Source organism: Mytilus trossulus, chromosome 9, assembly GCF_036588685.1.
Source record: "Mytilus trossulus isolate FHL-02 chromosome 9, PNRI_Mtr1.1.1.hap1, whole genome shotgun sequence".
In the NCBI taxonomy this organism is placed as follows: Eukaryota; Metazoa; Mollusca; class Bivalvia; order Mytilida; family Mytilidae; genus Mytilus; species Mytilus trossulus.
Genome location: NC_086381.1, coordinates 14,518,828 through 14,590,916, shown reverse-complemented (window position 1 = coordinate 14,590,916; position 72,089 = coordinate 14,518,828). Strand labels below are relative to the sequence as shown.

Sequence of the window (72,089 nt, the reverse complement as noted above, 5' to 3'; positions counted from 1 at the left end):
AATATAGCTAAGGTAATCTATGATCTGATCAGAAGATATCCGATCTACTTTTAAACACTTATTTAAAGTGTGTGCTGTTGACATCGATAAGTTTTTTTTATCGATACAATATAATTAGTGTAACTTACTTTCTTTTATATTCTTTGTGTTTTGATAAAAAGAGAGATTCTTTTGAAATATATTTATGTTATTACTAATACATTAAGTTATCTTTCTTTGTCAACCTTCTGTTGGAGTATTAATTAAGTACGTGATGTAAGGTCGGTATAACAAATGTTTGCGAAAGTATCTGTTAGTTACGTAATTAATAAAAACAATTAATTTTGCAAGATAATTTGTTACAACTTTTAAGTTATTAATTAGTCATCTATTAAATTATGAATGAAAAAAATCGGTGATACAAGTGCGCAATAAATATTGCATAATACAAGTGATGATAAATTTGCATGAGAACATACATGTGAAGTATTTCCTTATTAAATCCTACGTCAATTCATTTGCAGATTTTCAACAAAAAGGGGCATTTATATTTAAACTATTTTAATATGTAAAATATGATACATTCCTAATTATAGTATTACTCACAAAAGGAGAGGGCTTTAATAAATTGTGTAAGAATGCTTGTATTCAAATGATAGTGAACTTTTACACATGCACATTGACATATATACATATATTTGTAAAATGAATGTAATGTACTCAAATAAAATCTAACATAATACAACAGTTAACTTTAAATTAAACTCACAATTACTAAGTCTGTAGCATTTTCAAACACCAAAAAAATCTTCTTTATAACAAAGAATCAAAATTGTAAACGAACAAAGCTAACAGTTCACAGAGGAAAAACAGGAGACTGCCCGCTTTACGTAATAAAATTAACGGTACTAATTGTCTTGCACCAGATGCGCATTTCGACAATACATGTCTGTTCGGTGATGCTCGTGGCCAAAATATTTGAAATCCAGATCTTATTTAAAAGATGAAGAGTTATAATCCAAAAGATCCAAAAAGTATAGCCAAATCCGTAAAAGAAATCAGAGCTTTGCATTAGGGAGATACATTCCTTGATTTATAACCTTTGTAACCTGATTAAAGTCAAAGTAAGTGTGTACCAATTAGTGATTTTTAAAATGATTTCGCTGAGTATGTATAAATAAAGGTAACAGTAGTAAACCGGTGATCAAAAGTCATAAATCGATTGAGAGAAAAAACAAATCCGGATTACAAAAAAAAACCGAGTAAACATATCAATTAAAACTAAGAGGAAAACAAAAGTTAAACAGGCACAACACTAAAATGGAATACAAGCTTAAGATAATGATACCGCCGACAATCCTTCAGATCATAACAATCATTGAAGATATATAAAATGGTTGTTCATGGACATCAGCTTATTTTGTTTGGTTTAACCTGCTTATACTAAAATAAGGAGATGATTTGTGATCGCTATGACAACTATCAACCAAAGACCAATGGACAAGAATGTCGATGACATGTGTATTTCCAGCAACCAACAAATCAACTATTGATAATAAATACTGAACTTAATACAAAGGGAGCCATCAGGAATATTTGTACAACAGAATGACAATCGGTAATAAATACTTTAAAAACGTCTGTGCGTTCTATGAAATATATTTGATCATTCATTGCTATCTTTATAATTTTTACTTTATAGTGCATGTGGCTATGGATTTACTTGTTTAGAGATGATCTAATACGAAATTTTCATTTCATAGGCTTTTTTCGATAAAATTCGTTGATAAATTCAGGAGAAAAGGCTATGACACTGTCATCTCGAATTACAATTCCGTATTTTCGAATTGTATTTAGGTTTAACGATTTAATTTCAGCTGCGATTTGTCTTTGATTTAGTAGATGATATGAATTGATGTGGTGTGATTGCTTATGATACAAATATCCACAATATACCAAAATAATAAGGTTGTAAAGAAGAATATGGCAATAAACGGCATTCATCGATGAGTAGAACCCATAATTAATAGGAAACTATAAAATGCCCTGTCATAAATGACCTGATTTTATCCAGAGATTTATTAATTTGTAATGTTAACAATCATCAGCTGATAAAACCGAATTATTCTTAATACGTTACACCTATAAAAAGCCTTGTAAGATTATATTTGACTGTTATTGACGTAATTACACTAAATTCATTGGGTGTTGGATGTGTTCTTGCTGATAGTTTAGTCTTAGATACATGAAATGTTTATTAGTTGTTATCATATATTTGATACAAAATACAGCTATTTTGTATATCTAATAAAGGTTCGTTTTTCCAGTCTGTATCACATACCCTGTATCGCATAGCTAAACCCGTATCGCATATCTTTTTTTTTTTTTTTTTTTATGTAACGTCAGTTTTTTGGGGGTTTTTTTTGCTTAAGAAAAAATTTCCTCAAAATAGGTAAATTTTTTGAATGACGTCACTGTTTGGTGTGTAACGTCACGAACGTCAAGTTTTCATATTGTATGTGACGTCACGAACATCAAGTTTTCATATTTTTTGGCACACAAAATGCAACTATAAAAAAGACAAAACACTCAAATAAATACAATAATAAACAAAATACTTTTAAAACAACAGCACGCAAATTGTAAGGTAACCCAGGTGCTTCGTATAAATAATTGAGCAGTTATTTTTAAGGCTTTGACACAAGACAAAAGCAGAACTGTAGGTAACCCAGTGCTATGGATCAGAAAACAGTTCATATAATATACTACTCTTCAGTTGAAATATATGATAAAGCGTATAATACATGGCAAAATCCGTATCACATGCCGTATCACCCTCGACCAATATCATCCCTCGGGCCTTAAGGCCCTTGGGCTGATATTGATGTCTCGGGATGATACGACATATGATACGGATTTTGCCATGTATTATTCTCTATTTATTGTGATTAAACACACTCCATTAAATGTAAATCTACACACAAACTGAAAGTTCGCTATTCTGACTAGTGCTTTGTCAATCTACGAAATTCGTTATCAAATATTTTGTCACGACTTATAACAACCGGTTTTAACATTTTACTAGTACCTGTAATACCGTTTTTTCAAGCGGAAAGGGAGAAGTTTTGTTATGTATAGCCCACAATATGTTGATATAATAAATATTAACATACATCAATCTTGCATGGTTTACCTAAATAAATTTTTAATTAAGGAACTGCACTTGTTCATATCAGTCCTAGAGTTGGTACATCACTATCTTATTATGGCGGTCTATATTGAATTTAAATACTTTAATACGTTTTAGAAGCAACTACATCAACACTTAGATTATCCCAATAATGTATTCTGTGTATAAGTGGTTAAAATGGTATCAAACGAAATGTTGGGTAATATCTTGGTTTCGATTAATTTTAATTCTGGAGGATAACCACTTCTGCGTCTTGAATAATTTAACATTCCTGTGATTTTAATGTTGTCTCCGTTTACTTTTTTTAAATCTTTGTTCGACATAACAACAAAGTCGTATCAAACAGTGTAATGTTATAATCCTTCGATGAATCAGGGTTCAATTGTATGTGTTCTGGTACCAAAATTGCAAATGCAAACAAATATTATAAGCTTGAGTTTTCATGATGATTTAATTTTCATTAAGAGATAAATTTTGGAATCAAGACTATCCATAGAGATCCAAGGACAAAAATGTGATAATTATAGGTCAATGTTCTACATATAAGATGTATCCTCATATGATTGGTATTCCATTGTGGACAAGCTATGTTCATCTTATATAATCATGATAATATATATTCCCTTTCTGTTATAAATATCAGTTTGTGACTTGAATTCATAAAATCACAACGATTAACAACTTGTTTGACATAAAAACAATTTCAATAACTGCAGATATTAAGAAAACATATTCTATATAAATAATCATGAATTTTCTAATTATATAAATTTAATTAACTAGCTCTTACCACTATATTTAATCCAACGTTATTACTTTTTACTAATAAAATGACGAATGTTTATATCTAGATCTTCAGTCTTTTGAGATCTTGATATAAAGATTTGTCATTTCATTAGTAAAATGTAATATCACAAAAGTACTGAACTCCGCGGAAAATTCAAAAAGGCAAATGGCAAATCAAATGATAAAACACATCAAACAAATTGACGGCAATTGTCATATTCCTGAATCGGCATTTTCAAATGAAAAAAAATCTGGATGGAACATGATTTTGAGGCGCTAAACCTCTCACTTGTATGACAGTCGCATCAAATTCCGTTATATTTACAACAATGCGTGTCTCAGTGAGTTAACATTTCTCTGATTTACCCGTAATATCATCTATAAAGCTATCAGAAATATCAGGTTTAGAAATGGTCAAAAAATAATAGAGAAAATGTGCCACCTTTGTGATTGTGATGATTTCTATCATTAATATACTGTAATTATATGTTGGCAAGCAAGAACGATATCAATATTTACCAAACTATTGTTATTGAGATGTTTATACACTTTAAAAAAAAATACCAATGTATTCATTACAGTCAATATTGCTTTACTTAAATTTTATCAGTGACCACCGTTTACAAAAATTCAAGTGGTATAATGCCAAAACAAAGTTTAAAAAGTATATTGCTTACTTAATTTTATATATATTTAACCATAATAAGTGTGATGCCTCATGAATGTTCAACTAGAACAAAATTTTTGGTGGCATTCAAAGCATACAAAACAGACATTAAGTACCAATTGTGGTTGAAATCTTGTTAAAACTTCAGCTTTTTATTCTTATATATTAAATATTCTATTAGGTGCTCAAAATTACTAATTAAACCTGTATTGTGTATATTTGTCTACTTTTTAAGACACATTTATTGCCTTTTTGATTGATTTACGGACTTATTTGTTTATTTTTTTAAATGTTGTTTGTTTGCCCTATATTGAAAATTTCCCGAGATTAAGATTAATGACTTACAAATCAAGGTCGGGTTTTTATACTTTGAATTCCTTTATAATGCAGTCTAAAGCAAATATAAAAGTGAATCATAGATTTACTTGCAAACTATTACATGTTGTTATTTAAAATATCTTCTATTTTGTTTACGAGTTTGTTCGAATATGATATTTCTACGAAAAATATTTTGCTGCATAAAGTAGACTTTCGTAGGTATAAGATGTATAGGTAGCTCTGGATTAAGGTAGCACAATACAAAGATTTTTTTACTTCCAATCACTAACATTTGAAATACTGTAACTTTTTTATGAAAGAATAGAAAATAATAAAAGAGGTACATATAGATAGATAAAAGATTAATCTTTTTAAATGAATGTAATATTTTTATTATGCAATCATTATGTAATCAATTATTATGTAATTAGTGGCAAAATCTGGGTAAGGTCACTTGAATGAATTTAGCTCTTTCATCTCTTTAACTATACAGAAAATTTTAACGAAATCTTAATCAACACATCATGGGCTTCAAAAGGGTGTCTCAGATTGTCTCTATGGTATTCTATTCTCTCATAAATCTCCAATAAGTGAAACATCCTAACCGCATTAAAGAAGATAATGTTTAATTAGGTGTAAAATTTGTTCTATACATTCTATCTGAAATCTGAGACACACTTTTGTAGATAATGACCATAGGAACAACATATAATAAAATCAAGCCTCTAGGGATACCTATGCAGAAGCTAATTTCATTTGAAAGTGGAAATTTGGTGAAAAATATTTTAGACACCGTTAACAATATAATTGGTTACATAATTGTTGCATAATGCTAATATTGCATTAATTTGAAAGAGTAATCTGTTAGCTATCCAAAACTACCACTTTTATAAATTTTCTAGCATTATTAGGAAAGTTACAGCATTTTAAAACTTGGTAGTTGGAGTTATAAAATCTTTGTATTGTGCTACCTTAAATATTATATTTATATTTTTTAGGTTAAAAGCGGGAATGCAGAGATTCTAGGCAACCTCGTCACGTGTCCATGCCTCTTTCTCAGGAACTACGTCTTTTGGTTTTTTTTACCTAGTTTTTGTTTGTTTTGGCATGTCTTATTGTTTAGAAATATAGACACTTTTATGTTTTCGTAAGTCTTCAAACGACCTGAATAGTCTCTTGTACGTATGATTATCTGTCCTAGACTGTTTTGGTTTTTTGTTTTGTTGATGTTCACAAAATCCTCTTTAATTTATGTGCACCGGTTTGCATAAATAAAATTATATTGATCCAATTACTTTGTCTCGATTTATGAGTGTTAAAGGACAACTTCCAACTTTTTCTAACTTCGTTCGACTCAATTTTATGTTCATAAAAAAAGTTAAAGACAAACAACTGTCACCAAAACAGTACACAATAATCTATAATAAATTAGCAACAAGAACCCTAGTCACAATTCGGACTATACGAATCCTACCAAATACCGGAATAAATTCCGGTGCAACCTAAAAGATGTAGGTTTTGCTGCTTTTTATTAGCAGCATATGTAAACTTGTAATAACATTCAGTGTCTATTTCTCACTTTACTTTTTTTGTATTGTTCTTTTAGATATCAAACAAAGTCTGATTAATATGTAAATGAATAATGGTAACGGATATTTCGTGCCAACTGATTTATTCGAATAAAAACGATAACATTCATATGAAAATCAGAAGATGTGTTATGATTGCCAATGAAACTACTTTCCACAAGGAACGATGACACAGAAATCAACAACTATAGATCCATAAATGACAAATTGGTAACAATTCAAATGAAAAAAACTAACTGCCTAATTTATGTACAAGATAATGAATGAAAAGCATATACTGTATGTTACACAGTAACAAACTACAATCACTGAATAACAGGCTCCTGAGTGAAGACAAGCTCACATGGAATGTGTCGGGGTTAAAGTAGTTTGAAGACGTTTACCCTCACATAACCTTACACTGTGATATAACAGTATAACATAAGAACAGACTATAGCCAAAGAACTGAATTACTGAACATCGGTTGACAGCAAGTTCTTGTGGATGGTCACAACCACTTCATCAGAGAAAATCGTTTATATATTATACCTGACAATGAGGTTGAAATACAGATATAAAAAAAACCTTCTGAAACATGTTCGTGCGTGGATTATAAATTAATGACAGGGATTCAACCTCACCGTAATAACTTTGATATTGTAGTGGTGATACAAATCAGTATACTCTTGTTTGTTGTTATACATTATATAAATATTTGTATATTACAGTTACATGTTTATATAATTTTCATCCATTTGCATATTATTCTATCCTATTATGTTAATAAAAGCGCAGTGCAAGTGCATGGTGGACACTTTTCTGTCATAATTCAATTTTTCTAATAGATTGGATATGAGTAGACATTCATATTTTCACGCAAAACGTTCAATCTCCAACTCAGAGTTATCGGTCCTTGAAGAGAGCAAGGAACGATAACTCTGCACGGGTGATTGCATACGTTCTAGAGATATTCTGACGCGTGCGTTAACTCAATTTTCCTGTACGTATGCATAGATACTATATATATTGATACCTTATGTTCGTGGCATAACATCTGGGCCAACGGTTTATTTTTAGGTCATTGCTATGTTAGAATCTGTTGAAAATGGCATAACTCATCGGATAGATACATAGCAGAAATACATCTTACTAAATGTACGAATGATTATCAATAACTCAAGTCCATACTTGTCATGACTGTATTGTATAACACCCAAAAAAAAAATGTTATCACTTATAAGTATATGAAAAAATAACATTCGCTCTTGCAATGGTATTTATGATATATTATTTTTAAAGACTCTAAAGCAGTTAAGGACTTTTGTCCGTTCAGAATTTTTGTCGAAGTTCAGTATTTTTGTGTTTTTCCTTTTTTTATATCAATTTTTGAACAACTAGTGCTGTTAAGTTGCTGTTTTAAACGTAAAAAGAATCGATGACAAATATGTCATATATCATGTCTTTGACCTACCGAAAAATAGACAGCAATGACAAGTTTTGTTTCTGCAACGTCTGTTTTCTTTTCTTGGATGACAATCAAAGTATCACTAAATTAAACCTTTAACACGCATGTGTTATTTCAAGGGTATTTTGTCACTTTAATGTACGACCTGACATTGAAGATAAACAACAAAGTTAATTAGAACATGAAAAAGTTTTAATAGCATTTTTTTTAACCTTACTGTGTCAGTGCTTGGTTCGTTGAAAGTTTTTAAGTTTCACACAAATTTAAAAAAAAAATCCATCGAAGCCTGGATACAAACGTTGAAATGAATGAAACCTTATATTCAAATGATCGAAATCTTAAAACATATTCAAAGAGGTTAAAGATATATGATATTATTTATCGATAAATAAGGCATTTTTTTATGAATTGTTAAATGAAGACTGGAAAACACTTATCATAAAAGTTGGAATTAACATAGCCACTTTTGATGTTTCTTGTCTAAATTATTGCGAGTCTTATTAACAAATAGCTAATATAACGCTTTGTAACTTAAAAAAAAAAGCTCTTTGGAGAACATTTTTAGCTTGTTTTACGTTGGAATATGTTAATGATGACTGCAATAACTTTATTCTGAAAATTTCGTCATTACACCAACGTTTGTAAAATTTAAACCACAAAACATTCCACATTAGGCATTAAGGCAAGAGAACTTACCGATGTTAAAAAAAAATCATAACTCGATTAAGAAGATTCAAATCAATGGAACACACATACATAATTTGCAATGCTAATCCACAATTGTCGCAAACCCGTATAAAACACAAACATTACAATAAAAATATTCTGGTATATTTCATAGATTTAAGATTAGGTATTTCGATATCAGACGTTTGTCTGTTGGTTTACCGTTTTTAATCAATCCTCAATTGAGAAGTTGGGGGAAATAAGAAGTTTTTTTTTTAAACTGCTGCTTTAAAAGAAATTTAAAGTCTGAATCTTAAATCTACGGTAATTATTGAATATGACAAAAAATGTATCAATGCATATCTCTTTTCTGATAAGCTCAAATTTGTAGAAATTATACTGAATACAACAACATAGCTCTTTTTCACTGATGCATGGTAATTTTGCCTTAAAAATCAAAAGAAAAAAAAAGAAGGTGTTTCAAATATTTCCAGTTAAGCTTGCACATGATTTATGACGAGCAGTTTTTTATCTTTGGTTTTTATAAAAGATATTTCATTAAAATTACTGAATAGTACTTATGTTCCACCATCTTTCACGATCAAGTGTATTTTTTTTTGTGGCATATTTTCAACGACATTTTTTTATAAAAACAGTGACAAAAATAACCTTAACATAACATGTGGGTGTAAAAGTTTTAGTTAAGTATTGCGCTGATGGGTTTCAATAAATCATAAATAGACGTGGCAAAAATGCAATTTGTTTTGTTTAGTCGAAAATAGATAAAAATTAAAGACATGTCTTTTATTGCTGATGTACAGCCCTATAAATATCTAGAATAAGATTATCGTAAAAATGCTACTGGACAAAACATATTTTTCTTGTCAATTATTGAAAAGACAGTTATGGTTTTAAAAAGAAAATTCTCGAAAATTTGTTGTTTACACATAGAAGAAACTAGTGTCAGTATCATATATTTTAAGTTTTGTTCTTTCCTTCGTATTTCATGTTTAAAAGGAAAAGAGTTTATTTACCCCAAATTACATAGCTCCTCCAAATACACTTCAGTTTAAAGTTCTGATGTGACAAAGATATAAAAGAATTATCATTGAATCAAACCAATATAATAGCCCTATATATTATCTTTCGAAGACTAGTAAAGTTTGTAAACAGAACTTTACTCATCAAGAGATGATTTAAGATTTTCAATTGTGAGTTTTCTATTTTTATATAGCAATATTTCAGCAACGCCTACATATGTAGTATATCTCTTAATTGATACAACATTTCATTACCTATAATGATTTCCTTGGTAGAGTTTGTTTGTTACAAGGGGAAGCTATTACTAGTAACCAAAATTTTCAAGTGGTGAAGATCACATACTCATTCAAAATTATACGGTTCTAAGAATATCTGGTTTCCTCAATTACGACGAATATGTTCCTATTCTCTTTACTACAATTCCGTCCTATTTTAAAGATATGTATGTGTTCTTTCGGATTAGACTAAACGCAAGCTATTAATAACACGAGCAACACGACGGATACAAGTTAGGGGTCTGATTACCTTTATAATACACATCAGATCACCACCTTTTTGGTGGGGTTCATATTGCTCAGTTCTTAGTATTCTATGTTGTGTTTTGAAAACTGATGTCTATCTTTTTGTCATGTTTGATACATTTTAGTTTTTTCACTTACCTTATTCGACATGTGTGCCTTTGTATCTTTCGTTTTATTTTGGTTAATAGAAAAAAGTTAGTGCATAAAACATAAAAGTCTCAGTATGACAAAAAAATATTGGACTCCCTAAATACCGTGGTAATTTTATAACAGCAGGTCAACAACAGACACGATATGCTGCATCAATTGAACAAGATATTCCATCATTCAAATCATCCATTGTCTTCCAATCACATTTTGCTCACATGACAATGTGTTTACCATTACTTTTTTAAGGTAACTAATTTGTGTTTGTCTGTTAATATCATTACATATCTTTTACCTAGCCATATGCTAACCATTCATTAGACAACCAGGTTCAATCCAATTTTTTTGTGAAAATGTTCTGTATCAAAATCAGTGATATTGCAGTTGTTATCGACAGTTTCTACGTATGCTAGCCTTCTATTTTGTTACAGTTCAGTGTTGTTTTTGATTAAATAGGTAAAACATTATTTGACAAGGTAAAAGATGACATATATCAATTAAACGCCGTTAAAAAGGGTGATTTTTTTTTCATGAAATGTGTCTATTTAAGGTATGAATGGTAATGTTAATTGAGGCGACAGTAGTTCACATATGTTAGGAAGCGACAAGTTTTGTTTTCAACCGGCACTCTTTGTCAATTTGTAGATGTTAGTCAAGATATGAGACATACTTACATGTATCTGTTGTATCCTTTATCTCAAGTTCATAAGGATAGATGCGTTCAACATAGTCACCACATTTTTGAATTATTTACTGAGAGAATATCACTAATATAGCGGAAAGTGTTGTTTAAGGATACTGCTCACTTCTTTATTTTTTACCTAAGAAGTATTAAACCAGCCTCGAAAGGAACAAGTCGGAAAAAGAGGGACACAGTTGGTTCCCGTGAGTTGCCTATTATTTGTCGAAAAACACGTCCTCCGAAGACGGATTCATCTCCCTTAGATAAAAGTCTTGTTTATAATTTATTGTCATTTTATGTTTTAGATCTTTTAATTTTGCAATAGTATTATTTTGCATGTTCATATGCAGGACCTATTATAGTTTACTTTACGGTAAGATTTTTTATGCCCTTTGGTCACCTATATCTGTTAAGCATCCTTGCATCTTGTTTTCTGGTGCAATTGGCAATCACACCACATTTCCTTATTTGATTCTTATAACGACATTGTTGGTCGACTAGTACTGTGCATGAAATGTATCGTTGTATTCTACTAATATCTCATTTCATAAGTATCAATGGTCGAGAACTATATTTGGTTGTATACAAAATCAACAAAAGTTTCAAAAAAGGAGAATTTGTCAATAAAATAATACATATGACAAAAAAACACTTATTGGAAAATAAATTACGTGGCAAAACAACAATTTGCAAACAATGGTACAGAAAACTAATGACTGGGCAACACGAACACAAACGAAACCCGTGGGGGGATAGCAGGTGTTCCGATATTGTAAGCAGAACTTGTTTCTCGTGTGGCACCTGTCGTGTTGCCCAAGAAAGTAAAAACTTGGTGACAAGTCTTTTTCAGTAGACCAAATTTGTTTTCACGACGATTGGAGAATATCTGTCGTCGGTGAAACAGATTTTCCATAACGGTCAAACAGCTCGTTATTGCGTCCGTTTAATTTTGGAAAGGATGATTTTAACTTTACCGAGTTTCTCACCGTTTCCATATACGTCAAAGAGCAAGATATATTGCACTAGCATAACATATTCCGACTGTTACTCAGTTACGAATTAAAAAGTGTACACATACATCGAATGAATATATATTCTCAGCTATATCACTAATTTAAATACATTCTTAAAAGTACGCACTATATGTTACAAATATGCGTTTTTATCATAAGCAACTCATATATTACAAATGGTGGTAATTTTTATCATTTAATGTTTAATGAGACAGGTTTATGTACACAAATACGTGTATGCAGAATAAATTAGATTAAATGCACCACAAACATCTGAAACACAAAGGTCTTTTTCTAAGTTAATGATGATGAGTATTTGAGGACGTAATTACAATTAAAAATATGTTAAATTGAACACGTGGCTAATGCAAAATAAGTATTATGTGCCATTTATAACATCATATGTACTATTAAGAAAACTTGTTCTAATACATTTTCATATAGATTTGTCAGCAGTCATTGACTTTGTTCTTGGTAACTTGGACAGCTGTTTATAGGTTTTATAATTAATGAGAATTGAATATTACTTGATATCAACTCGAGTTATTTAATTCAAATATAATGATAAACGAGCCTGTGGCGAGTTTATTTTTACATTCAAATTGAATAACGTTTTGTTAATTTGTCAAATAAACGTTAAAAAAAACATATTTCCAAATGTAGGGACAACACTTATTTCAGAGGTCTTCTTGGAAAGTCTTGAAATTGAAACAAAATGGTTTTCGTTTTTTGTGAATGTTAGAAACAGTTTTTTGTTTTCTATGTGAACTATTATTTTTCTGTTTGTCTTTTTCATTTTTAGCCATTGCGTTGTCAATGGTTTTCGATCTTTGAGTTTGACTGTCCCTCTGGTATAGTTCGCTCCTCTTGAAACGAATTGTAATCTTTTTCAGATAAATATCAATTTGAGAAATCTAGGTGGATATAAAATTATATAAATATTGCCTTTTCGTGAAATTTACAATATAGGGTATTAAGACGCATGACATATGTGTAAAGGCAATCATTCATCTGTGTGAGGTTATATGATTAGAGAAACAAAATCATAAGGAGTTTTGACGCATTTTAACTTACCCTTCACAGAACTTAAAGAAAACAGGTCATATTGTCAAATATACATTTTGTCGAAAGCTTTATTTGCACAAAGCTCTCTACTATCTATGTTGCCAGCAAAGGCAAACAAGTCGGTGAGTGACATCGTCGCGTTTATTTTTGTTATTGTTTTAATGATAAATATAAACATTCTTTCCATTACATTTTGTAAACATTTTTCATAATGATGTCATGTAAGAAATGTGGTATTATGTAATCGTGGCATCAGGGTTATCGGAGGTATTATTTCATTGACTTCACAACCTTCCATGTTAATTTCTCCATCACGAATATACCGTTTTAGCTAATTTAATTTCGAATAAGTGTTCCAATGAAAGCTGCATTCACTTGCGACACTCAAATAGATGTTATGTGGAATTTGATAATAAACAAGGTTTAATCCTCCACTTCCGACGACAAGAAATGTCTGCACCAAGTCTTTTATATGGCTGTGTTTTTAAAGCTTTTAAGTTTTGCCATTAAACTAATGGCTTTTCATTTTGAATTTCCTTGTAGTTATATTCACAGTATTTAATATAAGAATTATCAACAACAGGACCGTATATACTAATAGTTTTAAGAATATAAGATACACAAAATGCGGGTTTCAGATTCTGTCCGAAGTTGCTTTATTTATTCTGACAAATTCTTAATAATACATTTGTTTTATCTAAGATGTGTAATTCGTGCGTCATTTGTATAGTAACAAAAGTTAGATATAATACCCAAGGTCTTTCATTTATTCTCTGGATTTTATAAAATGAACATAAACAGTTAAATGGGGTAAACGCTACAGTGGTTGTAGTTTGTTGGTATAAAAAAGAAGATGTGGTATGATTGCCAATGAGACAACTATCCACAAAAGACCAAAATGACACAAACATTAATAAATATAGGTCACCGTACGGCTTTCAACAATGAGCAAAGCCCATACCGCAAAGTCAGCTATAAAAGGCACCGATAAGACAATGTAGAACAATTCAAACGAGAAAACTAACGGCCTCATTTATGTAAAAAAAAAATGAACAAAAAATAAATATGTAACACATAGACAAACGACAACCACTGAATTACAGGCTCCTGACTTGGGACAGGCACATATACATAAATAGTGTGGCGGGGTTAAACCATATTTGTCTTTTGTGTTATGTGTTTTTGTAAATACATCAAGCCGATGGGTTTCTATATTGAATTGCTTTACTTTGTTCATGATTCACGGAACCTTTTTTAAAGCTTGTTTGCATTATGGGTTATGCTTGAATGGTCATCTTAAGTTTGTCAATTAGACGTGTTTTGGACTCTGATGTACAGTTGTCTTATAAGAAATTATACCACGTTCTTTTTTTAATTTTAATAGCACGATGAAAATATGATTTTTTATTACTTGAATGTTCGATTTGTATTTTTTAAATCAGGGTTTTCAACACATTTGTGTACTTGTGTGAATTTCAAAACTACTTTGAGTTTTCATAATAGTACATGAATATGAATGTATCTGCGAATTCGAAGAAGCAATTGACGAAGTTAGCATAGAGAGCATGACACATGTTGCTAGAAGTACCTTATCACGTACGGAAACAAACCAGCAGATCGTCGAAGTCTCTCATGAAATATACTGATTTATTTAGTGTAACCAGCGTTGACACAAATATGTATGTTATGCTGTTACTAGCGAAGGCCAAACTTATATATTATTTCAGTCAGTCAGTCAGTCAGTGCCCCGAACCGGGTTTTGTTTATAAGTTACATACATTCTTTGCCTAATTACTTGTAAACATAAGTCGTAGAACATTTCAAGAAAGGTGGTATTGAGTTAAAGAAAATATAAGTCAAGTAACAAAGTTCCAAATGATAAATTTGTCTTTCATGAATTATTCTTTTTTTCTACATTGATATATGTTTTACCGTTATAATAAAAACTGCACTTGAATGTGACATTAAAAAATTGGACTGTGTATATACGAATTATAGGATCATTTAATTTAATGTGTTTTCACTCTTATAAATAATATTATAATTAGCTCATCATAAATATCAGGTGAAACATTATATACGCCAAAGACACATCAGTGACGGACATATCAAAAAGGTAAAAAGTACAAATAAAGTACATATTAAATCACACTGAGAGCCATTTTATGGGGTATTTCGAATAATCACAACAACATGACTATATACTCATACACCCATGTGACATTGCAAAACCTCTAAATGTAAAAAAATATGTGTCTCTGATTTTAGTATTCAGTACTGATACTTTTACACTAATTAATCTTTAAAAACAGAATATAACATTTCCTTAGATTTAAATGCTTTTCCGCGTATTTTGTTTCTCAAAAATATAAAGTATGTATATGTTTTCCTTTCTTGTTCAAAAACAGAAGCCATACTAAAGGTCGTTAGTTTTTTGTGTGTTTTTGTATTATGTGAAAATCAATTACAGTTAATGAAAAACAAGCAACATAATTGAGTGATACATTCATTTTATAATAAAAAAAATATTGTGTTATCTGAAACAAAAATAATGGAATGTTGTTATATATATATAGATATATTGTCTTAAACTGTATTTGACCCAAAGATGACTTTTGATTCTTTATTTCGTTTTGTTGTTGTCTCATTGACACATACCCTAAATCTTCTTATGTTTAAATTATCATTATCACTCTTAACCGGACTGATCTTTTTATATTTACTTCCAGCTAATAAGAAATTCAGTTTTGCTGACAACTGTTTCCTTCCTAAGCTTTAACACATGCTAAAAGAGCATTTTTGCTTCTGCTCAACTGAACGTTCGTTTGACATGGCCTTCGTGTATTGAGTAAGCTCTTTAACAATGCTCTTTTGGATACTAATATTGTTATGCAAAGTACTTCAAAAAGAATTTTTGCCACCCTCTTAATCACAAATAACCAGCATAACTGCCAGTTTACCTGTTGGTGTTTTCAGTTAGCCTCTAAAAACTGCAAGAGCAGTTTGTTTTAAGTTGTGCTGTTACACTTCTGTCCATTTTTTTTTCATTTTTTCTGTTTTTGATAGGATATTCGGTTTTCATTGCTCTTCAACTTCGTATTGGCTTTGGTCGTTTTGATTTCACATATGTAATTATAAGGTTTATTTTACAGAGGTCATGATTAGTATTTTATTTTTTAAAACTATGGTATCTGTAAGTCTTTTTTTTTACATTTCGTTGAATCAACAGGTAGGTCATATTATCTAAGCAAAAGATGCCATGACTGTTGAAAATTACGATTGATTAAACAGACATATACTACCTCGAATGTTATTTCTATGCAGCAACATTTCAACAGCGCCTACATACGGAGTATATATCTCCCAGTTGAAACGATATTCCATGGCATGTTTTTCCTATCATGCTTTCCGAGATAAAGAAGCTTTCAAACAATGTGTTCCACGTGATGGAGTTGAAATCGTTCCTTCGTACGTTTTACTGACGATATCACACGTTGGTTAACAGTTAACAGTAGAATATCCGTTCCACAAATGATAACGGATGTGTTCCTAATGTCGTTATTACAGTCCCCTTTTCCTGAATGTGACCTACTGAATTAGACTTATAACATTGTTTGTACTAACATAAGCAAGACGACGGGTGTCATATATGGAACAAGATCTGCTTACCCTTCCCAAGCACCAGAGATGACCCAATTTTAGGTGGGGTTATATTTGCTCAGTCTTTATTTTTCTATGTTGTGTTTTTCAATTTGTGTACTAGTGTTTCTCTGTGAGTCATTTTAATGTTTATGCCATTGCGTTGTCAGTTTATTTTCGACTTATGATTTAAAGTTACTTAAGTATATTTTGCCTCTCTTTTAAATCATTTGTATAACTGGAAGTGATTCTATTCTGATTGAGAAAGAAAAAAAATGAGAGAAATCTCTATGTTATACACTCAACTGCTGCATGAATGAATAATTCGTAATGTCGACCTTTAAAATTCTTCATGAAAGAGGGATGAAAGATACAAAAGGGACAGTCAAACTCATAAATCGAGAACCAACTGACAATGCCATGGCTAAAACAGAAAAAGACATACTGACGATAAAAGGACACAAGACACAACATAGAAAACTAAAGACGAAGGAACACGAACACAACCAAAAACTGGGGTGATATCAGGTGCTCCGGAAGGGTAAACAGATCCTGCTCCACATGTGGCATCCGTCGTGTTATTTATGTTATTATTCTGTCTCATTCGTGAAAAGAGAAGGCGATTGTAGTTACGACATTAGGAACATATCCGTTATCATCTGCGAAACGTTTATTCCATAACGGTCAAACAACTCGTGATGGCGTCCATCAAATTGACGAAGGGATGATTTCAACTTTACCATTTAAAACTCTTGGTTTAATAGCTTCCTTGTCAGCAGCAACCCTAAACCAAGGAAATCATGATAGTAAATACAAGTCCGGGAATATCGTATCAATTTGGAGATACATATACTTCGTATGCAGGCGCCGCTCGAATGTTTGTGCACAGAAAGTGAAAGTTCACAATTGGGACGCTGAAATGATCCCTTTTTGTTTTCAACCGACTCTCATTGTCAATTTCTAATTCAATGTATGAGGCTAACATAACTTTAAATGACATCAGTAAAACATAAGAAAGATGATATGAACAGTGCTTACTGTCTAATGGTCGTCAATTACAATAATGTGTAACTGAAATTTGAATGCTAGTATCTGAAATAAGCATTATTATATAAATGATTAGATCGGACAAAATATCTGCTCTATATACTAAATGGCAATGATAATAGAAGTCAACGTCCTATTGCATTATACAAACCTCATAGCGAATTTCGAGCTTTAAAAGACTCGGGGTTAACAAGTGAAACATATAACATGTGTATTTTGGTCGTAAAGTTATTGCAATAAGTAATGTTCTCATTGTTCTCTATTCCCATTTGTTATATCTACGATTGAAACTTGTGATAAAAAGTAAAATCACAAAAATACTGAACTCAGAGGAAAATCAATTTGGAAAGTCCATAATCACATGGCAAAATCAAAAAACAAAACGCATCAAAAACGAATGGACAAGAACTGTCATATTCCTGACTTGGTACAGGCATTTTCAAATGTAGAAAATGGTGGATTAAACCTGGTTCTATAGCGCTAACCCTCTCACTTTAAATTTGTGGAGGTTAGATATTTTAATATATTGATATAACTTCCTAGTAAAAATTTGTATCAACAACATCACCTATCGTCAACTATACGCCCATTTCATTATGTTTGTGGGCAAAGTCATTTATGTAGGTTTCATTTCCTTTTGGCAGAAAATCAGGTTTAATTAATTTCTAGTACAAATTAATGGAAATGATTATTATAAACGTCAGGTTTTTTTTCAACAAGTTGTACTATAACTATCATAACTTTGTTTACAAAATATTGTGCACTCCAAGTAAATATTGTTAACATTAAGAAGTCATAAAATATTTAATTTTAAATTAAATTAACGCATAAATGTTCTCATACATATATTGATGTTGAAACAAGTGTTACACTTTTTTTTTTTGTCATTAATAAAGGTGTTCAATGTCACGTTAGGTGTTGTTAGATTTTTCAGGTAAAGTTTTCAAGAACGAAGATTTTGTTTGTGTTATGTTTGTGTTGAGATGGCTCAAATATGGTTAAATTATACACGCATCTTTTGTTTCTCCAGGAATCGTGTGACCTGACGTCATAAAAGTATCTGATATTCAAAAATATTTATTCAGTTGTTATATTTGTGACCATGTGACCGAAGAGGTATACTCCTAGAGCTTTTACAGCTGATGTTTGTTTTTCGCGTAGTGTTATCCTATAACACATCATAAACTAAGGCGACAGTAGTTTACCGATGTTGATATCTATCTCGTTCATCGGACTCAAGAAATTTATCAAGTGTTGTTTTATTCTAAATACATTTGTGATTAAGTAATTCAATAAGATAAATAGTAACATACAACCAATTTAACTTACACTCGTACTTTTTTTTTCTTGTCAAGTTTATTTCCACTATTGACTCTCATAGGCAGTATTACCAAATACTTTTTTCGAAGACCTTATTCTGCCAATTTTGTTTCCGTGTTTATCAATCATTTGTAAGATTGTATATTATAAACCAATAAAGGATTTACTTTGTAAAGTGACCCAAAAGTTGCTTAATTTTTTCAATGAGAAAGTATTGACAAACGTACTTGCAGGTGTTTCTTTTAAAGTAATCTTTCATTGTATTTAAATCTATGAATGTCCAACAAAGCATCAATCTTAATGCATTTCAACAAATGTTTATGTAACCTTAGTTAGGTTATTATGTTTTGCAAAATACTGCATTCTTATATTTTGAATTAGCAAAAAAATAGACTTCATTGTTTAAATAAAACAAATATATTAATTGCCGTGTCAGAAGGCAGAAAAAGCAGTGTTTATGACTTTGGAATTGTTTACATGATGGATCTGAAATGCATACTTGGAATTATTGTACTATGCAAGTGTGTTGATTCGAAATATAATGAAGTGCCAAAATATTTAAACGGTAATGAGACCACAAATCTAATATGAAACATGTCGAGTATATCTTTAAAGTAATAATGAGACGTTGTTATAATGCAAAGAATAAGAGTTGTGTCTACATCAGGTTATCTGGACTTTGCGGCATGATTTTTTTTTTCATTTTCTCTCTTATTTTTTTTATATAATATAAAGGGAGATGTAGGTAAAACCCCTATAAGGCAGCAAACATTTTTAACAGAAACTAAATTATAGTTTATAGTTTATAGACAGTATGAAAAACCAATATAAAATGTCTGCGTAGTTTGGTCTCAATTGGCATTACCTTTTAATCATACATTTAGTTGTGATGTATCTTAAAATTCTGAATTCGGGCCTGGGAAGGGGGGACTAGGATTGAATGAGATTGAAAGTTTTCAACTTACAGTTGACATAACCGAAGGTCATTTCGTTCATGTATCTAGATGAAAGAAACCTCAAAGTAGAAAAGTCGAAGGAGTACACGAGCCGGAGGAGTAATAGAAAATAAACAATAATAAAAAATGAACACATCTTGTGCACTCCCAACATATACCACAATCAAAACAACAAATACACATAATATTTACTTATGATGCGGGTGTTATCGTGATATAAATAAACTGACTAATGACAAGTAATACTGTGTATTAACTGAAACCTTACTTATACTCGAGTCGCATGTACTTTCATTCATCGATATTGTATGAAATGTGGATTCATTATTATTCGTTGGATACCAATTTTTGTGGTTTTCGAGGGTACGGGTGAATCCTGAATTTAAATTTCAACGAATTTCAAATTTTCTTTAGGCTGACTTCATACATACATACAAAGAAAACGAGTGAGCAATATCCTCTAACTTTACTCTCCGCTATATAGCTGTAGACATTCTCTCACTAAATAATTCAAAAGCTGGTGACTATGTTGAACGCATCTGTCCCACCGAACTAGAGATAATGGATACACGAGATACAGTCTGCCTCATAAACCCGGGCTTGTTCGATCATGATTTCCTTGATAGAGGGTTGCTACTCACAAGGAAGGTATTAAAATCAACATTTCCAAATGGTAAAGTTGAAATAATCCTTTCATAACTTTTTCGGACGCCATCAGTTGGTTGACCGTTACGGAATATCCGTTTCACATATGATATCGGATATATTACCTGTGACGTTACTGCAATCCAGTTCCCTATTCACGTATGTGACCTACTGTATAAGACTATTAACAAGGATATAATTTCCCTTCCGGAGCATCTGAGATCATCCCAGTTTGTGGTACGGTTCGTGGTACTTAGTCTTGAGTTTTCTATGTGTCTTTTGTACTATTGTTTGTCTGTCTTTTTTTTTTAGCTATGACATTGTCTGTTTACTTTCGATCCATGAGTTTGAATGTCCCTCTTTCGCCTCTCTTTTGATTGCCGGCTTTCATTTTCATGCATGCAAAATTCGGCAAAATTAAAGCCAGAAAGTGCCTCAAAAATGATAATCCTATACCCTAAAATCTTATTTTTATCATTGACAAAAAATAAAGAATGGACATCACTGATATAAATCCTATTGTCACGCTTGAGTTATCAGTTAGTGTGCGTCTGGCGTATTAAATTACCGGTATAAGCCTGGTACCTTTGATAACTATTATATGAGCCATTCATAGGGTAAATCTATATAGAATAATAGGTAGTTGAGTTTTTGATACTGACTATATCATGTGGAATATCTAGACGAGCCCGTTAGGGTGAGTTAAGATAATCAACATGATATAGACAGTATCAAAAACTCAACTACCTATTATTCTGTTTATCGGTAATTATGACGTCACGAAATGTTATGACGCCACGCAATGTATTGCCTAATATTTTCAGTGATACTGCCAGTACGTTGATACTCTAAAATATTAGGCAGTAAGATTAAATAAAATATACGAATTACCGATAAATTTCAGTATCAGGGTCAATTTTTTTAATAGTCCTATACTTTGAATCTTTTTTGGTTTTACATATAGGTTTTACATATATAAGCCAGTACAGTAGCTCGTAGAAAATTTGCGAATTATACAGTCATCACTTCGTCTTTTCAGTATTACTTTGAGTAATCCAGCATCCGGATATTTTGGGATGCCCGCATCCAGACATTTCGGATGCCAGCATCCAAACATTTTAGGATGCCAGCATCCAGATATTTTTGGATGCCAGCATCCAGACATTTTGGGATGCCAGCATCCGGATATTTTGGGATGCCAGCATCCAGACATTTTGGGATACCAGCATCTTGATATTTTGGGATGCCAGCATCCAGATAGTTTCGGATGCCAGCATCCGGATATTTTGAGATGCCAGCATCCAGATGTTTTGGGATGTCAGTTTCCGTATATGTTGGGATTCCAGAATCTATAAATAAATGGAAGTCAGCATCCAGACGTTCAGGTATTCAATATGAAATTAAAAGAAGTACATCAGCATCTATCAAAAGTGGAGATGCAATTTCAATCATTTTCTATATTATCCGCAGACACTTTTTTGAAATATGCTATGTACAGAAATAAGAAGTGCTTTTTATACAAAAAAAATCACAACTACAAAAGTTATTAAATATAATCAAGAGAGCATCCATAATCTTTAAGACCCAAGAAAATCCATTATGTAGCATCTACTATTCATAGAAATAAATGAATCAGTATGATTTTTGGTAAAATGAGCATATGTTTATACTTAAACAAATGCAATATAGTAGAAATTTTCCAAAAATGGAACATGACCGTAACATTTTCTCTGGACATTGAAAAAATTAGTAGAATACAACATAATTTTACCTTAAAAAATTCAAAAATTGTAAAAAAAATGTCTTTTAGCATATGAGAATTTGAAATTTTAGTTGAGAACTCATTTACTATAACCTAGTTATATTCTTTACTCTAATGAATGGTTATCATTGACAATCTTATCTTATCGTTATTAAGAGGTTATCTGGAACGCCGAAAGGCTAAGAGATATTACAATTTACACCAGAGGATGTGTATCACTTTACAACTACAGTTGAATAGGGATTTTGGGATTCATTCCTATGCGCTTTGTCCAATCCTCCATTTAAAATTTGAATTATGTTTACTGTATGTTAAATATCATGTAACAAATACATCATGTATATTCAGGACTAGAACACATCAATAATAAAACCCTTTGCAAAGTAGGTTGATCCAGATGAAAAAAGGGAAATTGAACTGCAACTCGAAAAGAAAAAGAGAGGGAATGTTACATAAAAGTAAAAGAACAAAATTACTAAACAACAAGTAAAATTCAAAACGGGAAGTCTTCGACTATTCTTAATTTCATTAAGGTATATGGTCCTGTGACCGATTTTTCTTACATTAAAGGGAAACTTCACAAAAAAATCAAAAATTGATATTATGTTCATTCGGTACAAAAATGTTCAAATTCATAGATATTGAAGTTTTATTCCGCTAGATAAGCGATCACCATCGATTTTAAATTTAGAGTATCATTTCTCTACGTTCAGCCATTTTGTCTTTTTTCCCCGTTAATAAAATCGATATGTCTATAAACCCAAAAGGAACAAAACTACAGTAACCGATGTAATCGTAATTGCGTGTCGATATCTTGTCAATCGTACGGTTGTTTTATCCGACTTACTAACTTGATACGGAACATATTCTTATTTTTTTTAAATTACCATGGTCTGTTGTTTTTAAACTGTTGATATTGGAATTAGGTAAAAAGTCAAAGTTAAAATCATAAATAAGTGTTCCGTGAAAATTGTTTTCGAAAATCTAATTTGTTCATAACTCTTTAAAGTAATAAACTTTTTTCAAATAACTTTTAATCTTCCCTCATCTGATCACCAGCATGGCTAAAGGTATTACCTTCAAAGGTAATGGAGGGGTGTGAGGTGACACGTCCAGGTATTCAAGCGATTTCCTGTCGGGCTTGCAAGTTCATGCATCGTTTCACTTCTGCCTGTATTGATCAGTGTACACGACTGATAACTTATAACTTTCCATTTTGAACTATCAGATGTATAATATACAACTCTGTCTTACTTGTCATTACTAAACTCATACGCTTGTTTATAAATAACATTTCTGGTGTAAAGAATATTATTCATAAAAATATAAATAATACCCCAAAAATAAGATTTGATGAAATTAAAATCTATTTAAATATTTTTTCCAAGGGTGAATTTGGGAAAATGTAATATATACTTATTGTCAATGGTGAAGGACAGATTGGAACATACCAGAAATATTGATTAAAAAAAATGTACGCACTTGCCGACGATTCGTTTATACGACTGGGTAGAAAGTTATGGAACTAAAGCGCAATTTAAAATATATACATGTATACATTAAACATAAGAAAAAAAAACATATATTTTGAATAAATCGGGGTAAAAGTTTTGTAAATAGACTAGTCCACGTATGCCAACACTATGTAATCATTGAATGTCGATAGACTATTGTATACCAGAAGAAGAAGAGAACCAATTTGATTTAAATACAGGTCGTTGTATAACTTTTGCTTTGGTTCATTGAAGTTGTCACGGGAAATAGTAAAATCACAGATTTATGTTTCAATAAGATTGTTCTCGAACAAAGGAAAGAATTCGTCATCAAAATTGTTATATATGCCACTGGACGAACACTGATTATCACCAAGGGATGTGAATATTTGGCTGGGAAACTTTTGAGTATCAAAGTTTCAAATTAATTTCGGGATTTATTTTCTTTCTTGGTATTCAATAACAGAAAAAAGAATAAATTACTTGTCCGCTAAATAGGGGTATTCTTGTCAGATAAAAGACTTTTAGTTATATTTAAAAAAAAATATGGAAATATGACATTAAATTGTTTCTGTCGTTTTTTTTAACATCATTTTAAAGATGTGTGTCTAAGGTGAACGCCACAAGAACCCTGTAATACTAGTACAAGAGTATAGCATGTAAACCTTGCTTCTCAATAATATGGTTGTATTGGAAATCTTTTCATACAGATTGACAACTCATGGTCCGATATGCATGTAATATTTACCACATAACGCCCATAGTTCTTTCTACCATCATCATCTTATTCTTTGATATTGCTGTAAACATCGATGGTTCACACCCAAACAAAATGGGAGAAATGGACCATCAGAGCTTCCCCGTGTTATACACTTGTGGAACTTAATATATAGACGAAATTTCTGTATTGAAATGAATCTACATTTCACAAACAGGATATTCAAATTACGATTTTGAGTAATCACCTTACAAACCAACATAAAAGTATGGCAAGATATAACAATGAAGGAATTTAGTTTTTGTCAGTCGCAAGAACTCATCACTATCATAAACGTATACGTATATATGCATGCAGTTTCAAATATCAAGAACATGCGGTCGATGTCGATAGTCCGTTTTCTAACTGTTCAGAGTTCGACATGTCACTTGTTCATTCTTGGAAGCCTTCATATGCCCTGTCCAACGATGGGAACTCTTTCTGATTGTATTGACTATAAATGCTTATATGGTAATTCTGTCGTTTATCTGTACAATTGGTTGCATTTCCTCTCCTTTCCCAACAAACAAACGATCGAAACGCTACTAGTCTGCTTTCTCTGGAGCTATTCCTCAAAGGCGCTTATACGTCAGGAAACTTACATGTATGTATACTAATAATGATTGTTTCAAGAATAACGATGTATGGACGAACTATTCTAAATTCGTCAATATCAGTTATGCATGACTAAGATATAATATCAGATTATTACTTGTCATTTTTCATATCGCATATATTATCAGCCCTAGGTTCAATATCAGCCCAAGAGCCGCATGGCTCGAAGGCTGATATTGACCGAGGGCTGATAATACATGCGATATGAAAAATGACATGTTATGATCTTTTTATCATATGCTTCAACAGTAGAGAAAAATAACAGATTCATATATTGATCTTTTTACGTGGTTCCCGAAAAGAAGTTGAAAGAGTACTTGAAAAGTTCACGGACGTCGGACCCAAAATTTGATACATTCAATATGAAATCTTTCTATCATATTCCTCAACAGAGAAAAAACCCATATTTTTATATGAACGAATCGACAAAAAATAATTCAACAATATACATAATGAACATTGTATGGAAAAGTCAACTTTTTAAAGTAACTTTCTAAATCATGTTTCAGAAAAACTATAAAAAATGCATTTATTTAATTTAATTTTTTTTTTAATTTAATTTAATTAATTATTTTACACAATATACATTCCAGTATTCAAATAATTGTTTTGTACACTACTTTGTAATGTTTTTCACTGAAAACATAGCATTGAGGTGTATTTTCGGGAATTTGCCGGGTATCACCGGAACGCCATGTGATAACGTTACGGAAAGGCATGTGATAACAATCAGAGCATGTGATAAACTTTTCATATCAGCCTGCTAGGCACCAATTCGAAAAATATGGAAAATACTTAAATTTAATGCTATTATCATACGGTAAAAATCATATGTTATTTAGTCTAAGTATATGATAAGTTTTATTACAACTACTGTATTACTTATTTGGATTAATGACGGCTATCATGTTCAACATTGCACAAATATTATCATAGAATTTTTTTTTTAAATCCTCAAACAAAATAATGCCTTAGCTTAGATAATTGGTATTCTTTTCATAAAAAGTTCGTGTAAATGATTGTCAAATGAATTTAATTATGTAAAAAATCATGCATTTTGTATGTTGTATTTTTTTTTCAATTAAAAACTTAAAAATTGCTATAGTTTTATTAGCATTTAAACACAGCCAGATTTGAATACAAGTTAAAAAAAAAATCCGGTAAATTCAATGATATCAAACAGATTTGCAATGGTATATCAAATTGGGTAATATTGCATTTAGTTTTTATTAAAGATTAAAACTACTATTTTTTACTTCATTTACGCCAATTGCCGCTAAGAAAGTAAACAAAAATTGTTTCCTTTTATTTTTATGCACTTTCGGAATTATGAATCTGAATTTTATTTTTAATTAATTTACACAATTTAATTATTGTATCTTTATTCTCGTCGTGTATTTAATCTTAGTGCATTAAAATCGTGACAGCATACTCTTTCTAATCCTTTCTGTTTATCCTTTCCAAATAACAACATTTATATCTGTGTTCGCTTGAACTCACACCTGCGGCTAAATAGCTACAAGGTAAACAAATTGACCTCAAGCCGAAAAATATACAGTGACCTTTACAAAATAATATACACACTCTGCTCACACTTTAGTAGCATTGAAATGATTATCAAAACAATAACGGTAAATAGAACTGAAATATTTTCAGTTCAATATCAGTAAAAATGTTCAATAAATATTTTATGAAAAAAATCTCAACAATAATTAATGAAATTTATTCGAAAACATTTACTAGAGATAATTTAATAGGAATTTAATTTATCATTACAAAACGGTATATGCATATTCATTTTCGTTCATTCTTATATTGTGGTTAATCACTACGACCATTCGTCAGCTGTGCGCTTTTAATTACGTATATTGTCGATAAGATATAAGAGTTAAACAGATTTTATTTTTTCCCAGATTTTCAATAAATCGGGCTAATACGTCACGACCCACTCGAGAATTCAACCAAAAAAGTTACAAATACTTGATTTTCTCCGTTATTAGAAGAAATAGAAATTTAAAATTTTGCAAATGTGTTTTTTATGTTAAGATGAACATAATTAGATGATAAGTAAAAAATCGCGGAATTCCCCTTTAATTAAAACAACATTTTAAAAAAATATAAAGGTCAAACCCATCAAACGAATGGACAACATTTTTCACGTTCTTTACTTGTTACAGTCATTTCCTTGTGTAGAAAATGATGGATTAAATCTGGTTTTATGGCTTAATGAACCGCAAACATGTATGATAGTCGCGCAAAATTCAATTATATTGACAGCAATATGTGAGCAAAACAGACACAGAATATGTAAAAAATGTAAAACATTAGGGGTATAGCAGTCAACATTGTTACAATTTTAAATCGCTATAAAAACAAACAAGTAAGTCAACAAAGAAAAAAATGCACATAACACTCCAAAGACAAATCATATAAGTAACATGATGCAAAACATTACCATAGGAGATCGAATGTTTTTTTTTCGAACAATTTGTAGCGATATTGTTAGTGTTCTTTAACGGGCAGGGGGTGGGTCACTCGCCCAACTCTAGGTCTCAGACTTAAAATCCCAATTTCGGAGGGACACGCTACTGAGTACTATCTGAACAGCAAAATTAGTTCATCTCAGCAGGAGTTTTTTTCTCCTGGCGGGAGAGAACAGGTGACTTTACAACATTACAGCATTACTCTAACTTAGCCCTAGGGCTTTTAACTTAAATTAAGCCTTGGATCTAAGAACAGATCACTACAATATACTTATTGAAGTCTGTCAAAATAAAGGAACCCTTTTGTACATATCTTGAAAAAAATATATATTTGCACATGTGATTATTTCAAAAAGCAATGGTTCCTCCTGAAATTTTGTTACTGAACAGCAATGTATGGAAAATCTGTCACCTTCACCTAAACAAATGGTATACGTGACAAACAGTACATATCAAGATCTTATCTATTGTAAAAATTGTCATTTCATAAAATACAATTGACTAGAAATAACGGGTTTTTTATCCTTAAGAAATAGATATTAGGATTAACATTCATTTTTTAAACATAACCATGTTTCGTGGTAAGTTAAGTTTTGTGTTTAACACATCTGTATTGATATTGTTGAAATATTTATGGATTTTTTTTTATTATTATTTCTGTTTTCTTATTGTTTAAAATGGGCATTCTACATTTGGAAACCGACTATACATCCAGGTAGCTTGACTGCATCTCTTATATGATGATTGCTTTTTTACCTGGAGAGACCCTTCTTTTACTCAATGTCCATTAGTCATGCCAAGTATTAAGCATAATTAGTTCATTTTCAAAGCATATGTTATTTTCATGGGATTATTAATATGTTCTTATGTTAACCTATTCTGATATGTGAACACATACAATGACAATTAGAAATTCGGGTAGGGTCTGAATGAAGCATATAATTACAAAAACCTTAGTACTGGTGTCAATTGAATTGTTAAAAGCTCATCATATATAATACCTGGATTCAAATTTTGTACGTCAGAGTGACGCTCAAATCCAAAAAGTAAAACAAGCAAAATAAAGAACGAAATTGAAGAACAGTAATGGCAAAACATCCTAAAGGTTTAGCCAAATAATGCAACGGTAATCCGATTAAATAATTATGTCTGTTTGGTTTGTTCACACATCCTTGCCAATATAATGGTATGGTATGCAACTGTTATACTAGTGAGAGGTTTAGCGAAATATAAAACCAGGTTTAATCCGCCATTTTCTATATAAGAAAATGCCCGTACTAAGTCATGAATATGACATTTAATATCCATTCGTTTGATGTGTTTCAGCTTGGTGATTTGCCATTTAAATGGGGAATTGTCCTCGGAGTTCGTTTGTTTTTCTTTTATTATTTCACTTGGTAATCAAGCCATGTTAACACTATCAGAGTGTTGAGACCTCTTTTTAAGGAATGGTATAATGATTATTTAAAACAATATATGTTGTGTTCGTGTTAGTATTCATTACACACTTTAATTAAAACTATAAATGTAGTTTATAGAGTTTTATTATTTGTATTTATGGTCGGTTTCATTCCCTTCGGGGATGTTTACCTTATAACTAGTTTTAATATATTCTAGATTAAACAATGTACTCATAAATAAGTTAGATGATTTGGCCTTCTTAAAACAAAATTATTCTAGCGTCATTTATGAGGTTTTTTTTAGATGAAACGAACTTCATGCGATCTAAATTGTATGCCTAGTATATAGAATAAGTTTGTTAAAGTATTCTCTTCGATTTACTATAGTATTTTTCCGTTGTCCGTTGGAAGTCCGGATTTTTTCAATATTTCTGTAAATACCACTTCCAAGTGGACAGTGTTTAATTATAACACGGTATTGCCTTTTTATTCGTAGCGTTTGTGTCATTGGTTTGTAAAGTACTTCATACTGATAGTACTATAAGTCATATTTAAAAGCAAAAACAGATTTACTCTTAGAGCTAGTTGAGCTCGACTTTAACTACGATTGATTTACATATGACAACGATTATGTTCGAATCGTCGTTACCACAGTCCTGAATACCCGAATACAACATGTAAATTAGATGAATAACCGGTTTGTTCTTCTATGAGCCAATAAAAGGTTCCCAAGTGGAGCAAGATATGCTTACCCCTCTGAAGCATATGAGATCACCCCAGTTTTAGGTAGGGTATTTAGTTTTCCATGTGTTTTTGTTTACTGTTGTTAGTCTTTTAATCTTTTCTTATTTATTTGTTATCATGTCGTTTATTTGCTACAATACGTTTGAATGTCTCTTTGGTATCTTTTGCCTCTCTCTTTCAGGTAACTTCCTGCTGGGTATGGATGAAATTACTGTCCAACTGCAGTCAATAGACGTAGAGAATAAGTTTAACCAGATAGGTAAACATAATCAATAAAAAATAGTAAACACGATCAACCTGTATAGGCCAACATGAATAATTGTTTACTAAAAACGATAAACATTAGCTTTGACGATATTCATATCCATTTCGACATTACTACAGCAATCTGCAAACTATGGCACCAAAAGCGCCTATATAAATGCATATGCATTCCTTATGAAGATTATGACCAGATTCTATTCAGATTCGACGATCAATTTTGTATCGAAGTTATTAACTTCTACTCTCACTTTGTTCATACACCTCATATTAGTAATCCATACACTTTTTCTTTGTGTGAACATATCTCTTTCCCAAGATAACGCCTACACTATAATTGAAGACTAACAGACAGTGCTCCTAACTGCCAATTTTTCTTTTGTTGCTTGTTGGTCGTTTCGTACATCTTAAATTGTCTATGGTGCTCACGCAAATATGACAACTAATCGAATACTAAAACAAAAGAATCATATTAAAAGAAACTTTTTAAGATGTCAAACGGTCGTATACAAACATCAGTGCACAAAGGCGTGATACCTCATATTCATTCTATGAATGTATGTATTTTGTATGCATTTCGTCATCAATCATAAACTTCATTTTGATGTTAAAACTTATGATAATTACTGTTAAAGATAAGCATTTTAAATACTGCATCGTCTTAATGATTCCCTTTTAGATGTAAGTATGCGTTACAATGTGAATACATAATGAAGAAAACATACAACAGGAAATCTACATGGTGCTAGTCACGGGTCTAATCAAAATGTATCTGGGTCTTATAAAGTTATTTTAACTTATATCAATTACCTGATAAAATGAAGAATTGCTATGTGATGCATTATACATGAGTCAAACAGATTAATTATTTAATGTTTGATTTCTTCCCGATTGCTCTCTGCAGATAGACTTTTTCAGAAAAACTATAGGTCATCAAACGACCTTTAAAAGTTAGCACAACACACAGTATTGTAATCTATCAAAGGCCTTGACAATGACAAAATATTTAACGATTCTAACTAGAAATGATAAAGCTATCGGCGTGATTTATGTCAAAACAATAAACGAAAACATTTGTAACAGATAGTAACCGACGACAATTACTTATGTATATGCTCCTGACCTAGGACAGGCACATACAGAATGAAGCGGTTTTAATGTATGTGTTACTCGTTCGTTTGATGCTTTATATCTATATTATAAATTTCGAGAAGTTTTTTTCCTGGCAAAAAGAAACCTATATCTAAAAAAGGGGTAACTGTTCTAGCATGCTGCAATTCGTGTAAACTTTTATATAATTTATGGAATAAGTGGCACGCATGTATCCATCACATATTACGATTGTGATTAAACATAACAGGGCGAAAATTTAAAAAATAATATTGTTAATAGCTTTGCTTGACTTTATATCTTTTGGTTTTAGAAAACCTAACTGTCGAAACGTCTGTATTAGACAGTTAGGTTCAACCCACCAATTCTTTCTTTCTTAAAATGTCCTGTACTAAGTCAGGAAAATGGCCATTGTTATATTATAGTTCGTTTCTGTTTGTGTTATATTTTGATGATGTGTTTCTGCTGTGTCGTTGTTCTCCTCTTATATTTAATGCGTTTCCCTCAGTTTAGTTTTTAACCAAGATTTGTTTTTTTCTCAATCGATTTATGAGTTTCGAACAGCGGTATACTACTGTGGCCAGTATAGAATTTTCTATGGCAATGACTCATTCTCGACATGTTTTCTACGATTTCAGATTTAACATATGGTATAATTTTACGTTGGAATATATATAATTTGATTTTTCATATAAAAAATTATGTCTTATTTGATTTTTAGAAATAACTTGATGATATACGTTTTGAGAGTGTCTACTAGATGCTACAACTGTTGAAATGAATAGTGTAATTCGTTTATCCAGATCTTGGCTGAATCATATTGGAGAACATCGTTCTGGGTCGCAAATCTTGGAATTATAAGATTTCTAACAGAGGTTCGAAAAACAGGACAATACTTACAACAATGGAAGTCGAATTGCCAAAACACTTATGAGAACGACAAATTACACTATAATCGGCAGCATTAGAATTGACCTTTATGCGTATTATAAGCTGGAAACAATGGGAATATTCAAAATATGATACCTTGAGCAATGAATGAAACTTTGAACGGTTCTCCTCCTGGGGTTATTGTGTCAACTCTTATATCGTTGTCAACAAAATGTCTCACAAAATACTGTTGATTTATGGGGTATTCAATGACAATATATCGTATTTAAAAAAAACAGTGCAATTCTCATCTGTTATTTTTACTTAGAAATTACTCACAAAGTAAATATGCTATCATGTGGTTATTGTACTATACAAACCACAATAAAAGTCATTTTTGCGTACAATCGTTACTATAAATTTGTTTCCGCATGGACAAGCACCCATGGGTTGAAAATTTATAATATTTTTTTTGTTATCACGATGAAATGTCTTGCAATATTATTTTAATTGTCACGACTATATTTCCCCTAAATAGTAAGGAGATACATAGAGGACGATTGAAATGAGTCAAAACAATGAAAGTCTTAACCATAACCAGACGGGAAAATACATAACATAATCTAAAATCAACAAAAATACAAATATAACTGATTATTGAGTAACACTTAACCCAACACAAATGGGAGGAACTCCAGTGCTCCGGAAGGGTAAGCAGTATGGTGGAACCGTTCCTGCTGTATCAGATAGATAAAAAGTAATTACTTACATTAAGTGGATGTAGAATACAAGGAACTGTGTAAGGTTGTTAAGTAACAATTTCTTTGGTCATCTTTTACAAAGTTTCCAGTAATCGTCATCCAACCAAGTACCAAGTCATGTGTGTTGATGACATCAACTGTAGCATTAACATGGGTATAAAATGTTTACAGTGTGAAAATCAAAGTTATCTCTGTTGACATAAATTTCATTTGTAAATTGATTTAACATTCGATTTTGTGTGTAACTCAGTGTACATGGCGTATAAAATGGAACAAATGCATTTGTGGTATCCTTCATTTCAAGTTCACTTCGATATATGCGATCACCAGAGTTCACACTACATCAATACAGTAAATTCTTTAAGAATTGTAGAAAAATTTAAAACAAAATGTACAACAATTTACTCAAATTTGGTCCCAGTGATTCTTATTCATTATAGAACATATTCTATGACAAAATGTTTGTCTTACTAATATTACGAATAATGTAAGAAATGTAATGATTAAGACGTGTCAGTATTGAAGTACCGATTACTAAGCAGATAGATGGTAACGCGCTATTCTTAAGTAACCTTCGTCGGGAACGTTCAAACCTTACCATTATAAAGCAAGGAATGACAACACTGACAAATGATCAAGTGATACCTCCAATAATGGTATCGACCATGTGCTAATATATGGAGAGTAAAAAACAATATAATGTGCAAGTCCAAATAAAAAGTCTCAATATAACAGAATTCAAAGCCTGTTTTCAACAGTCTTCTATAGAAAAACTGTGTAAGGTCAATACAATTTGAACTATTTAAGAAAGTTATCTTAATTAACCTTTCGTCGTCAATCTTGTTTCATTTTATATAAGATCTTGTGACATTTCTATTCAAGTGTGTACAACTTTATCATTTTCTGACACTTGTAAGTCATTTTCTCTCGTAAAAAAAAAATTTGACAAACAAATATTGCTGAGGTTCAGTCGTCAGTTTGTTTACTAATGAACTTCAAAGCATGGTGTGTATTAACAATCACAGAAGTTGTTCTATGAGTTTTAATGTGTGATCAATTAATTTATAAAAGTCAGCCAAAGGGTAATAAGAATAGTGATGTGTTGTATGAAAGCATCCTTTTTTTAAACAACTTAAGACCTTTTACCACATCGTGATATATATATATATTAACTCTAATAATAGAATTTCGTCGATATTGAAGAATGATTGACGTAAATAAAAGGAGGACGGTATACGTTTGATTTTTTGATTTATGAGGACAATTAAACGATCGTTTCTGAATGTCAAATTGAACTGATAGCCGTCCGAAAAACATCGCTTTTCAAAATCTGACATTCAAGTCAAGTTTTGTCACAACCATATTAATTGAGACCCTAAGAAACATGTACCGTTGTGATTATTAAACACATATAAATGCTATAGAAACCCCACATCCTTTCCCCTTGTACTCTCATATGTGGCAATTCGGTGCTTGATAGATAGAGGATTATTCAAATTTAATGTATGCAGTGCTAGCAATGATTATAAATTTAGATATTAGTTAAAACAAAAATAAATGTGGACCAATTCAAGTACACCTTCTAAGGTGTGCTCGACTTAAATGACTCAGCACGGGGGGTTTTGGAATTTAAGGGTTGGTTGGGACTTTTTGTAAACAACTAATGCTACCACATCATAGGACAACAAGTGGGTAATCTATGTTATAAATTTCTGAAGATTTTCTACAAAACTCTTGTTTTATTTGCCACAAAATCAACTTTTTATATTAAACACAACAAAACAATAAATATTAACGAAGTTTCACCTTAGTTTATGGTCAAAATGATCCAACTCCATCATTCATTTTTTTTGCAGTTTGAAAATTTCGTAATTTCATGGCTACAGAAGGGTCATAAACCTTAAATCGTTTAAATCTGCAAGACTATACGGTTTGGGTTTTGTATAATTTCTGTATCATTTGGTCTTTTGTAGAAAGTTGTCTCATTGGCAGTCTTACCACATCTTCTTATTTTTACATTGTGCAGTATTTCACTTTCAAAATAACTACTTCTTTCCAATTTTGTATTTTATGAACAGAAATAACAATTAGGTTGACAAACACAGGCATTTTTCTCAGAATCCCCCCCAACCTTATTAAGGTATATAGGGGGAATCTGAGACAAGTGCCTGTGTTGACGAAATATGGTTGCTGCCTACACAAAATGTGTATAGTTCGGGATATTAACGTGCATACTTGTAAATATGTGGTCACAGAAATAAAATCCTTAAACAGCTTACGTAAATCAAAAACATGCTCCAATTATAAGATTTGCTTTACCAAAGAACACATTTTACTGAATATGTCTCTGTTTGCCATTTCGCGTGCGATATCAGCGCTCGAGTATAAAGCAGTATTAGGACCATTTCATATAAGGTTGATGAGACCGTTGTCTCTTGGCATTATTGACACTTCAAACACGAAAGAGATAACTTCCAATCCTCTACAAAATAGAAAGTGTGGTCCCAGCTATTGATCCACCACACTACATCATCAATTTATTAAACTAAAGGAAAAATAGAACAACAATTAGATTACAGAGTTTCATAGTGGGCAATCTCAAATAATCTTAAACCAACAAATATTTCAACTACTACACGATTTTTTTAACACAAACAGTAAAATTTACAAACATTCAGTCTTTATAAGATTATTTTTTTAGAAGAACCAACAAAAACCAGACTGAGGCTAAATGCCCAGAGTCATAAATTAGAATGAATCTTACAAAATCAGTAAAGCTCATGTACATCCGCTGTTATTACCGTTGTTTACAAATATAATTTCGGAAACTACAACGTACGTTTATAGCAACAGACAGAAAAAGTAAAAAAAAAAATGGAAATAGGGTCAATAATTTGAAATCTTACAATTTTGTACCGTTATTCTACTGAAGTTAATAATTATTATTTCATTTATTTTCATTTTACCCCTCATTGGCTTACACAGTAACAACTGTATTGAAACAATCCAACACATGGTATGCGACTTACATTTTACGCCTCGCCAATCTTTGGACGTAATTTTGATGCATATGATGCATGTTTTTAAATGACTCAAATGTTTCGTGTGTTGATACGGTTTGTAACGGGAAAATCAACAGCCTTTTAGGGTGACACTTTTGATTAATACCGCTCTTAATCAACATGCTGGAAGACCGCAGGCGTCAGAAAGAATAAGAAGGGTTAATTTTATGAATCGTCTTCCGTATCATATTTTCTGGTAGATACATTTTCATAGTCTAAGTTCCATTTATTAAGAAGCGCAAAGCAGTAATCTCTGAATGTCAAATTGGTAAGATAGTAAAAATACAACGGTTTTAAAATCTGAAATTTAAGCCAGGTTCTGTCACAATCATATTGAGCCGCTACATCATTAGATCTACCTTGCTATACGGCATTTTGTTCATTTCTGTATCATTTGGTCTCTTATTGAAAGTTGTCTCAGTTGCAATCATGTCTATGTAACATTCAAATATTGTATAAATAGATATAACACTTAGGTAGATACTATGTGGTGGCTGTCTACACAAAGAAGAGGCGCTAACAATGTGTATTGTTCGTTATCTGGTAATGATAGGATATAGATGGTCAAAAAATTACAACAGCTTACGTACATTAAAAAAACATGCTCCTTTTATAAGGTTTGTCCTACTAAAGAACACATTTCACTGAAGATATATCTCTGTTTGAAATTTCACGTTTGATAGCAACACTCGATTTTGAAGCAGTATTTGGACCATTACATATAGGGTTGATGAAATAAAACGTTGTCCGTTGGCACTATAGACACTACCAAAACGAAAGATATAACTTATGTTCCTCTACAAAATAGATAGGGTGATACCAGCGATTGATCCACCACGCTATCACATAGTATGCGACTTACATTTTACGCCTCGCCAATCTTTGGACGTAATTTTGATGCATATGATGCATGTTTTTAAATGACTCAAATGTTTCGTGTGTTGATACGGTTTGTAACGGGAAAATCAACAGCCTTTTAGGGTGACACTTTTGATGAATACCGCTCTTAATCAACATGCTGGAAGACCGCAGGCGTCAGAAAGAATAAGAAGGGTTAATTTTATGAATCGTCTTCCGTATCATATTTTCTGGTAGATACATTTTCATAGTCTAAGTTCCATTTATTAAGAAGCGCAAAGCAGTAATCTCTGAATGTCAAATTGGTAAGATAGTAAAAATACAACGGTTTTAAAATCTGAAATTTAAGCAAGGTTCTGTCACAATCATATTGAGCCGCTACATCATTAGATCTACCTTGCTATACGGCATTTTGTTCATTTCTGTATCATTTGGTCTCTTATTGAAAGTTGTCTCAGTGGCAATCATGTCTATGTAGCATTCAAATATTGTATAAATAGATATAACACTTAGGTAGATACTATGTGGTGGCTGTCTACACAAAGAAGAGGCGCTAACAATGTGTATTGTTCGTTATCTGGTAATGATAGGATATAGATGGTCAAAGAATTACAACAGCTTACGTACATTAAAAAAACATGCTCCTTTTATAAGGTTTGTCCTACTAAAGAACACATTTCACTGAAGATATATCTCTGTTTGAAATTTCACGTTTGATAGCAACACTCGATTATGAAGCAGTATTTGGACCATTACATATAGGGTTGATGAAATAAAACGTTGTCCGTTGGCACTATAGACACTACCAAAACGAAAGATATAACTTATGTTCCTCTACAAAATAGATAGGGTGATCCCAGCGATTGATCCACCACGCTATCTCATTTATATTTTAAAGAAAAGAAGAATTTGGACAACAATCAAATTACAGAATTGTATAGTGTGCAAACTCAATTATATTCTCAATTTTAATCTAGTTCAAAATAAACCAACAAATGATTTTAAAAAAGGGCTACAAGATGTTTTTAACGCTAACAGTAAAATTTACAAACACTCATTCTTTCCAAGAACTACTTTTGTATAGAACCAACCAACACCAGACTGAAGTTAAAAGCCCAAAAGTCATTTATTAGACTGACCCTTAAAAATCGCTAAAGCCCATGTACATCTGCTGGCATTTCCATTGTTCACAAACACAAGTATCGGGAATTACAACGTCATTCAAAACAACAGATAGGAAAAGTTCAAAAACTGGAAATAGGGTCAATAAAGTGAAAAATGACTATCATATTGCGTTGTTCTGTTGCTGTTAATGCAGAGTTTTGCATATTTGTAAACACAGTTAAACAACTGTACTGAAACACTATAACACAGGATGTGGCACTCGCATGTTATGCCTCGCCAATCTTTGGACGTAATTTGACGCGTATGATGCATGTCTTTAAATGACTAAAATTTTTCGTGTGCTGATACTATTTGAAACGGGAAAATCCACAGCCTTTCCTGGTGACACTTTTGATTAACACCACTCTTAATCAACATGCAAGACCGCAGACGTCCGTTAGAATAAGAACTGTTGAATATACTTATCGTTCTTCCTCATCAAATGTGTTGCTAGATAAATTGAATTGCATTTCCCCAATTCTTTATATTGAAAGAAGACAGAAATAAGTTAAAATCACATCGGTTCCCAAATCTTTGCATCGTGCTAGAAGAAAAACAAATAGCCTTAAATTATTAACAACTAGAATGCTTTTCGTAAATAAAAATGTTTCTGTTGTTTGACGGTTACGGTATTGGTCCTCGACCTTTCGGATGTGCACATTAATGTTGCCAATTATCTTTTTAAGCAAGGAATGACAAACAATGCACGTGACAATGATAAGTAATAACAGGACCTTAAATAATATAAAGAAGATGACAATAAACAATACAAGATGGTTCATATTTATTTAAATATGACATAATGTATAATATAAATCATATAAATGAATTAAGACGACATTTTAATTAATAAAGACGTAGGTCCTCTAAAATGCATTTTTTTCCATTATTTAATAAATGGGTTATTTTTAAAGATCATAGATTTACATAACAGGACATACTTTTCAGTGGTTTATATTTTCAATGTAAATTACGTAATAGTACAGTTGTAATTTTTCTGTCCGTGAAACCAATTTGTATAAAATTAGTATCACATTACAACGACATGATTTGTCATAACATATTCGTAAGTTAAGAAAATGTCTTCTTCTTCTCCTTGAAGACTAATGCAAGTACAGTACACTAACAAGATAAATTATAGACAACAAGACTGGTTCAAACTCAAAGAAAGGACATTGCACGAACAAGTCAAGTTAAAGCAACGAGGCTGGTGCAAAACCAACGATACAAGAGCACGTAACACTCACAAACAAGAAAAAGCAAAGACATCTTTTTAATTTATTTTCAAACAAGACAGGTGAGAGAACAATACAGGACAAAAGAACAAAGCAACTAGACCGGTTAGAGAACAATACAGGACAAAAGAACAAAGCAACTAGACCGGTTAGAGAGCAATACGGGGGAATGGTGGGGAAACAAAGCAACAAGACAAATGTAAGGAAACACACACAAACAAAATAAATCAGAGCAACAAAACATGTACAAGAACTATAGATTAACTGAACTAAGTAACGCAGCGAGAAATAAAAAAATGTTTGAAGTCCTCTGGCCTTTGTTAGTCTTGTATTATTTCTATTTTAATTTCTTGTGTACAATTTGGAAATTAGTATGGCGTTCATAATCACTGAGCTAGTATATATTTGTGTAGGGTCCAGCTGAAGGACGCCTCTCGCTACATTGATGACCTGTTGGTGACCCTCTGATGTTGTTTTTTCTATGGTAGGGTTGTTGTCTCTTTGACACATTCCCCATTTCCATTGTCAATTTTATTGAACAATCAGTTACAGAAGGTGACTAATATAAATACGTCTACAGTCATATGTTCCATAAGGATCTACCCATTCGTGTTAATTGTTGAAAGAAAAATGTCGTAACGGATGATATCAATTTGGTTTAAGTATAACACTGACTAGTTTAAAATGTGTTACAGGATTTGTACTTTTTCAATGACGTCATTGTAGAAAACACAAGCTCTTAAAACGAATTGAGATACTAGTATGCCATTTATAGCTTGCTGTTCGTTGTGACCAAGGGCTCCGTGTTGAAGACCTTTTTTTTTGCCTATAGTGGTTAAACTTTTACAAATTATGACTAGGATGGCGAGTTATCGTGTTAGCACTCATATCACATCTTCTTATATCTATTTGCCATATAGAGTGATAAGAATATGCTCCTACTTATAAGATAAGAGAAAATCATTATTTGGTAACTAAAAATATCACATTGTTTCTAGCTAGTGGTGATATGGATTAACTTCTACTTATGGCAATCTAAAAATAAAACGTCCTCTATAAAAGAAAATAAATTTTGTGTAGACATTTGTCTTATTGTCTATAACACTCATTTTTTATTCATTCGCAACTGAATCGCTCACTTGACTCTATTTGGGTTTTTGAAATCATGTAAAAACAGATAAATTTGGCTACAAAGTAACAACACTTGGCCAGAACCTCATAAAGGAAAGGAACATTCATGCTATGTTTGGTTTCATTCAATTCAGTGGTTCTCTAGAATAAGACTTTTGTATGCATTTCCTATATGGTTCTATGTTAAACTAAGCCCCACGCTGTCAGCCATCTTGGATGATGAATCAGCTACAAAGTAACAACACTTGGTCAGCACCTCATAAGGGACATTCATGCTATGCTTGATATCATACCATTCAGTGGTTCTCTAAAAGAAGAAATTTGTATGTATTTCCCGTAGGGTCCTATGTTGAACTAAGTCCCCCACTGACGCCCATCTTTGATGTTGGATTGGCGACAAAGTAACAACACTTGGTCAGCATCTCATAAGGAACATTCATGCTATATTTGGTTTCATTCCATTCAATGGTTCTCTAAAAGAAGTAATTTGTATGCATTTCCCATAAAGAGTCCTATGTTAAACTAAGTCCCCCCACCGGCGGCCATCTTGGATGTTGAATCAGCTACAAAATAACAACACTTGGTCAGCACCTCATAAGGTATATGCATGCTATGTTTGATTTCAATCCAGGGTGTAACCCTGAACCTTGATAGTTGTAGGGAGGTCAACAACGATGCATTGAAGAATTGGCACCTTACTAGAAAATCAACAAGATCTTTGCGTCACTGTTTGATGTTCACAATTATTAATGACGAGCATTTACATTTTAAAGAAACATTTTCTCTGACTTTTTACGACGTCTTTACACTAATTCATTCGATGTTGGATGTGAACTGATTGATAATCTAATCTTAGATGCATGATTTTTTGTATTAGTTGTTATTGGCTTTGAACTAGCTGTCAGTAAGTGTGAGTGATCTAATATATGTACTTTGTTTCTTTTCTAAAGTTGAGATGTACATGTACCCGACCACGTCCACTCTTTGTTTTTGTTTTTTGTTCTATTATTATCAATTTGATAATCAAGCCTTTTTTAACTGATTTTTATAGTTTGTTCTAAATATCGTGTAATGGTACACCTCTGTCATAGGGTTGGGCGCCCGCTAACATATCTACCAACGCTACATTATGCATGGATGTGCCTGTCCCAAGTTGGGAGCCTGTAATTCAGTGGTAGGCGTTTGTTGCTGTGCTACATATTTGTTTTTAATCCATTATTTTGTGCTAAAATAAAGCCGCTAGTTTTCTCGTTCGAATTATTTATATTTTTCATTTCGGGACCTTTTATAGCTGACTATGCGGTATGAGCATTTCTCATTGTTAAAGGCCGTAAAGTGACCTATAGTTGCCATTTTGTCTCTTGTGAAGAGTTTTCTCTTGTGAAGAGTTGTTTCATTGGCAAGCATACCACATTTTTATTTTATTCAATGCATTGAAGCATGTTCAAGTGTGTAATCAATTTACCAATCCGCAATATTAAATAATATATAACAGCTTGTCAAGTTGTTCGACGAGGACTGTCTGACAATACACACCATTGTTCCAGAATAGTTACACATATTACCAAAGGGGATTGTGTACTTGAATGTCTGACGGAAAAAATCCAAAGGGTCTAATTAAATAGAATGGCTTGGTAAAAATTTAAAATGGCATAATATAATGGAATGAAATGAATCTTATAACATAGAGTGTCTGAAGAAAAGTATCAAAGGGCTTTATGTAATGAAATGTCTGAGGAAAAGTATCAAAGACATTACATAAAAGTATAATGTCTGTTGAAAGTTTCAAAGCGCATAATGTTATAAATGTCTGAGGAAAACTATCAAAGAGCTTAATGTAATAGAATGTCTGGGAAAAAGTATAAAAGGGTTTAATGTAATACAATGTTTCAACTTTGGGGGAAGTATCAAAAGGCTTAATGTAAAAGAATGTCTCTGAAAAATTATCAAAAGGTTGAATGTTATAGAATCTTTGGGGGATGTATCAAAGTGCCGAATATAATAGAATGTCTGAGATAAAGTATCAAAGGGCTTAATGTAATAGAAATGTCTAAAGAAAAAAATCGAAGAGCTTAATGTAATTGAATGTCTGAGGATAAGTACCAAAATGCATTACATAATAGAATGACTGATGAAAAGGATCAAAGGGAATAGTGTAAAAGAATGTATTAGGACAAGTATCAAGGGACCTAACTCCATAAAAAAATTCTGATGAAAACTATCAAACAACTTCATATATCATAACAGCCGAGATAAAGTATCAAAGGGTAAAATGTTGTAAATCATATTATACAAAAAAACTTATCGTTTGATTTAAAGTTTAACTGGATAAAAACTCGAATGTATTGCATTCATCCGCAAAAATGAAATAAACTCCGTTTTAGGAGTAGAAAATGAGACGTATCTTAGGAAGAACAATTGTAAAATGAATCAAGCAGAAAGTCGCGGTACCAAAGTTTATCATATCAAATTGGGTGTTTCCAGACTGTGTTCAAACATTCTTGAATATGTTATTTTTGTGAGAGTAGGATCGAGTGAGAAATGTGCCTTGTTTCACATGTCATTTGCTTCCCGTTATATAACATTACTGATAAATACATGGCCTAACCTTTGTAGTGTATTTTTAGAGTATCACTTGTACAAAAATTATTTAAGCTTATTTTTGGTGTTGCCCGGAGGTGATATATATATTTTTAACTCTATTTCTAATTATCTTATACAATATATTTCATTATAAAAATTGTTTATGTCTCACACCTGGATTATAAAACAGATCTAAAATATATCATGTCAACTTTATACAAAGAAAAAAAAACTCATAATCTTATGAAAAGAATGTAGTCTATAGATCATCATATTTCAGTGAATATATTCATTTTTCAGTGTGAAAAAATATGTGTGGTATAATTTTTAAAAAAGGTGTAGTAGGGGATATCCTTGCTTGATAACGGTTTGAAGACTTGAATAAAGATTTCAACCTTGTTATTTCGATTTATTTATCTCAACAATTGCCTGTTATTTCATATGGTCGAAGACTATCATTTTAGATGACTGGTATATGGTTGTGCTTTGAATTCCTTGCAAAGAATAGTAATTAACTTTTTAGTAAGTTATCGGTGTTATACTTAAATTATGGTAGTTTCATGGTATACTGCCTTCTTTGATTGTACTATCACAGGACAAAATCAGTCTAGTTATCTGCCCAAATCTGCAAATTTGTAGACAGATGTGAACCTTTATTAGTTAGACTGTTTTATCTATATGATAAAAAATTGCTGATTTACTGCATTATCCAAAATATTCAAACAAATACCACACATTTATGTTTTATAATCAATATTTTCATATGAGCCATTTAAGGGGAGATAACTATTTTAGTAAAAATATTATACTGGTCTGATAGGGATTTTTTTTATTTTTACTTGTAGCAAGAAAACAAGTTCGGTGACACCATTTTTTCTTTTTATTATCTTAAAACATATTATAAAACCAATCTTCTCACAATTTATTTCAAAATTATATCTCACAGATTTTTTTATGCACAAAATTGTGTTTTTGCATTATCAGTAAAAGCAAATTTAGACAATTTTCACCGACTCTTAGCTTGAAAAATAGCTCAGTGACCCATACTTTTTTATACATTTTTGAAAAAGAGCATAGCAAAATCTTCATTTAAGCTAGGTATAAAAAAAAACTATCTCTTAAAACTTATTCCTATGATCTACCTTATTCATGCAAAATCAAGCACTTAACTGAATTGGTTTTACCTCATTTAGGCTTTCGCATCTTCAACGGAAAATGAGGGATAAGTTGGAGGTTTTTTTATAGGCGAACTACCGGTATAATATATAATACTTAATAATGGCAAAGTGAGAAAAGAATGTATCATTTTTCGTAATAAAAAAGTATGGGTCATCCTGCTTTTTTCACTGTACGGATTGAGTTAAATTGTCAGATTTTGTATGGATTATACACGGAAAAGCAAAATTTAGGTAATTAAATGAAAACTTCACCATAAAATTTTAAGATAAAATATGAGAATATAGCTCTAATAATATGCTTTCAGATCAGAAAAAGAATTAATGGGGTCACGTGACTAGTTTTCTTGCTACATAATAAAATAGGTAAAACTCAACACATTCTATTGTAAAAATTACTTTATCGAGTTATCTCCTCTAATGTCTGAGTTATCTAAACTTATATGGCAAAATTTATTAACAAAAATATTAAAACACAAAAATAATTTGACTTTTGTAAAATTTTTCCGTAAATACGATAAAACATAATTTTCTGTATCAACATGAAAAATATTACTCATGAATTACATTCTACTCTCGAAATTCGCAAATTTTATATAAGATCTAGACCGATTGTTATCTGCTTTTTACAAAATCAAAGGTGGACTCCCGATCTACCTTTTGCAAAATGATTAAGACGACGCTAGCCAATTTTTTTTTCGTTTTTTTTGCAACGGCGTTGTCAGGTTTTTTTTTAAACTCATGAGTTTTGAAATCCCTTTTGTATCATCCGACTCTCTTTTGTGTAAACGAAGATTTCATGGGATTTTTTTTGGTCCCATGGGACAACAAATATCCCATGGGACTACAATTATCCCATGGGACCAAAAAAAAATCCCATGGGATAATGGTCAATCCCATGGGATTTTGCCCTGTCCCATGGGATTTTGAAAATCCCATGTTTTTATAAATCAAATAGCAAAATAAATATTAAAGTAACAGTAGAAAACCAATGAAATTATTGAATCCCATGTAATTCCGCACATTTTGGTTATAATCATAACATTGTAGCTCTTGATTGAGGCGGCGGCGGATTTGCAAATGAGTGTTTTGCAAATTAAAAGTGTCCAGAGTTATTACATAAATGGATGTACAAATGGAAAGGAATCTGCTTTTACGTAAACAATACTTTCTTCGTCAAAATTTTAAATCATGAATAGTGAAAAACAAATAGAAAGCTACAATTTTTTTTTTTCAATAACTCAGTGTAAGCATACATTTTTATATATAAAAATCATATACATCAAAGATATAGTACCAAAAAAATGCAGATCGTTAAATGTTTATTGTATTTATTGTTTGCTGATTCCTAATCGTACAATGATCCACAAGCATATCTAACCACAGGAAATAACCTACAGATCATTTTAGAATAATGTGTGGTACAAAATCTTGAAATGGGTATTTTTATATATCTTGCGACGAATATGCACAAACAAAATGTCTGTCAAACTTCAAGCTGTAAGCTATATACATGACTTTTAAAGTCAAGTCTTTCACCGGCAAGTTATAAAAAAATCTTTGAAAGTCTGCATGATGCAATAAACCATATGATTGAATTGTAAATGAACAAATTTACATAAATTGTCAGTGTTGTCTTATATGTAACATCTGACCTAAATCTCACTTCGTTTGTAACTAACACATGTATGCTAGGGTGGTACAACATCGACGAACATAAGTGGTCTGAAACATCAAACCCTCAATACATCGTTATTACTATGTCGTCTCTGGTTGACAATACTTCCCTGCCGGAATTAATTACAAAAAATGTTTGTTTTTATTTTATAACAACCACTATATAATGTTAGTTTCACACTACACCATATTTGAAATGTACTTTGACTTCTTTCATGTTCCGGTGATATTTTTAGAAATTCCTTAATTCTATAACGGAAGTACATGTATATGTGTATTCAAAACAGAAATTGACACTCCCATTAAAGTTCGTATTCAGTATATAAATGATATGAAAGCCAAAGAAGCTTCGTTTTATAGGACTATAATCATATGGATCAAACTTGCATCAGAGTCATAATCATATTGCGAGTTGTATTTTATTTCAACGAATTTGTACCTGTGTTTTGTACTAACATGAGCAACATGATGGTGCAATAAGTGGAGAAAGATCGGCTCACCCTTCCAGAGCAACTGGTATCACATAAGTTGTTAGTGGCGTTCATGTTGCTAAGTCTTTAGTTTTTACGTTGTGTATTGTGTACTGTTTTCGTCGTTTTCCATTTGGTCCGCGACATTGTCAGTTTGTTTTAGATGTATGAGTTTAAACATTCCTTTCCTTTGTTGTCTGTGGCTTTTCCTTACTGACAGATTCACCTTTGGAGTCAGAAGTTTTTCGGGACGTAGTTTTAGGAGCGACATTGTTATCTATATTTATATTCGTTACCTCGTTACTATCAGATTTAAACATGTAAAATGTTAAAGGACAGCGAAACCAGTATCGCCAGTAACATTAAACCATAGTGGTTTTAAGTTGTAATCATGAAAATGATATAGTTTAGATTTTTTTCTATTATAATGTCACTCACAAGACAAATTTTGAAAGTTGATTAAAAAAATAATCTTCATACTTGTAAACCAAAATCCATCGGTGTTCCAGGCTGAACCAGTTTATCATCTTTTTTAATATATTTACAAGTATATGTCAAAGTATGGTCTTCAACTCCAAGCATTGGCTTACATCGAACAGCAAGCTAAAGGGCTCCAATAATTACTAGTGTGAAACCATTCAAAACTAGTAACGGTCCAATCTATACAAAAGACGAGAAACGAGAAGCACTTGTAAACCACATCAACAAACGATAACTACTGAATATCAGGTTCCTGACTTAGAGCAGGTGCAAACAACCAACCTGCACTCTTACCTGATATAAGAGCGAACAACATCACAACATAGAAAGACACAGTATAACATTTCCTCACCTTGCAATGGTAAAGTAGCTTAAAGTTTGTCAATATCTAGTGATAATAAAAGAATTACAATAACAATTTCATTTATGACTGAAAACGAATAAAATGGTTAGAAATCCCTGTTTCAACATTGTACAAGAGTTATAATTGTATGGTATAGATTGTCCAGACTATTCTTTGGTCATGTTTTAAATTGACATGTTGTAGCAGTTACTAAGCTCAATACATCATATTGTAAAACTACATGTATTATTTAAACGTCTTATGTTTGTTGACCAGATACACTTTCATGTATGTAACATACAGTTTACTATACGAAATCTCTGCTTCAACATTGTACAATGATCTTTGTGTTGAATATATTGTCCAGACTGTTCTTCATTCATGATAGAAATTGATATAGCGATTACTGGTCCCAATACATCATATTGCAAAACAACATGTATTTTAAGCTGTCTTCTGTGTGTTGACCAGATACATGTACATCTATGTAGCATACAGTTTACAATACGAATTCTCTGTTACAACATTGTACAATGGTCTTTATGCTGTCCAGACTATTCTTCGTTCATATTAGAAATTGACATATCGGTTACAGATCCCAATACATCAAATAGCTAAACTACATGTATTTTACCGTCTTCTCAGACTTCTATTTGTTGACGAGATACATGTACATATATGTATAACATATAGTTTACAGTGTATAATAACTATCTTTGTGTCAAGCCAGACAAAAAAAACATTAAAAAAATACGAGAGCTGTCATATTTTACTTGTAACACCATTATGTATGGTATGAATGTCAGCTGATATATTCATTGTAAATTCTGAAAAATCATTGTTGAGTACTACTATTAATTTGTAGTGTATTTTGACTTATTTCATGAAAATTCTTGAAATATTTGGAATATCTGTTAAAAAAGAAGAATTTTAGAAAATCAAAAAGGTTTAAATGAATATATGGTTCCCCACATTTCAATCTTACACACTTAAGATTCTAAAGTTAAGAATAATAAAATTGAGAATGGAAATGAGGAATGTGTCAAAGAGACAACAACCCGACCAAATAAAAAAACACAACAGCAGAAGGTCACCAACAGGTCTTCAATGTAGCGAGAAATTCCCGCACCCGGAGGCGTCTTCAGCTGGCCCCTAAACAAATATATACTAGTTCAGTGATAATGAACGCCATACTAATTTCCAAATTGTACACAAGAAACTAAAATTAAAATAATACAAGACTAACAAAGGCCAGCGGCTCCTGACTTGGGACAAGCGCAAAAATGCGGCGGGGTTAAACATGTTTGTGAGATCTCAACCCTCCCCCTATACCTCTAACCAAGAATATTTGCAAATGAGACATCTCTTCACCAAGGACCAAATGACAAAGAAGTTTTAAAAAAACGAATATAGGTTTTGCCATTTTCTTTTCCTTTTCTTTTTGTTTGTTAGATTTTTTCAGGTACTAGAACCTATGCCTACATACATTGTAAATAAATTTTGTAGAGTGAATAAGGCCATGGTCTTTTTTCGCTCCGAGGTCAGATGAGGTAAGATATAAGTTTAAACGAAGAATTTGTCATCTAAAATATGTATCTACTTATCTTAAGTGCATTAGAGTCTTTTAACTATTTTTATTATTTTGTTTCTTCGTCAATTCGTTAGTTTCTTTAAATTTTGCAAATATATACGTATTATATTGTGTCTGTATTGAGACACATAAGGTGATCAATACATGTTTAAAGCTCTTTTGGTAAATAAATTTTACAAAAATATTTTTTTCTGTTTGGAGTTATTTCTTGTTTGGGCACTTCGTTCCAATAGTATTTTTCGAAGTTAACTTATTTATAACCCTATAACACAATTATTCCTATGTCTTACTTGGATGGAGATAAATCATAATTATTTCAATAAAACATGTAACATGCAAATTAACGAATAATTAATTTGAAGATCTTAACTTCCTTAATTTTTATCCGATGTTCACCTTAATAGGGCGTTCCGTGCAATTTCTTAATATGATTATCCATTCAAATTTTGATTTTGATTACTACTTCGTTCTTATAAAAAAAAAGAATGTGGTTATACCAGAAAACCATGCAGTTGACATTTTGTTTGAGGTCATACAAATGAATTTGATTGTACTAAAAACACATATATTGATATATGGGTCATAAGAATAGACAATTTTGATTCATAAGCTTTTTACCTGATGAGAATTAATCATGAAAATTCGCAGTTTCTTATTAATTACAAACGTTCGTGACTTTGCAGCTTATTTTCATTCTTCAATATCATTGGTCAACAAAAAGGTCAATTAAGGTCAGTTCCTGTCTGACTTTTTAATGGAAATAATGTATCCTTTGATAATGTGAACGTAATGAACTTCTATATTTACAAACTTATTCAGCCCAACACCACTGTCTAGTTTTAAACCTTTTCATGGTTTTTGCTCGGGAAATTATCTGCTCAGAATATCATAACAATCATTTTTCTATTACAAACAAAATGTGTAATATATGTATATTATTTATTCAATCTTGACAACAACAAAAAATATTGTATATACCTGGTACATTCGGAGAGGTGAGATTGAACACAGAACGAAGAAAATCGTAGAATAAATGAAGGAGACGCATAAAATATACAGTATATATGACAGCGAGCCCATAATCCGGGAATCATAAAGATTGGATATTCAGATAATATTTCTATACCATGTCTAGAGTACACTGGAACAAAATGACGATGCCTAGCTTTTTTTTAAACACCCAGGAAATCACTACAAAAGGTTAACGACGAACGCATTGACATCTTTCAGATAAAACGATTAATAGTGCCACTTTCGAAAGAGTTTGTTTGGTTTTATGGGGTGTTTTTTTTTAAAGTCCTTTCTTCCGCATTTTTAATAAATTGTTAAAAGTTCCAAGTACAACCTGAAGCTGTGATGCATATGGTCCTAGTATGCAACAGTCTAGGGAAAGTGTCCTTGCTTCTTTTTTCTTCTTTTTTTTTATAATCCATTTTTTACATAACACCTGTATCAATTTATTATCTTGCTTAAATAACAATTACTATAAGTATAGTACATATATAAATGTAAAAATAAGTTATGAGGACACGCTATAGGAGACAGTTATACCTAAACGAAAAAATAAAACGCGTAACTGTGCGAGACGAGTCTCACAATAAATGACATAGCTGTCAAATCTAAATTCATTACAGCAAATGAACTCTTCTGTTTTAAGTGTTAAAAAGATGTCTTTGCGGACGTCTTTTTCTCCTTGAAACCTCTTTTTTTTTTTTGGCATATGATTAATTAAGCTTGAACTAGTCATGAACTTTGGAATAAGTTTTTTTATTTATGGGTTGGTGCATGCATACAAATTTTTTTCTTAAAATGTTTTTCCTCTGTCTCTTTTAGAATTATTTTCTGGAGAAACAGTTATAAACCTCGTGATAAAAAGATAGGAGATATATGGTATGATTACCAGTGAGATACTTTCCACCAGCTATCAAAGGAATAGTGTGTCAGCAACTATAAGGCCTTCAATAATGAACAAAACCCTTGTAGAAAACTGTTTATATCGATTAATTGGTGTCAAATGCTACTTCCACTCCTATTGACAATAGTTCTATTTTGTTGCGGTCAGTATCATTTGGTGGAGGGAGCTGGAGTTCCTGTCAAATACCATCGACCTTCGGTAGGAAACTAACAATCCTAATCAAGTTATATTGGAACCGAGCTAGAAACATTTTAAAAGGCCCAGAAATATTTAAAATGTTAAATTATTCAAACGAAGAAACAAACAATTTGATCTACGCAAAAACAACAAACAAATATGACAAACAGCAACCAATAGATCACTGTTCTCGTTAAACAGGGTATTTTCAAAAATGTTATGCGTTGATGTAAGTGTTGAACATGTTTTAAGCTTTAGAAATTGAAGCAGCAGTAATTTATAAACATAAACATGAATGAATGTTGTATCAGCTACGTAAGATAAAACCCGGCACTCTGAATTATTTTACTTTTTCATTTTCAATATTAAACTTATCGGTATGCACCATAGGATTTTGTGTTGATAACCAATCTTTTGAGGCTTATATCTACATGTATTTCTTTTTTTTTTATTCTGGAAACTCTTTGTTGCCCATGATACAATGGTATACAGAAACACACAGATATACGTCTAAAAGTATAACTGCATTTGATATATACAGTAGGTCTTCTCATAGGAGAAAAAGATTCCTCCTTTATGTTTTATTTCCGCTTAAACCTGTAATCCAACCCGGTATACTGTTGTAAAGTTATTCCACTGTTCAATTGTTGTAATGTTACACCACTGTCCGAGTTAAGTAGGGGAGTTGCGCTCACAAACATGTTCAATCCAGCCACATTCTATATGTGCCTGTCCCAAGTACGGAGCCTGAAATTCAGAGGTTCTCTTGCTTGCTGTACATCATATTTATTTTTCGTTTATAGTTTTTTCCATGAATCAGACCGTTATTTTTCTCGTTTGAATTGAGATTCATTTGTTATTTCGGGCCTTTAATAGCTAACTATGTGTTATAGGTTACTAGTAAGTTTACCGCCGAAGGCCTTGCGGTGATCTATAGTTGTTAACTTCTAAGCCTTTTCTCTAGTGAAGTGCTGTCTCATTGGCAGCAATACCACATCTCATCTTTATATAAAGCTGTTAATAATTTAATTTATTCAAGTAATACATAATTTAAAACTCGTGAACAGTTTTCGTTGCTCTTTCAGCGAACCAGTATTATCTTGAACCAAACAATAATTCTGTATTAAATTCAAGGATTCATGAAATGATAAATATTCATGAAATCTCAAGCAAAATATGCTAAATAATACTCCCTATAGACATCAAGCCAAGTACAAGGTTATTATAAACAAAAAGGTTAGATATGCGCAAGCGCAAATATTCTATTTTACACAAAATGGTGTACTCCATCTTGATATGTCCACTGTAGGCAATAAAACATCGATCAATGTGTGGTAAATCACACCAGACGCTGTCTGACTACTTAATATTAGAGCAAATTATCTAAATAAAGAATATGTGTGTGCTAAAAATATAACTTATGTCTTTATATATATACATATATAGGTGTACGCTTTACGCATACATAACTAACTTTTTTTTAATTTATTTGCTTCCTAATTTGACGAATGTTTCACAACGCCTTTATGTTTATAGCTTGAAATAGTATTTCTTTTCGACGTGTATTCATAATTCAACTTTTTTTACACATGTATAATCGGACTGGAAATTTACATAGCAGAATAAATACTTATCAGACAAATATATTTTCATTGCAATTACTTTATCAAACATCTATCTTGCTTTAAACAGCAAATCAAATAGACCATATTAAATGTAGCTTGATTATTTTTTCAAAAAATCAACTTGGCTGAGTCTATAACATGAGATTCAGAAAATCAGCTGAAATGTTTTTTCCATTTTTTAAAACATAATTTCAACGAAAAAATAATTGAAAGATAGAAATCCCGTGAATTCATTTCCTACCAAGGCCATTTTTCAAGTCTAAGTTTCACTTAAATGCAAAGTCTCACAGCCCGATGTGTTTACTTTAATGTTCTCACAGTAGTATGGCTTACTTCTGAACAGAGGCTTAATGTCCTTCGGATACATATTAGCTAAGTTAATTTGTGGTGTCCTTCAATTCTTACAAACTGAACATGCGAAATTTGCAATTTTGTGTCTCGAAATGATTTTAACAGCATCATAATTACATAATCACAATTACCATCTTAATTTCATGAAATATGCAAATTTTTCTAAAAACATATTTGTATACGTTGATGGTATACAATATATATACTCATCCAGAACTTTTCATAAAGGGGATAGGGCGCTATCTGATCTAAGGTGATGTCATGCTTCAGTGATGCACTATATAATCAACCAAATTTTCCCCAAAACGCCCCCCCCCCCCTTGATCTGCATGTTTTCTTACAAATTATTGTTTGATCCTATTTGACTGGAGTGAAGGTAAAAATCAAAAAAAAAAAACATTAACTTTTTTAACATCGTTTGTATGTTATAAGATCTTATAAAAGTTAAACAAATAAATGGGCTGTGATAATTGTATTCAACCACAATAACCAATCAAATTATAAACCTCAAATTTTTACACGAACGCAACAAATGGAAGTGTTAAACGACCTTCAATGGCTATAAAGCCCTCGCACGGTCGGTAATTTTACACGAACGCATCGTAACTATTTTCTATTTATAAATCTGGGTGAACAGTGTTTATTCGTGTTTACTAAAGCCTAAATCTTATATAGACTAAGAAATGTAATGTTTTATCACATGATTTTGAAATTGAGATTTCAATGTATCATACTACCCAAACAGTACTGACGGAAGAGACCTATCTTGATTTTTTGTATTAGTCGTGGTATGTACATGTAGATTGGTTATATCAATTGATTATAATTCCTGTCATTTTAATGAAGTATTAAATTTCCTTAGACTATGTAAGAATTGCTGGAATTCAGACTTTATCTTTTTTCCCTTGATATTATTTCAGAACTGATCGGCTCCCGAATTTCAGAAGTTGCTGAATTTCAGAAACTTCCTGTAGAAAATATTATAATCTTAATAAAGTACGTTCCCATTTCTGCTTGTGAGGGTTTTAACACCAAAACTACTACCTGTCACAATGATATTAAGTATTATATACAGTATTAATATATAGAGGATTGTACGATCATTTTTATTTATAAGGTTATGAACAATCCAGCAAATGTGGGGACAACCCCTCAAAGTAACGACGATCCCTTTTATGAGGGTTGAATTTCAAGTGATAAAAATATGTTTGTTTAGAATCAATTTAAGTACAAAAGAGCACTTCTATGCATCATTTGCAGAAACTTTTCATCAAGAACAATACGTTTATCTGGTATTATATCAACAAAACATGTCTATAAATTTTGAGAACATTCCTGGACTTCTTTAATATTAAAAAAAAAAGGAGACCTCTCTTTTAGAGATTTTTTTCCAAATATAAGGACGTTTCTCTTTTTTAAGTTGAAAAGATTAAAATTTTCTTTTCTACAATAGTCCCTCGTTTGGGGGTATTGTTAATTTCACAACCTGTGAATAGTTGTGAAAACGAAAACATAAACCGCATTTAGAACGCTGTTTTATTTATTAATTTTAAACACTAACATTTTTTTCTAAAAAAGACTCAAATTATTTGTTGATTGATTGATAGTTTAAGGTGCAGTGGCAAATATTTCATGTATTTTCATGACAAGAACGAATACTAACAGTGGTCGTCCTGAAGAACGGTCAAATATATTGCGTTTAATTTATCAAGTTGAGTACATTTGACCTACCAACTGCGAAATAAATCGATAATTATGATACAGGTGTGATGTCTCCGTTCCGACGTTAGCGTCGGCGGCGACAGCCGCATCAATAATGCATAAGTTTGTCATAGTATGTCAAGTTTACGAGGAACCACTAAATACTTTGTATGCAATTGTATTAACATTGCCACATCTAATTTCCATGGAGATTAATTTGCCCCAACCCTCGTTTGCTTAGTTTAGTAGGTATGCAAGTTATACGCATTTGTAAATCTCATATCCAAGAAGATTTTTTTTCTCTTGCCAGTCTATCAAATTTCAGTAATGGTTCATGGACTTTTTTGCATTTATATACATGGTAATGTGTGCCATAAGATCAGTATAAGAGGGAAACTAATGTTTAGTCAATGATATCTGGTATACAGTTGCATTGGCCTTTGAAAGTCTCCTGTCCATAGAGATTACATGCCCCTACCCTCCCCCCCCCCCCCCCCCCCATGATTTACAAGATAAATTGTGCTTATGTCAATATGTTAGTTAAAAGGAACCAGCTTATGAGAAGGCACTGTTACTGCCAGTTTAGTGTGCAGATTTATAAGCATTGACATTTCACATTTATTTTATCCTGCTCCTTCAGTCATGGTTCACTGACTTTGAATGATGTATATGTTTGAATACTGTCATTCTTATATCAACGCGAGTTTATTTTCTTAACCACCTATATTTTCAGGTATCTTCAAAGGCTTGCAATTTCTCAGTATTTCAGTTGCTTCGCAAGCCATGAATACTTATATTATAAAGAAATGATTCCGGGTAAAATTTAAGAATTTTATGGTTTAATTTCAAGTGTTAAAATCTTGTTTCAATTTTAAACTTCTGAAAACATACAATTTGAAGAAGATATTTTTAAAGGAATAAAAAATCTTTATGTTACTCCTTCAATCCTTTAAAATGAAAAATCGGAGAAATCGGTATATTTGCACACACATTTTCATTTCATGTTTTTGTCATAAATGTTGTTCCTTATCTCCAACGAAAAGTTCTTACACCTTAGCAGTATCTACGAATGGCATTTCAATTAAACTTATCATAGAAATGTAGAAAATTATTTCCCTTACCAAGTTCTTCAACGTTATTGCAATCTTGATAGTAAGAGAGGTATTGAATTTTGGCTTCAATTCGGCATTAAAACCTTTACTTTACTTGGGGGCTAACTGTAGATGGAGGACATAAAAACTTCGTTTTAGACGAATGTTTTTTTGGGTGTTTTTTTTTTTCAATATTCAAATGCAAAAGCAATAATTACATAGAAGATAGTCCAAATGAAAGCTTTCCAATCTTATTTTATATTATGTCAAATTGATATAGTATCTACAGATAGTTCAGGGTTCATGGGGTTTTTTTCAGCGTTGAACGCGTATGTGACGTTCTATAATTACAAACACCATTATAAGCTATATGGTTCCCTTCTGACCCCGTACGGATCCATAGAGGGTAAATAAAATCCATAGGGGTTGAGGCCGGAGGCCGAGTCCCCAATGAATTTTATTCACCCTTTATGGATCCGTAGGGGGTCAGTCGTTAACCGTATAACGAATTTATCGGACGCTGGACTTTTTCTGCGGCGTTTTGTTGAAAAATAAACAATGAAACACAACAACATTAATAGATGACGTCGCCATTAACGCGTGACGAACCCCATATGAAACTTACTAACACCATACGGTCTCATAGGGGGTCACCACGTGACGGCGTCTAACCAATCACAACGTGATAATTCATCTGAGGTCCGATAAGGTCTCATAGGGGGGTCACCACGTGACGGCGTTTAACCAATCACAACGTGATAATTCATCTGTGGTCCGATAATAGACAACAAAACCCAGCATTATCTTTGCTCGGTATATATATATCGTTGTCTTGACGCTAATAAGATGGTTACTTGACCCACTTTGACTTTCTCCACCAATACAAAATCTTGAAGCCACTAAATTATCAATCGGAAGTGACGTTAAATTACCAACAATCGATCAATCAATGCGTTATATTATCACGACAAGTCAGTTATCATTATAAGTTTCACTGAAAAGAAAAACATATAGTATAGCACCATGCTAGATAAAGACTTAAGTCATAACTCGTTAAAACGTTAAGTTGATAAGGCAACAACCATTTTCTTATCTGCTGGGGGGGGGGGGGGGGGGCTGGGCTGGGATTTATATTTTGTTCATAATTTTTTTTTCAGAACCTTCCTCCGATAAATAATTTTATTTCTTTTGAGAAGGAAAGCAAAATTTTTTTCCTATAATTTGGAACAGAAACACATTTTTCTCTCAAACCATGAAGTTTACATAGTCTCTGTTGTTGTTTCTGCAATTGAAGGTTCATCATAACAAACGGACAAATATGGCTGTATTTACATGCCAAAAATTACTCTGAGTACAGACTTATCTGAGTCAGTGAGTGGACAGTATCAAAGTAATTCATGTGTTTCTTTATTTTTGCACCTTCTGAAGAAAGTAAAAAAATGTCCATTAAATAACCAAGAAAGATTTATCTTTCTTAAACATAAAATGCATTTAACTCTTATATATCTTGTGGATGCTAGGCATTAAAACTTTTCAAACAGCACAGGTAAGTCTGTACACATAGTAATGTTTGAGGTGAAAATACGGCCATATTTGTCCATTTGTTATGATGAACCTGAAGTGGCCATCATTGCCATATTTAATGGCAAAGAGTGAGTAGCTCCAATTTTAAACTTCCACTGTTTCCAAATACGATAATTGACATTCCATTGACAAAAGAGGTATAAAGAATGATACAGAATGATACAGAAGGATACAAAGGAAAATACTACCGGTATACAAGTCTGTGTCATACACAATCAGGGCTACTTTATGACTGCTTATGATACCATATCTATCCCTGTTATAAAAGGACCATTTCATGTTTATAATAGTTGCAGTTTTAAGTATGTCTTAGTGTAGTAGCATACATACGGGAGATTTGGAATGCTTTTAAATATTTCTGGATCAATGACTATTCATACAGGAAAATACAAAAAGTAATAATAGAAATATTAGCGTAATCTGTAGACTGGACAGATGTTTCTGCTGTGAAACATCTCAACTTGTTATTTTCACTATTCCCAAATTTAGCAGTGCAAAAAAAAATTTCAAGCAGGTGACAGCATAGATTTTGTTTCAGCTACAGTGCCAAACATAATTTTTTTTCTTTCATCTAGGCCATCAAAATATTGTTTTCAAAAAAATCCCAATGTACGTGTCTACAGACGTCTCTCAGAAAAAAGTCAATTTGAAGATTTTTTTGGCATTAAGTCCAAAACATCTATCGTCATTAAACACAAAACTTTACAATCACTAGAACTGTCACATGTAAAAAAATGTGTATCGGGCTGAGATCTATCTGCCCTGAAATTTTCACATTAATTAGACAAGCCTTTGTTGGGTTGCTGCCCCTGAACTGGTTTTAATAAAGAAATGTTGCAGTATTTTGTCATCTTAAATATCATATAATTAATAAAGACAAACTGTAAACAGCAATAATGTTCGGCAAAGTATTGTTCTATTCAGTCGTTGTTTATAGTCAATGTGTTTATTTCTAAAAAAAAAAATATGCTGTCAGTAATTGTAGCTACTTAAATACCTTCCTAATAATAGATCAAATAGTTGACAACCTTGTCGTATCGAAGAACACATATTTATAACCATTTACTTTTTCAGAATGCTTTTAATACATTTAACTACTTCGATTCATACATAATATGTGTTCATGTTTACCGCAATTGATATGAACAATGATTGCTTTTCATTAACATTTATTTCGTTTTATTTAAAGTCTACTCTTAGCCAATCCTACAAAGTATATTTATGAGGACAATATTGTCAGTCACCTGAAACACAAAATTATCGTGAAAATGATAATGTTACACCCACATTTGTAACTATTTACTCTGCACATATGCGTATTTTAAATAATGTAAGCCTTTTGTATAAGGAAACGTTTTTATTCCCACACAAATGTTTTCTGGGAAATATTTAAAAATAAAAATATTAATGTTTTTTGTATAAACATTTATCATACATCGTATTTCCTGTCCAAACCGTGTAACTTCTGAATGATACAATAATCTTGGTAATTTGCATAAACATACATTTATTTCATTTTCTTAATTTATCCATAAGTGTGGTTGACAGGTCTTGCAGGGGGGCGTGGTCTTGACGCCTCGATATAAAAAATGACATCTATTGTCACATAAAACAGTCAAGTCTATGTCCATGGTTGTTAATTAATGATATTCAAAGTTGTCATCGTTGGATTTATATCGTTGTGAAAAATCTTAGGAAGATTATTTAGCTTTATCAGTCTTGCGATAGAGATTGCATTTTTGTTTTATGTTACTGTGTTAAAACTAAATTAACACCTCTTGGTAAGTCAAAACATTGATTATTTAATAATTTGAAAAGTATCTCATTTACAGATCACAGTATATTTATTTTATTTGTCAAATGTCTTAAGAAACAAATTATACAGGTGATTCATCACTTCTCCGTGTATTCATTTAAAACAAATGTTTTACACCAAACAATTAATAAAATCCTTGTTTGAAATTATTACGGAACAAAAAAGTAGTTGAGTTCTACGAAATTTTGTATCTCACTCTCAATATTTAAACACGGAGAAAGAAGATAAGACTTTTTCCGCAATATCAAACGAGGAAAATATGAATGTACATTCATGTAATATCTAATTTGAATGTTTGTATACATGTAATTTCTATTTTCATACCTGTAAGCACGTGTAAGGTTAAAGGAAAAACTATTTCTAAATAGTAAATTTTAAAAGCTACTTGATAACTTGCCAAATTTGACGATTTTCGTATGGCGATAGAATATTAAATGATTCAAACTGATCAAGATGTATGTTTATAAGCGAAACAGGATTATGAGTTAGAAGAAATGTTTTGCGAGCACTTTTATACGTTTTTACATGCTGAAAGTATCCCTTTTTATGTTTTGGGTTTATTTTTTTCAACGAAAGTTAATGCCTAGGTCAGAATAACTTGTAAATACTCCGGCCATATATACATTTTATATGTTTCGTTTTCTTGGACGAATATCTAAAAGCAAGAGACATATACATGTGTGTCTCTGCTTTAGCTTTATCAAACCCAAAAAGATTATTATACATGTACAAGTCAAGAAGTTTAAATTCGTATGTATTGCTTCATTTAAAAAAAAATGTCAAAAGTTAAAAGACATTAACCCAATGACCGAAAAATTATCGTCGCGTATGAATAACTTGACAGGCATTTTTGTTTTACGTGAAAAATGTATATTGCTGAAAATGACATATATTTTTAATGATATGCATAAAAGGTATACAATGTTAAACAGTTTTATAGTGTTAATTCTTTTAGCGTTCTATCTTAATGTGTGAAACACAAATACTTACCACACAACTTCTTTTTAGGTGTCTGAAAGTCCGAGTATGAGTCGATCTATGTCAGTGGTGGATGGAATGGCCGTTGCGCCGGGAGGAGGAGTTGGTCCCTCTAAAGGGAGACGATTCTCGGCCCCATCTGGGGCATTTGGAGAAGAAAGTACAATTTTTGTGAAAAGACAACCCTTTACGCAAGTTGCATTTGATGAAATTCATTTAAAAGACGACATAGAAGAGGATCCTTCATTGGCCACTACATTGAAAAATAATTTATTCTGCTCGAAGAAAAGACTTTGGAAAATTATTTCAACCTACCTACCTATTATTAAAGTCCTACGATACTATAACATCAAAGAGAGCATAGTTACTGACGTTATGGCGGGAATTACAATCGGGATACTGCATATACCTCAGGCCTTGGCTTTTGGGCTTTTAACGTCTGTCAAAGTGGAGAATGGCCTGTACACATCTGTCTGGCCAGTTTTGCTTTATGTTATCTTTGGAACGTCTGCTCACGTATCTATGGGAACGAGTGCTGTTATTTGCATCGTTACTGCAAGTGTGGTCGATCGGCAAGCTGAAAATTTCAAAGCAACGTTTGAATTTAATAATGCCACTTCCAATTTTACGACCTGGGAGGACATACCGGAATTTATGGATTACAAGGAAAACATCTCGCTATGTGTAGCCATGCTTAGTGGGCTTATCCTGTTGTTCATGGGGGTTTTAAGACTCGGATTTATAACTGCATACCTGTCCGAATCTTTTTTCAATGCGTTTACGTCCGGTGCTGCTGTCCATATTGCAACCAGTCAGCTGCCTGCATTACTTGGTATCAATGTTAAGAGATTTGGTGGTGCTTTCAAAATCATATACACATACCAAGAAATCTTTTCCAACATAACAAGCTTATCTTGGCAAACACCTCTTGTGGCACTCGTAAGTATTGCGATTTTACTGTTTTTCAAGGAATTCATAAATGAAAAGTTCAAACACAAACTTCCGATTCCGATTCCTGTTGAACTTTTGGTTGTCATACTAGCAACAGCCATTTCCTATGGTGCAAATTTAGCTGAAGAAGTTGCCGTTGTTGGAGAAATACCTGGTACAATTCCACCACCAGTCATACCGGATTTAACTGGATTTCAAGATTACTTTGTTGACTGTTTTGTTTTGGCTATATTAATTTTTGCAAACACCATTGCCATGGCAAAGATTTGTGCCAAGAAGCACAACTATGAAATCGACGACAGCCAGGAGTTGATCGCTTATGGTATGTGTAACTTTGCCAGCTCCTTTTTGAAATGTTTTCCATCAGCTGTTGCCCCACCAAGGTCCATGATTGCTTCAAATATGGGTACCAAATCAACTTTAGCTGGTATTTTTGTAACAATCCTTATGCTTCTTGTCATCATGGCTATGAGTGTATTGTTCGAACCTCTACCAAAAGCCGCCCTTGCAGCTATTATTGTTGTCGCACTAAAGGGACTCTTTATCCAGATGGCTGACTGCAGAAAATTTTGGAGAATCAATAAATTTGATTTTGTTATTTGGTTTTTCACTATTGTCAGTGTTGTATTCCTTGACATCGACTTTGGACTTGGAATCGGCGTCATCGTTTCATTGATAACAGTCGTATTTCAAACCCAGTTCTCACGTGGTTTCCGTGTTGGCAGAACAATGAAAGAGAGCGCTTTTGTCGAACACAAGAAGTACAAGGATTCCATCGAATCAAATGGCGTTAAAATATTCAGATTTCAGTCCAATTTGTATTTCGCAAATGCCGAAATATTTAGAAACAACTTATATAAAGCGACCGTAAACCCAAGAAAGCTACTTAAATTTTTGAAAAAGCAAGAAAAGAACCAGGAACGCGAAGAAAAACGTATGAAAAAACTTGGAATTGAACCCCCAAAGAAAGACTTGAATGCATTATCTGAAGTTTCGATTATTCCTATCACAGGTGATGGTCGCAAGATGTCCAAAACATCTGAAACAGGCGTTCCAACTAACGGCAATGTGAAAAAGAGCAGCTCCCAGTTGGCACTAGTGAATGGAGACAACCCTGCCTTTGCTATGGATGAAGTAAACTTGCAAAACAACGGAGTTCAAAAACCTTATGGTGGGTTAAAAAGACCCCTAAGCATAGCTTCTAACTTAACAAGTATTTGTGATGATGACGACGAAGTCGACCCAGAAGATGGAGAAGAATTTGTAACAGACGACAAAATTAGACGTATGCGCAGAACACATCATATCATCATAGACTGTTCAACGGTTAACTATATGGATAGTTCAGGAGCAAATGTTTTAGGACACATTTCCTCCGAGTATGAGCATGTGAACATTAAACTTTTCCTGGCCGGTGTTGCAGCCAGTGTTCGGGATACTATGGAACATGCTGGAACATATGAAAAAATACCCCAACATCATATTTTCCTGGAGCTGCACGACGCCATAGCAGTAGCCAGAAGCAAAGCTGTTGTTCCATTACAGCCGTTTTTGGAAGACTTCACGTACGACGAAGCAGCAGAAGAATCGTATGTTACCAATATGTAAATCCAACTTTGTATCATTGAAGAAAAAAATCACAATTTACCATATTTACACAGAAACACTCATTATCATGGTACAGCATTGTAACATTAACATTGTATGTGAACAATTAACAGTATTAAGAGTATTATAATGCAAGGCAAAGTTTTCCTCCAGTATTACCATTGTAGATACAAGCATCCGAGGTCACACTTGATTTTGTATACGGACTTAAAAAGATATCAAGCAAATGTAGCAATGCTTCAAACTCATTTATCATATCAACTGAATTGTTTATAGCTTTAAATATCATTCCGTACCTCACTTATGTTTTTTTAACTCTTAAAAGAAATCTATCTTTATCCGTTCATACGACGATTGTTTATAATTTTCTAGTAACGACTCATTGCTCTGAATCCTATGGTAATACTATCATAAATATTTCACTATTAAATCCTCGTATTTTTTATAAGAAATGTAAGCATAGCCCAAATAATGTTATAGTTTAACACTTTCACTAACTGTAAGATGATTGCTGTGACCTACCTTTCAATTAAAGCTTCAGCAACTTTGATAAAGTCTTGAGTACCATATCTTAGAAATAAAAATAAGTCAATGACATATTTCTACTAGTCCTCTACTGTCTTACACATTTGATTCTTTATAACGAACATTTTACACATTAGATATTTCTCTCTTCCTTTTTAAGAATTGACATCATATTAGTATCACACAACACAACATTTAGTTCATTCATCATAAATCAAATTTCCCGCCGGTTGGAACCCCCTATCCCCCTTTTTTTCAAATGGCTGGATCTGCGCCTGTTCCTCATTCAGCATGAAGCAACTTTTATACGGACCCCCTTGCTTTAAGTTGTAAAATAAACACAAAATAAGAAGAATAAAAAGTGTTAACTCTTTTAATTTGTTGAGAAAGTAAAAATTATATTTGTGAAAAATGTGCTATGTATGTTTAATTTGTATATAAATAGATGTGTATATATATATATTTTGTATACAAGTTATTGTATTTTATTTTATGTACATTGATTTAAAGAAATATTTATTATAATTCAGTTTTGTTTTTTGTTTCCATTTTTCAGTGTTGATATTTATGTTGATGCGCAAGCAATTGAATCAGATAATTGGTACATAAACGATAAAAAATTATTGTGTTTCTATTTGATGTTTTGTCGTTCGATCATGCTTGTGTATTTGTGGTTTCAGTGTACAACAAGTATATCAAATATTTTTACAATAGTTTACAACTGAGTATGTCTTTCTTGTTAAAACGATAAGTTAAATTGTTCCTGACTTTCTCCCGTGCTAATGAGTAAATCATATGCATTCAAGATTTGTTTTGTAACAATAGCATCTTAATTCAATTCGGATAATGATCCTGCTTTAAACTATATCAACACGATCATCGACGTGCAAAGTACCCAGTCCACAGAAAGACACTCCATATTACTTGAACATTCTATTCTGACATCGATTCCACCATTTTTTTCCCTTACTGCTTAATGACACACGCCTAGAAGAGATAATAACCAAAGGTTATCCCCATAAACATGTTCATGAACTTTAAAAAAAAAACGGTATCCGGAGTCACGGTTTACTGTCTGTTTATATCTTAGTTATTTTTCCCTTCTTCAATGTTTATTGTAGAACTTTGGTATTGTCTGTTGATGGTATTGAGTTTGTCTCCATGTTCTTGGCAATTTAAAGCTTGGCGTTTGGTATAGACCATTGCCGTTGCGTTGTAATGGAAATTGTCTTTTGATTAAAACTTGGGACACATCTTTTTATTAGCATTCAAACACAGTTTAAACGGACTTAATTATTTGCAACATTTAATCAAGTGCACTTCTTATTTATAAGATACATCTAATTCATTTTTGTCTTTCTTTCGAAGTAGCCGTGGACACAAACTATAGGGGGTGCTGTGTTGGCTGTGTCATTAATGTTAGTTTGTGATTGGGTCAGTTTCAGTGGAACAACTGATGGTTTGTATGCAGATGTAAAAAGTTTGGCATTTAACCACGTAACAGGGATTTCCTAGGTCATGGTACATTGACTTTCAAACATTTGCCTTTACGGAGATGTGGTATGATTGCAAATTAGACCGCTTTCCATAAGAGACCAAACGACGTAAAGTTGAGCAATTAATTAAAGGTTGCCGTATGACCGTCAACAATAAGCAAAACATATGTACCCCATGGCAATCTATTAAAAGTTCCATAAGAATGAAAATAATTCAAACGGGTCTGGTGTGTGTTTAACCATGAAAATAAAAAAATAAAAATGATAGACAACGAACGGCAACCAATGAAAAAAGCAAAATCACAAAAATACTCCCTGTTAAATTCAATCGGAAGGTCTCTAATCACATGGAAAAATCAAATGACAAAAGACATCAAACGACTGAACAACAACTGTCATATTCCTGACTTGGTACAAGCAATTTCAAATGCAGAAGATGCTGGATTGAACCTGGTTTTATAGCGCTAAACCTCTCACTTTGACGATAATCTCTTCAAATTCCGTTATATTTACAACGATGTGTGAACAAAACAGACATAATAAATAAAATAGTCAAAATATGGGTACAGTAGTCATCACTGTGTAACAATCTTAAAACAAACATTTTACAAAAAAGCTGTTACAATCATAAAACAATCAATTTTACAAAAAGCACACAAGCATCTATCAAATTAAAAACGCATTCATTGCTCCGCGTGTCTGATGTCAGAAAATTTTTACGTCACATAGGAAGAAACTTTTTCGTTCAATGTTTACACAAAACAATTGTATCTCTAATTTCACATTGGGAATGTTGACATACAGGGTTAAAAAATCAAAAGTATGTGAGAATTAATTTCAGAAATAGACCGAGATTTAAAAGTTTCCAGAAGTTCTGTAGAATTTCTAAGAATCCACAAATTTAATTTCAGGCTTCAGACACGCATTGCAATGGCGAGGTTAAACGCGTCTAAACAGCTGGCGCTCAACTCTCTCTACATCCAAATAATAATTTATAAAAGTAAACCATTATAGGTCAATGTACGGCCTTCAACACGGAGCCTTGGCTCACACCGAGCAAAAAGCTATAAAGGGCCCAAAAATTACTAGTGTAAAACCATTCAAACGGGTCAACCAACGGTCTAATAAGAACATTAATACAAGAACACAAGGTACCAATTCGAAAGATATCACAGCCAAGCTAAAAAAAATGAAAAAATCATGTAATCTCAGAGGATTTATAACAGGTTAGATATCATGTAATGTACAAAATTCCCTGATTTGATAATTACCATTTATAAAATGACTGCGTTCCTTTGAACTTAAAATATCAATACAGACACGGGCACACAAACGAGTTTGGGAAAATATTTTATGAACACGCCCTCAGTAAGCGGCCATAGGAACACTACCTTTCAATACTTAGTACTAGTATATGCAAGAGCATAAAGGCAAACTGAGGACCACCTCGGGTGACGGATTTTCTCGCTGCGTTGAGGAATAACTGTTGGCCTTCGGCTGTTTTCTGCTCTTTAGTCGGGTTTGTTGTCTCGTTGACATATTCCCAATTTCCATTCTCAATTTTATAAACTAAAATATATAACAAAAGACACGATTTCGTGTTTTTTCTTTAGAATTAAGTGTCTAGAAAAACACACTAAAACGTTTCTTATATCTCTAGATTTCCTTAACGTCAATATCCTTGTATAAATGTCTGCAACATAATTAGATAATTCTTTATCATTTGAAGCAAACATATCACCATGAAAACGGTAGGAGTTATCTAAATGTTCTAATTTGAGACGAATATTTATTAAACTTGACCGTTATATTTGATTCATAATACAGGACCATTTTGCTTTTAAAGGAACGCAATTTGTCCCCATACGAATACCAATAACTTGTTACTAAACTTAATGGCAGAAACGAAACATTCACATCTTTCACCAATCATCACAGTTCTATTGGATAATAAGCATATTTACGTTTTCATCACATGCAGAGAATTTACATGATTTGCAGCAAATAAACGTGCATTGAAATTTTGTAAAGGACCATTTGAATGAACAAGCAAACTTCTGTTGGTAGGATTTTGTAGAAAAAAGAATCAATAGTACGTAACGTAGCTGATCCAAAAAGTGTTTGACCCTCCAAAAAGTTACTTTTATCATTTCAAATCCTTTATAATAATAATAATAGATAATAAGTTCTCTAAACACTTACTAGAAGCTGAGACAATTTTCATGATTAATTCTTTGTATTTAATCAATGAAACTACTCAGTAGATAAAAAGACAGAACGATTAACTGTATTTAACACTTACCAGAAGCTGAAATAAAAACAAACTTTTTTAATATGACTTTTTAAATGTAGTTTGAATAGCATATACAGAGTACATAGGAGGGACTAGTTTTAAATGTTCAGACCTTTCGCGGAGATGTGCTTATGATATGATTGTCGATTATTTGGCTATCAATGGAGAACACGTCACTGAAAGCACATGCATTTATATTTTCATCATTTAGAACTTTGTATGGTATTCATGAAATCTTCAAATCTTTAATGTTATTTCCCAGTTTATTTCTGGACGGTGTTGGGTGACTGGAATTTTATTAATGCATTTTGTGTTGATGTTTTTCTTAAATACTGGTAAATCAAACTAGTTGAGTAAGGTTGCTGGGTTTTTTCAGCCCGACATTTTTTATCGGTCTCGCACAAGGGTGAATATTCTCCGGATTTCAACTCATCATAAGCACACTGAAAAAATGGATAATTAATTGTTAAACTTCATCAATTTTACGAGAGCGGTTCCTTGTGGTTGAATTTTTCACCCAAAGCGCGTACTTGATTTTTTTTTTTATTTTGGAAGTTGTGATCGTTTTCAAGATTTCAAAACAGGAAGGTCTAGAAATTTAATGTGTCCATACCCAAAGACATCGGTAAAATCTTACATCGTTTGGTCAACTTCCAAAGAAAATATGTGGTTTGAATTTTTATACAGCGGAACATAATGTAGATGTTGCGTTTCTGTGAGCGCTCAGTATACCTATTTTATATTTTTTTTAATGCTCCCGTGAAAAAGTTGGTTTTTGCTACATGTGAGATGTAAATCAATCATTTGGTCGATAGAATCAGTGTACATATAAACCTCACATGATGTCTACATTCCCGTCTGACATGGTTCACTTTATTTTGACCTCCTTTTTTTGCATTTATGCCTTGTTGAAATATTACCTATCTTAAAAATGTTGTTTATAGTCCATATATATTTAAAACTCATATTATTTTCCATGTTTGAGCTGGGGTTTTTTCTTTTGTACTATCTATATTGTAAATGTTAAATACACAAATCATTGGGCTGAGTTCGACCATAAGGTACTGGTCATTTGGTAAATAACCCAAAGGGGGAGGGGTAAACTGAGGGAAAAAAGGGGGTTGGGAAAATTTTAGGGGTAGAAAGAAGGGATATCCAAATTTTCAATATTTCAAATAGGGGTGTCTAAGATGTTTTACATTTTTACACAATAGATTTGAGCTTTTTCAAATAACTCCGTATATGATTGACTGATTATTCAGCAGAAGCGTCTAACACTTGATGTCATCTATACAATACATATCTTGTTACTTCATTCTTGGCTTCAAATTTCATTGCAATATTTGTGACCATACCTACCTATGTTAGCTTTTGTGATTATACTTCTTTTCAAATGTACTATCAACACTTATGATTCTAAATGTTTCCTTACATGATTAATCGTAAAACTCATTACTGAGCATATACATCAATAGTTTAAGATAACATAATGGAGTCAAGCGCTCCGTTTGGCTCATCTGATACAATTCCAAATTCTACATGTTCTTCGAGGAGAGTATTTTTATCTGAAGCTAAAATTGAATGACGGTGTGGCATTTCAATAATACCACACACGGCATATCAAAATAAAGTTCCATGAAAACACATTGGATAATACCAATGGAAAAAGAAAGTTTTTTGTATGGAAATGATGTATAGAGGATTGAAGGGGGTCAAATTTTATGTCTTTGAACTGGGGTCTTGTATAATATTTTTCTTCAAGGTGAGAACTTGATAAAAATAAGAAAAAATCCAATATTTCCTCTCATTTTGTAAACGATTTCAATGAAAATCCGAATGCAGAAATTGTAGTTTGACCTTGACCTCTTTTTTCATAACTACATGTATCATTTAGTCATAATCAAATATGCAGGCGTGTCGACTTTTTATTTTCTTTTTTTTAAACAAATGGATAAACAAACACAGGTCAGTAAACAATATTACGTGAACTTGCTGTTTGAATTATGCCTCTGTCTGATAGATATCTATACAATATTGTATTGACGTAATATTAGCACGATATTGTGTCTGATTCATTCTAAGGAGTAATTGTGCAACTGCCATTTATCATTTGCTCTCAGTTTTATTGACCTTTTTAATAAGTCAAATACTACAACAGAAGAGGTTTTTTGGTGCATCTACTCTTGTATGTAATCATACTGTAATCAGAATCTGAATATCTAATTCACTACAACTGTAGAGGCTTGTCAGTGCATCTACTCTTGTATAAAATTGAGATTGGAAATGGGGAATGTATCAAAGAGACAACAACCCGACCATAGAAAAAACAACAGCAGAAGGTCGCCAACAGGTCTTCAATGTAACGAGAAATTCCCGCACCCGGAGGCGTCCTTCAGCTGGCCCCTAAACAAATATATATACTAGTTCAGTGATAGTGAACGCCATATTAATTTCCAATATGTAATCATACTGTAATCAGTATCTGAATATCTAATTCACAACATTACACTAGAAACAGAAAGATCTCTGGTAACATAAACCTCTTAAGATTAAACTTTTTTTACAGCTACTACTACTATTTCCATGATACTTTTAAATTGATCTAATTATGTAAAATGTAGTATAATGAAATCAGAGATTTATATGTTTATTAGATTGGCAAAACCAAAATTTATTGGCTTTCTTCATTTTAAACGTGGTATGGATGAACTTGTCCGGTAGCCTATGTTGAAAGATTAAAGTTGCTGCACATGCCATAATTGTAAAATGTTTCACTGGCACTGCTCTTAACATGGTACATCGTAATTGCATTATTAATTACACTCTAAACATCACGTTATATAAAACAGGTTTGTTTTGCATACCTGTCGTACTATTAACGGATTTGCATATCGTTATAACAAATTCTAACGCAACATCGCTTGTAACATTCATTTTGATTCGATAACGTCACCAATTTACATGGCATCGATTCACAATTGACGCTATTAAAATGTACGTACAAGCGCAAACAACGTATGGCAGATTTTTACTTGTACGAGTAACGTAAGGGTACCCAAATTGCACCGAGTACCCAAATTTCACCTTTTTAGAAAAAATAGCAACGGAAATCTTGTACCTAGAGACTAAACAATTTGTATTTTTATGATTTGATACTATGCACGTCTTTCAACATAGGTAAACATATTTAGATATACACAAAACGTTCACAGTATATATCAACAGACGGGCTGTTTAAATGTACAAATTGAAAAAAACGTCACCATGCGACGTCATCGAAACGTCATCTTTTTAAAATGAGTAAATACAATATATTATAAGTATCCATTTTGTAAAATGTAAAGAGTAAGCATGGACTAATATCCAATTGTTCAAAATATTTGAAGAAATTAAACAAAAGCTCGGTTATTAGACTTTTGACGATGTGAATTTAAGCATGGATGCAATTTGGATACTCCTCATTACAGAATCATGGATAGTTTGGAGGTTGATTCGAACCCATTTTTGTATGACTCAATATGGATTAAAAATCAAATTGGTGTACCTGTAAAATTAAGAAAGATAGGGCTACAAAATAAGCACACTATGGACATTTTTTTCTTGATCATAAAAAAACGTAGGTGAAAAAACTGTTAAAATAGGTGCAATTTGGGTATCGTCACGTTAAACGTTGTTTTCTATCAGTCAGTTTCATTAGAATGGAGATAACAATATTATATTTTTAGCTCCGATGGCATCAATTGGTGATTTGATCCCATCGGAGCTAAAAATACAATAGATTTACCTTCTAAATATCAACCTTGTTTTATTAATTTTTATTTATCATGTCATAGGTGTGTGCAAAATCTTATGAAAATCTAGGTGATGGCCCATTTATTGTTCTTCCTTGAACTTAAGTTGCATAGTCAAGAGACAATGTTGTCTAAAAAAAGGCATCGGGCTTAAATTTCTACTTTTGTTAACAACGAAGCAACGAAGCGACATATTGTTAAATATATCTCAATTTGAAAATTCTGAACTGTTGTGGTGCATGATGTAGGTTAAGGACCATTTGTTTAATGTGTACTACATGAAATTCTGTTATTTAAAACCGGATCAAATTAGTGGTTTTATGCCTTGAAATAATATTGATATTTTTTCTACAGGAATTATACTCGCAAATTAAAATAAAAAACTTGTTCATAGCGTTATTTTTGTGTGTTATACTTCTTCCATGTATGTGAACCGTTTTGGCAGCTGGATTCCATTAATTGTCACACTTACCTTTTTAAAATGTATAGTTATGACTGTTTGATAAATTCAATTTTCTCTATTTAACGGAACTATAAACAATACAAGTGGAAGGTTTCGCTTGCTTTTACACCAGGTTTAACTCACTATTTTCTTCGGAAAATGATTTTTACTTAGTCAAAACTATGACAGTTGTTATTCAAGCGTTTTGTTGCTTGATAACGCCTGGTTTTGTAACATTTTATGGACTTCTACGTTTTGAATACACTAGAATATAACTTATTTTTGTTATACTTTTTCAATATACCGTCACAAGTAATCAAATATAAATTCTAATATGACGTGCTTCTTTCGCTTTGTAAACAACACTGTGTGAAAATTCTCGATATATCTATACTTTATAGCGCAGACTCAGAGATATACATAATAATGGATGTTACAATATACCTCCCACGTAAATCCACATGTATTTGAACCTACATTGCAAACGCTTTGCCAAATTTATTGTATTACTAATTTTAATTAAACAAAAAACATTACAGAACTTTTATTCTTATTCAGATGCATAATAAAAAGAATTAATGTATTGCAACTATATTGTTTATTTCCTAAATATAGTAACACTGTATATTTTGTGCAATGTCAATTTCATCATGGAACACTTTCTCTACAATGAGGGGTTCATTAAGGGATGCAAATAAGCTTGATATTTATGTTACGATTTAAAAAAAATATCAATATACTAATTTAAGTTGCAGTATAAAAACAATATTTAGTCAATATCACAAAAATAAAAACTTTTTGGTAACCAACGAAGTTCGTATAATATTGTATTAAAATGGAATTCTGAGGTTTTCTATTCTATTGCCTTTGATTCAGCGAGTCAACATGGCAGCTCCTTCTTTGCGAGATTTGACGGTAGCTTACGAGAAAACATGTAAGTTAAAAATCGGAAATATTGGGTTTGAGAATTAAACATATTTTTTCTAGCGGTTATTAACGAAATA

General features: G+C 32.0%; 1 protein-coding gene across 2 annotated transcripts; it reads left to right on the top strand.

Moving 5' to 3' along the window:
- The first annotated feature begins 53,450 nt into the window (after positions 1-53,450).
- On the top strand, positions 53,451-63,592 carry LOC134685194 (prestin-like). Of its 2 annotated transcripts, none has more exons than XM_063544689.1 (2): positions 53,451-53,597; positions 60,010-63,592. In XM_063544689.1, the coding sequence occupies exon 2, from the start codon at positions 60,028-60,030 to the stop codon at positions 62,536-62,538; it is 2,511 nt and encodes an 836-aa protein (XP_063400759.1). In that variant the 5' UTR covers positions 53,451-53,597; positions 60,010-60,027; the 3' UTR covers positions 62,539-63,592. The 2 variants fall into 2 exon arrangements, with proteins under 2 accessions (XP_063400759.1, XP_063400760.1); XM_063544690.1 differs by lacking the exon at positions 53,451-53,597 and adding an exon at positions 58,786-58,966.
- The last annotated feature ends 8,497 nt before the right edge of the window (positions 63,593-72,089 follow it).

What these genes read in the sequence shown, in the direction of transcription:
- LOC134685194 (XM_063544689.1), top strand. Translation starts at nt 60,028, where the DNA reads ATGAGTCGATCTATGTCAGTGGTGGATGGAATGGCCGTTGCGCCGGGA.